Source organism: Pezoporus flaviventris, unplaced genomic scaffold, assembly GCF_033815535.1.
Source record: "Pezoporus flaviventris isolate CSIRO_AGI_PZ_B2104156 unplaced genomic scaffold, CSIRO_AGI_Pfla_v1 ptg000036l, whole genome shotgun sequence".
Classification (NCBI taxonomy): domain Eukaryota; kingdom Metazoa; phylum Chordata; class Aves; order Psittaciformes; family Psittacidae; genus Pezoporus; species Pezoporus flaviventris.
Window position 1 is genome coordinate 36,528,374 of NW_026892584.1, and position 60,948 is coordinate 36,589,321.

General features: G+C 36.5%; 2 protein-coding genes across 5 annotated transcripts; one reads left to right on the forward strand and one right to left on the reverse strand.

Annotated features, from left to right (window-relative positions):
- Positions 1-9,197: 9,197 nt before the first annotated feature.
- Positions 9,198-56,035, reverse strand: ATG2B (autophagy related 2B). 2 transcript variants are annotated; one of them, XM_061463937.1, is made up of 42 exons: positions 55,831-56,035; positions 52,090-52,252; positions 50,038-50,190; positions 47,076-47,178; positions 45,569-45,731; positions 44,888-45,067; positions 42,163-42,259; positions 40,953-41,135; positions 40,130-40,284; positions 39,331-39,442; positions 38,912-39,173; positions 37,875-38,025; positions 37,280-37,372; positions 36,933-37,121; positions 35,302-35,575; positions 34,420-34,525; positions 33,162-33,354; positions 32,861-33,003; positions 31,572-31,729; positions 31,138-31,310; positions 30,712-30,859; positions 29,636-29,835; positions 28,695-28,775; positions 26,893-26,999; positions 26,516-26,608; positions 25,651-25,721; positions 24,579-24,655; positions 24,170-24,340; positions 23,530-23,671; positions 22,574-22,776; positions 21,404-21,630; positions 20,560-20,668; positions 18,466-18,660; positions 17,781-17,882; positions 15,988-16,066; positions 14,977-15,181; positions 13,978-14,047; positions 12,932-13,014; positions 12,364-12,485; positions 12,029-12,183; positions 10,890-11,039; positions 9,198-10,110 (listed from the first exon to the last, which is right to left on the reverse strand). In XM_061463937.1, exons 1-42 carry the CDS (start codon positions 55,990-55,992, stop codon positions 9,880-9,882), a joined length of 6,234 nt encoding a protein of 2,077 aa, XP_061319921.1. In that variant the 5' UTR covers positions 55,993-56,035; the 3' UTR covers positions 9,198-9,879. The 2 variants fall into 2 exon arrangements, with proteins under 2 accessions (XP_061319921.1, XP_061319920.1); XM_061463936.1 differs by having other exon boundaries at positions 30,712-30,862.
- GSKIP (GSK3B interacting protein) lies at positions 55,793-60,444 on the forward strand. Of its 3 annotated transcripts, none has more exons than XM_061463940.1 (3): positions 55,793-55,929; positions 57,744-58,002; positions 58,609-60,444. In XM_061463940.1, exons 2-3 carry the CDS (start codon positions 57,745-57,747, stop codon positions 58,768-58,770), a joined length of 420 nt encoding a protein of 139 aa, XP_061319924.1. In that variant the 5' UTR covers positions 55,793-55,929; position 57,744; the 3' UTR covers positions 58,771-60,444. The 3 variants fall into 3 exon arrangements, with proteins under 3 accessions (XP_061319924.1, XP_061319923.1, XP_061319922.1); XM_061463939.1 differs by having other exon boundaries at positions 55,811-55,944; XM_061463938.1 differs by lacking the exon at positions 55,793-55,929 and adding an exon at positions 56,603-56,774.
- The last annotated feature ends 504 nt before the right edge of the window (positions 60,445-60,948 follow it).

Sequence of the window (60,948 nt, forward strand, 5' to 3'; positions counted from 1 at the left end):
GACTCAGTCATGTGGAAGATCCCCTGGAGACTAAGAAAACTGTCAAACATTCCCAGTTCTGTGTCTTATTCTAAGCAGGTCCTTCAATTTTCAAACAGTAAAGAATTTGAAGGAGTCTTCTCTTCCAGTTTTCCTCAAACTCTCACTTTACCCTTGCCATAAATAGACAGGGACACAGTTTCATTTTTTTAGTTCTGCTGTATGCTTTTAGAGGTTTTTTCATCAGCTGAGAGTACAGGAAAAGGTGTGAGCAGCCTTTCACCTGCCTCCATGGACAGCTGCGCTAAATCAGAGTCTCAGCATCACAGCACCTTGCAGCAGGCTGAGCCCAGGGTGTTTATTTTCCTATGCAATGCAGAAGTCATGCAAAAGGCAGGAGAAAACTAGGTTTTATATATATATATATTTATATTTAAATATATTATTTAAATATCATCACCATGGCTTGACTTTGCGAACAAAGATTTGGGAAGGGCTTTACCCACGCTTACTACAAGCACACCGATGACTAAAAAGGCCAATGTGAGATAGGCAAATCCGGCTGCAAAAAGCACAGTAAAAGGTCTCCTTGGGTGGTATAGGCGGGGAGTGATTCTTCCTACGTCGTCTTTTCTCCTTGAGACTAGTTCTGCGTGAGTTCTCAAAGGAGTCAACGGTATTACGTATGGTGTGTCTCCAAGGCTCCCAATTGGAGGCCAAGGTGGACCACTGATGGTAGTCAATATGGCCAAGGATAAGGTATTGTTTCAGGGAGTCCTTATATCTCTTCTTTGGGGCACATCTCTTGCAGCTACCGGTGCCAAGTTCACTGTAAAACACGATCTTAGGGAGGCGGTTGATCCTTCATCCTAGAGACGTGCCCTGCCCAGCAGAGCTGCAATTTCAGCAATATGACCTCGATACTGGTGACCCCTGCCTGTTAAGCAAGAATAGAAAAAAACAGGAGAAAGCATTTCTGCAATTGGGATTTTACAGTAAGAACAAGGTGTACTGAGATGCTGTTTGCTAGCTTTCTCTGACAGTTTAGATCTTCCCCAATTTCCATCACAAATGGGCTGAAAAAATATCTCCTTAGAAAAGGAAAGGGAGTGATACCAGTATGTTACAGGAAGAAAGGAAACTGCTTGTCAGTCCCTGCACCTGATGGCCCTGGCCTTAGACCTGTTGTGGGGAGCAGTCAGGGCTGGTATTCCCAAACAGAAAGCTCTGAAAGGCCCTGTTTTCCCACCAAGGGAAAGATACTGTCTGTTTTAGAAACAAATATCTCCATCCTTCTTCAGGAGGGCTGGGTGTTTATACCCATAGCTTCCTCCTCAGCTCTGCAGTTTCTGTTTGGGCAGATGAACTCACTTTACTATCCTTTCCCTATATTAACTTCAGTGGAGAGGTAAGCTTTGCAAAAGCAACAATTAGTTCTTACTCAGCAACATAAAGAGGGCTCCAGTGGACCTGTTTGGATAGCTACCCCTAAAATGAGTACTGAAAAAGAAAACCAAATGTTTTTTCAAGTCTTCAATGTTAATCTACTTTTTCTTTCTTCTGTTCGCATAGCAAGTTTAAATTCAAGTGACTGCCTCTGGGGTAGCAGTACTGATCAAGTAATTCAGACACAAAAGCACTTACCAGCAAAGCTCAGCGGTGGAAGAAATAAAAACACTGCTCATCTTCATTCATCATCCTTACTGTCTTTTTCTGCGTCTTCAGAAATATCTGTTAAAAACTATTCTCGGGGTTTCATGCTTAACAGAAAGCAGCATAGTAAAAATACAGGCTGAGGACAGCAAGGAAAGATGGTCGTGATGAAAATTGCATTTGAAAACCTCTCAACATCTGTGTGGATCTTTGCATTAAATGATGTGAGAGGCTTTGGGCAATGACACAGAAGTATTAATGGTTAATGTAGAGGGACATCCTCCTTTTTAATTGCCTCCTGTCACTGACAGGTCCCAGGTTACAATCCCATGTCAACGGATGTTCTCAAACTTGGGAGATTTTTTTCCTGCTGGAATGAATTGTGAAACTTGACTGAATTACAAATTTATTCAGAGGCATCACCTCTGGTCAGGAAAAGGAAAAAGGGGTATTAAGTTACAGCTCTTAGGAAAGAAAAACAGTAAAGTAGAAAACCACAATCTGCGACAATACTTTTGGGTGGTGTGAATTAAATCCAGTTATCAAGTAAGAGGGTTTGCATCCAATGGAATTAGAATAATTGGTCCCTCAAACTGCACCAGGGGATGTTTAGATTGGTTACTATGAAAAATTTCTTCACGAAGAGGGTGGTCAGGCATTGGAAAAGGTTGCCCAGGGAAGTGGTGGAATCACCATCCATGGAAGCATTCAAAAACCATACAGATGAAGCCCAGTGACATGGTTTATTGGTGGACTTGGCAGTCCTGGGGTAACAGTTGGACTTGATAATTTTAAAGGTCTTTTCCAACCTAGATGATTCTATGATTTCTGTTTTCTGAGTTTGGCCTGTTGACTGTTCTGAGGAAAGCAAGCAGTCAGAGGCAAAAAAAGACATGGAAAAGAACAAGAGCAGATACCATTACAGCAAGGTACTGAATAGTTCTGAAAGGCAAAGAGAAAACAGAACTCAAGAGCATCACTGAAAGCCTCTTGCTCAAAATAAGTACCTTTAGTGTCTAAGAGACACTGAGTACAGAGGTACAGGCCATACTGATGGTGAAGCATTTTATTTTATTGAATAATTCCAGGAAACATTTCAGATCTGTTAAACACTACTGAAGAAATAAATGAGAGCAGGAACTCTATTTCCTAAAAACTTGCATCTGTAATAAAAGAACTGTTTATCCAGTTGAGCACTACTATTTCCATCCACTTCTATCATACTTTGCTTTCCTATTACCTATTCCTAATTCCACGCTACAGTCCTACAAACACTCTCACAGCACACCCTCCAGTTCTTCTTCTTTTGTGGTTCAGCACACCATGCCTGCATCTGCCACTTTTACAAAGAACAGCACAGTACTGTCAAACACCCTCAGCCACACAACTCCTTTCACCTCCAAACAGACATAAGCCTCCCTGTGTTGTACCCGGAGTAGGAAGTGTTCTCAAATTGAACAGACAGCAGCGGTGAAAGCAGGAAAATAATAAAGTCCTGTTACATTCTCAGAGCTGTCAGAGCCACCAGCAAATCTTCAATACCAAACAACTGCCAAGTGTTAAAGTCTATAGGTACATGTAAAAGCTTTCTAATCAAGATAGCTGTTACTTATTTTACATTTGTGCCCATGAGCTGCAATGGACCAAGCCCCATTTTACTGAGTTTTGTGCTGAGGCACAGGTAGTCCATACCCTCAAAACTAAAGTAACTTTTCTCCTGTTCATACAGGTACACATCTCTTCTTGCCCCTGGAGTCTTCCTTCCACTCCTGGACTGTAAGAGCCAAGTTTAACACTCATGCTCCTAGTACAGTAAAGGTTGGACTTGATGATCTTAAAAAAATCTTTTCCAACCTAGTTTATCATCACGGAATGAAATCAACAAGAGAGCAAGTAATCAGATACACAAATGAGAGCCTGAGACAGAATTATACTACCCATAACTATCTCACAAACCCTCATGGCAAACATCTAGGGGATCTTAAACTGGGAGGCTGTAAATACTTCATTGTTGCTTTTCAGTAAATGCGGCTTTCATCTAATCACTCTGCTTCAGAGCTAACCAGCCTGAAACCTCAGTTTATCAAAAGACAGCTTTATGAAGTCTTTTTAAATCTATGATAATACCAGATGGCTTAAAACACTATTTGCTAGGAATACGACAGAAAAAAAAAAAAACACAACCAAAAAAAACCCCAAAACAACCTAATCTTCTAATATCACATTTAAAAGGTTGTCTCTTTTCTCTTGCGACTAACCTGGAGACATCAGGAGTACCCTTGTTACACCTTAGTACTGTGTAGATAAATGCTTTGGCACTTCCCTTGGGTTGTGATTCCAGCTTGCGCCATCCTGTATCATCTCCCTGGAGCAAAATGAAGCCTGATATTCTGGCCATGCAGACACAAACCTGAATTACAGCACTTAAAATGAGAGAACCAGAAATGCACACTAGCAATTTTTATGCAATTAATTTCTTACAAGTGACAGACGACTCAAAAATCCAGGGAAGCACAAACTGCATATGAGAGTTAACAATTCTCTCTCTTTTGATCTATGAAAGGAAGCATTGGGAACAAGTGAAATAAATTCCTATTTCCTCATACTTTCCTGTGATGATCCCAGGAAATTCCAAGCTGTCCTTATTTATCCTCTGTGGTCCACATTTCCCCTCAGCACAGCACAGCGTTTGTTTATGGATCCTTCATCATTTTTTATAAGAAATGTTTAGAAAAGCTGAGCAGCCGCTTGTTCACCTTGCTTACAGACAAAAAAAAACTCACCTCATTCCCTCTTATCCTGCTTATACAGAACTTACTTGGAGAGAAAAAAAAAAAAAAGCCTTTAAATAATACTGAAAGTTAATCCACATGAGGCCTTACTTAAGAAAGGGCGGGAGGAAGAGAGGAGGAGCTGCACAGGGTGGGCTCAGTGAAGGGGTCCTGTTTGACAGAATAGTTACCCAATCATTATACAGTGATTTTTTCTTCTTTTCTTAAGCTATAAGAACATTACAAAACACAGCAAAAAATTATTTACACTTGTCACATGTCTCATTATTTAGGGATCTGCATTGCCACCAGTATTTAATATTACACAGCCTTCTAAGATGTCTTCTCAGATTCTTGTAACTAAATGCCTGCGGACATCATACATACATCCTGAGAGAAATTAATTATTTTGCATTCTTCACAGGTCTTCGAAGCTAATAAACCTGTAATATCATCACTGAATATGGAGCTAAGTACATGCTCAGTAACTAAATGGGGCAATGGGGGAACACAATTGGGGAACACAGCATGTGACCATACAGCTAATGAGCATTAGGTTAATGCACAATAGAGGTGGGTTAAATCTGTAGCAGCCACATTAATTTATTCCTCAGCTTTTGACCTCTGTGCAATTCTTTTTTTTTTCCCCTCGGTATAAAATGGATACAGCTGTATAGCCAGGTAGGTAAAAGGTTTTAACAGTGAACTTTGTTTTTTGGGAACCTGTTTTCTATATTATTGTCATGGTTTAAACCAAACCAGACAACTCATTCACTCACTCCCCCCACTTCCTGCCCTCCCCCTACTCCCAGAGGGACAGAGAGGAGAGTTAAAAAGAATGCAAGAGATGATAAGAACAGTTTAGTAACTAAGGTATAACACAAATCACTACTGCTACCACCAATAATAACAATGATAAAGGAAATAACAAGGGAAGAGAATACAACACCTCACCACCAGCTAAGCGATAACTCGCCCCCTCCAGCCCGATCAAGCACTGACCGATACCTCCTCCAACCCTGCAGTCTCGCAGCCCTTCCAGCTAACTCCCAGTTACATCCCGGGCATGACGTGCTGTGGTATGGAATACCTCTTTGTCTAGCTTGGGTCAGGTGTCCTGTCTCTGCTTCCTCCCGGCTTCCCCTCCTCCCTGGCAGAGCATGAGGCTCACAAAGTCCTTGGCCAGACCAAAACATCATTGTTATCAGCTCTGTTCCCAGGCTGAAAGTCAAAACACAGCACTGCACCAGCTACCAAGAAGGAGAAACGTGACTGCTACTGCTGAACCCAGGACAGTTACATTCATTGGTAGAGAAAAACAACTCAAGGAAAAAAATTAAGGTATTTATTTATGTATTGTTACAAATTTGTGGGATTTTTTTTTTAATTAAACGTATTTAACAGGACAACCTATTTGCACTCAGGCCTTTCAGCATTTTAAAAAGCTAAAATGCACACTTTTGGTGCCCATATATATTATGGTCAAAAATAATCCTCAAAGACAGACTGAAGGGTCAAGAACTTTAAGCAAAAAAACCTCAAGTTGAAATAGTCAATTCCCTTCAACAGTAGTTTCTATTTTATGAGATTATATTCTTTACACTAGCCAACTATACACAAACAAAACTACTACAAAAGCAAAAATGCAAAAAATATAAACAAACATATACACAAATTGCTGTGTTTCTGTCCGAGCTACCTTACCATTAAGAAATCCAGTACATATGCATTATTAGTATTTATGTACTTAATTTGTAGTATTTAATTTTTTAATTGCAAACAGGATTCAACATATAGAGCAACTTAAAACAGTTGTCAGAAGCATAATTCATGATGCCTGGAGACTGAGAAAACTATCCACACTAGGGAATCAAATTGACATAAATTCCCACACCTTTTCTGACACCACTTATACTGCTGTGAGATTTAGGGTATTTAAAATATTTAGAAGTACTTAATTACTCCAAACAAATTTTTGGATTCCACTAATTTACAAAATGCATACATTTCAAGATTTAAAGTAGAATTAGTATCACATCTGCAGGTATATGTATCACGTTCAGTAAAAGTGTCTTGTTCGTAAGCATTTAACAATGCTTTGGTTTATTAAGAAACTTTTCTTCGCAACTCCAACAACTGGCAATGACAGCAAGACATCTATGTTCACAGTCAACCACTTAATAAGAATACTAACCCAGACACATCCCTTAACCACGTATGAACTCTACAGTGACTGACTGAATGCTTATCATTAGGCAAGTATGCCAGGGTACTTGCACTGCTAAAAAGCCACAGTATTTAGGGACTGTCAACAGATACTGGAAAGAAAATGAAAACTGCCTGCACATGGATGTGATGAGTGTTACTGTCAGTCAATGCTAAGATTCTTATACAGCATAGGGTCTGTTCTGATTTTTCAAAAAGATGGCTTTCTTCAGCGACTTCCCTTAAGGCATTTGTCTATGTATTATTTGAACTGCCAGGATACCTAAGAAAACCCAGGATAACAGTTCTGTCTATCAGTAAAGTATTGTAATAAGTAGTAGCAGTAGCAGTAGTGTTAGTCGGTTCAACACTGGAGAATTTGAACATAGACTGTGCCAGTTTACACCCATTATAAACATGAAAAATGCTAATATCTATAGCAACTGATTTCAGTGGAAAACTCAAGTACAATGACATTTTTGCAGATCTCCTCGTACTCAGAGACAATACAGTAATGTATCCATAGGCTTCAATTTTCAGGAAATATGTTCAGAGTCAAATCTCATTCTGGGTATTATTTTAAGTGCTTGAAAACTCTTACAGTATTGAGCAGAGCATCTGATGAACCCCTTCTCACACAATATATACATTTTGATTTAAAACACAAGCCACTCCATACAAGACACATTTTGAAAACAAGTTCCTAAAACGTGAAGGCTAGTTTGGTGAGTTTTGGAGGCTTGGTTTTTGGTTTGTTTTTAAACATTTCATACACTGCACGGTCATGTCACAACTCAAAAACAATGCAGAATATACATAAAAAAAATTAAGAAACTGCTTGTAAAAATGTTGGGAAAAATGTAAGTCAGTTTCACTGAAAAGGCTCAATAAAGTGCAAGCAGTAAATGCGTTTACATAGTGAAAAGTTTAATTATTTTGTACGAATGTATTGCTGACAATGAGAGACACTCTATTAAAAATGTTTTACCTTGACAGCATGCCCTCATATAAAAAATATATTCCAATTGCATTGCAGTACAACCAGACCATGACAGAGCTGAAAATGAAATGAACACTGAAATGCAACTGCTCCTTTTCAGCAAGGTAAAAAAGGAAGAAAGTATGCAGATTTTTACTATTACAGTATACTTCAATTAACTAGATAAACTGGACCAGCCAAAATTACACAGTACAGTAATTGCAAATGAAAATGATGCCCTGCTACTTACTTGCATTGACGCACAGCCATTTCTTGTGAAAGCATTCAGGAGGTGCTAAACTGCAAACGTGGAACTTACTCCTGTGCAAAATGCTCAATACTGTGACCTCTCACTAATGCAGAGCTCTCTAATTACTGGACAAAAGTATGAACTGCAGCAAGTATTTTTACATCAGAAAAATAATTTGTTCCATTAAATCAGGTATTTGTCCTCTCAAAAGCATCTCCTTCTGCTTACAAGTTATTTAAGTTATCAAGTCCTCAAAGTGTACCACAACTTAGATGATTCCAGTAAATGAAAAAAAAAAAACAACCCCAAAATAAAACAAAACAAAAAACACTCTAATATCACTTGTCACCCAATGCAAGAATTTGTTTGCAACTGGAGTTTTGTTTTATAAAAAATAATCAAGCCAACTGAAGAAGTTCTCCCAGCAGAGGTGACATTTTCAAATCATTTACCTTCTAGCCAGATTCTCTGGCATTCAGGAATAGTTTAGCATAATATCAGGATGATCAAGCAGTAACTATTTTCCTTCACAGACTCCTATTTGTCCTGTAAGGCCCAGCAGCAAAATTTTTGCTAGTGGCAGGTATTAAAAGAGGGAACTACTTCCTCATCACCCATAGAAACTGAAGTCTGATCAAAAGCATATGATAATCTCTTTCAGTGGAGATTTTCCACACAGCTTTTATTTACAGAATCTCCATTTAAGACAAGCACAGGATTATGACAAAATCATCCAAAGTGTTAAGTTGCTGAAATTCAAAACTAGTATTTGTCTCTTCAAAACAGTCCTTACTTTTTATCCTCCAGTTTCTGCTAATACCAGGAAAAAAAAAAAAAAATACAAACCAAAAGCTTTATTCCTGCACAGCTAGTGTTGAGCCTTTTAACTGCTCAGAAATGGCATAATGTCAAATTGCTTAATAAAGCTCTGTGGAGACACTGGTCACCTATTAAACTGTAAATAATGTCAGTACCAATCTCAATTTTAAAAGTTTGTGTCTTTTGTCAAATTAAATGACCCCAAATACTCATTGTCAAATAACTCATGAAGCACAATTTAAATCAGCTTGTGAGAGCAGCAACTTTGCAACAACAGGAACTTTAAAAACAGGTTATTAAAATAAAGTCTGTGTAGAATTTTAATTATGAAATAATTTGGTTTTACTTTACTTAGGATTTCTCATTCTTACAAAGAACAGTTGGCCACTGCTTTCCTGAAGAATAGTTATTTTTAGCATTGTAATTAGTGTAACAGAAAATAAGTGTTTTAACATGAGTTTAAACAAATTTAAGACACTTTTCTGTAGGGTCATCATCATATGATGCTCTTTTCAATAATTTTATAAGCTTCTAAATCACATAAAGGATAATGCACATTACATTTTATTCACACTATAAAAAAAGCACAATATACAGGCCATATCATTTAAAGTGCAACACAACAGAACATTTCTGCAACATTCAGGTTCTTCAAAGACCCACAAAAGTAGGCATTTAATATTTAGGAACAAATCCTGTTCATAGGTGTATCAACACTGCTGTAAGTGCCACGCTAAAAGCAATGCTTATGACCACTAAACAATATTATCTACTTCCATATTATATAGCCTTCATGTTTCATCTCCAAAATGAAAGCTTTTATCCTTTAGTCAGTAAAGAGCATCGAAGACAGTTCTTTGACTATGCTCTGAAATCATCTTTAAAGTATATTTAGTTTCAGCACGTAGGCTGCTGCTTCAGATGTTAAATCTACCAAGAAAAATATGGTAAACAGAATAGAGCAAGCATGTGTCTGAGTTGGCAGCGCATGCTTCACTATGTTGGCACTATCTACCAAATGTATTGGTAACACACAGTATAAGCAAGTACCAATTCGCTTTCCACTTCATAAATATTTTTGGTTGGATGTTTTGCTAACAGTAGTTGAAAATCTCGTTTGTTCCTGAGATGAACATGACAAAACAAAGTGAGCTCCATCTAGTACTGCCAATGGGACAGTGTTCTGCATTTCCAGCTTTGCTACCTGCTGAGCCAAATTTATCTCAATCCTCCCCAAGGCGCCACTTCTGAGACTCTTCTTGACGCACATCTGGCCTGATTTGGTTTCTCATTCCACCTAGAACATTTGAGGTTGCCTCTGTTGCGACAATGAAAGGTTTCACCACGGTTGGTGGAATTTGGCGGAGGACTCCTCCTACTGCTCCAGTTACTCCTCTGTTTTCATGCTCACGAGCAGCAGTTTCATAGATGGTTTGTGCTGTGTCTGTAATCCCCTTTAAGAAATTAACAGAAATTATTTACACTGAAAAAGAAAACCACTCCTTAATTTAAGGGAAACTTAAAACTGCTCAGCATTTATCTTCTTTTTTATCTGTATTATAACTAGTGCAATTATACTAACACAAATATGATCCAGTTCTTCTAATGCAGCCTAAAATAACACTACTATGAATTATTATGAAAACATTTCATGTAAATTCTGGTGGCATTTCTTGTGAAGAAACTGTTGGGTACTGTGATCCATTAAAAAAATGACAGAATTCACTGAACTCCCCCCCCGGTTGAGACCCAACTTCCTAGACATGCTATTAAGTTCAGCTAACTGAAATACAACATCAAAAGTACAATAAAACCAGGTCGGCATTCTAATTGTTATACACTGTAATAGTAAAAAGAGCCTTCACTCGTTTGAAATCCAGCATTATGCTTAGACTTCTTAACTCCAGAGTTGAAAGGGGAAGGGGAGAGAGGTAAGGGGGAAGGAAGGGGAGACAGATGACACAGGATGGGAAATCAGGTTTACATGTCTCAGAATAACTAAATCCTCACAACTGTAGAACAATGAAGTCCTATTCACACTTACGAATTTACTTCTTCTTCTCTGAATTTTCCAGGCAAGGTTTCTGTTGGTTTAAGATTACTGATGAAGAGTCTTGTTCAAAATTTAAATCCCCTTCTTCATGAGCTGAACTTAAACCAATACCAATATTTTACTTGCTGTCTTAGAAAATAACTCTTCAGTTTGGTTAAGGAAAACTACTTTTGCACTCACCTCTTTTACTACACTATATGCTTTGGCTACACCTTCTCGTAGGTCTACTGGCTGATGAGCTAAACGATGAGGATGGAATCGTTTGATCTTTTTTGCTTCAATAAAAGTAGGCCCTGGTGATACCATATCATATGCAGTTTCTGCAGCTGCCTGAAGATCAGGAGCAAATGCAAAATATATAAATCTTACTGTATCAAATCACAAATTTGAACTACCAATAGGGTGACACAATTGAAATAAAAAGAGTTCTAATTCCACAAATATCATTAATTCACATCAGATTAAGGTTTCTAAAAGAACTTCTGCAATGGCTACAGCTGTAACTATACAAGTTCCATAATGAAAGAACGCATGTTGTAGGCTTTGATCAGGTTTTTTCCACCCTAATTCCTATTCTTTCAAAGGCATCTTCTACTCTGCACAAAATGCTCAACAGAAACTGAAATACTTGATCAATGGTATGTTTTCGAATAAACATACAAGCATACACTTAACTCCACTCATGTGGATAACACCACTAGGTTTTTTTACTATAGATGTTCAGGCTTAGTCATGTGTAACATTTTTGCAAAACTAGGTGATAAAAGTGTAATTTCATCATGTATTTTACATTAAGGAACATAAATTTCTTAACACTTTAATCCATGATTACTTTAGGGTTAAATCCAGAAAGTCTTACAGACTTCTCTGTACATTAACACGATCAATATTGGATTTGAGACACTTTTTTTTTTTGTTGGTTGATTTCGTGTTTTTTTAAATAAGTACAGATAAGCTGATATTTTAAAAACAGTAAAGAATCTATTACTGAAAAATACATGTGTGTGAAGAGCTCACCTTTCTCTGTATCAGTGACTTTTTTAGTGCAGCTGAGTATTTTAGTATTAAACTGTGTACTGAAATAAAGACATTAAGAAACATGTAACAACCTGGGTGTTCAGCAATATTTTAACACCATTTCTAACCACTGATGCCATAGCTCTCACCTCACAGACTGCTGCAAGCTTTTCTATTTTCTTTTGTTTAAAAGATATGTTCCCAACCTTAAATATATAGCATTAAGATACTAGCTTAGTATAGAGCACTTACTAGCAACACTTCTCAGCTTATGGCTTAACTCCAGAAGTAACACACTATACCTGTATAGTCTGAACCATTCTGTTTGTTAGCTCCAGGGCTGCCATTGCAGTGGAAGTGCCAAAAGAAGCTGCTCCTCTTTGAAAGCCTCTTACAATACGGCCATCCTTTCGGTACTGCTCTATTGGTAACCACACCAAGTCTTTCAGACCTTGGACTGAAAATGAAGACATAACACCAGTTAGACAGCTCTCTTAGACAATCAGATTGCCTTGAGAGGAAGTGAGAGAAGTGAAAAACAAGTATTAACACTGTATATGTTGCAGGTTTATCAGATTTTGTTTGTTTTTTAAAGAAAATGCCATGTGTGTCTCAACAGAAATAAGAATTAACTTACCTAATTGCACTAGGGAATGCATGGGCCCTACTCCTCCCAAAATTCCTGGTAGCTGGTTTTTCTTTATATCATTAAGCCATTCACTGATGGCATAGGAGAACAATTTATCCACACCTAATAAACTGAAGTAAATAAAATTATTGTATTTTTAAACATATGATTCCTAGTAACACAAATGCATTATTCACTGAAGTAAACAACATTGTTTTAACAAAAGAAAAGCTGTTTTCAAGCGTCATCTTCTGTTGCTGTTGGCTAACCCAAGAATTTTGCATGTTATGTACTTCACAGAAGTTCAAGACTGCATAATAACATCCAGTTCAATAAAAAATAAAAATATGGCTAAAATTAAGTGTTTAGCACCAAGATTAGCACATATATTACTATCTTGAAAATGAATGACGTTCTTGAATGTTATATATTTTATGAAAACTAGAATCAAGACATATTTGTAAAGTCAGAAACTGTCTTGTATTTTACAAGTCCGTCTTATCACAGTTTGCCTTTTTCTTGCTGCATTCAGTTCAATTTGCAGTCCCAATGTTAATCTACAATTCAATAAACTTACCCATGCCTGTAACAAAGTCTCTTCAGCTTTAATTCTGAGCAGTTTAACTGAGCAAGCCCAATAAGAATCCCAGCTAGTGTCCCCTGTAAGTGAAATACTTCGTTATTATATTACTCATTCTGTACAATCTGTGAGAAATAATTTCAACATCTAACTCTTATTGCAGGCATTTCTGTCTAAACTGATTCTAACCTAGTGTCCCAAGTACTACTCACTTCAGTGCTATGAAATTGTTACATGAACACTTGCAGAAGATGAAATCTAGCTTATCTGGCTACTCTAAGAAAAATATCTGTATACAAGTGGGCTTCTTAAGAAATATTAAGATACAATAAATAATGTAAATGTAGCTCCGGCATTAGTGTGTTCCAGGCATTCTAAAGCTGCTACTTCATGTTTTCATTTTATTCAGCAGAAGTGCAAATGCAAGAAGTTGCTCCTTTTACCGGTCCATATATTCCTACTACTTGTCATGACCAAGTACAAATCTGGTTGTGCATACAGGATTTTTTGAGGTCTGCTCTGTAAAATTAGCATGATAATCAATACATATTTTAAAGAGAACTATCAGCATTTTTTAATCGGTATTAAATTCTGCCATTGACACTGAAGCCCATACACTACTTGACTGCATGGGATGGAAACAGGGAGAAGAAAAAGACTTTATTTTGGCATTACATGAAGGAGAAAATAAAATGCACAATTCTGGCATCATATGGTGGTACTACCCTTTGAGGGGCACCACAGCTTTGTAGAAAGATATCCAGCCATCAATGAGTTGATAAATGTGACTGAAAGTCTCATTCTGAGTTAATCATACCTGGAGGATCCACTCCCTAGTTTTCAAATTAAGCGTGAAACAAGGTTAAGCCTTATTGAAATTAAGTGGGGAGGGTGCAGGGGACAAGTTCTAGATTTCTCAAGATCACATCCATAATGAGTAGGGACATAAAAATATACCTCAGCTCACGTAGGGGGTTGGGTGGGGGAACCAACGCAAACAACACCTATTTTTTTCTTCTACAGCACCAGCAGTATACACAAACCTGATCCATTGATACATGTTTGCCATGGTAATCAAGCCGTATTGGAACTTCCGATGTAAAACGAAATTCTCTGGGATACACAAAGGAAATTTTTCAGTGAGAAACGTGAAAGGGAATAAAATTATCCTTACAAAAAAAAAACAAACGATGGCCTTCCATTTTCTGCAAGCCAGAAATCCTCTAGTTACTGTGATAGTACTTCAGAGTAAGTGAACAATGTACAGTGGTAAATTCAGCTTACCTTGGCTTATTAACATCTAGTCAAGGTTAGCATTTATAATAAATTCAACAATCCTGCAAAACTGCTACTAAGCCCACAGGTGAACATCTTCCCTCTCTTCACAGCATGAATTTCAGTTACAAAACAAAAAAAAAAAGTATGGCTAATAATGGTTCTACAGGCAAAATTTAGCCCTGCAGCTGGAACCTATTAAAAAATTCTGCTGGTGATTATGTGATGAAATAGAACCACAGCCATTCTCTCACAATTTGGCTCTGCCCAGCTTACCAAAGCACACATCTGTGGTTAGAGGCACTTATGATCTGAAAACATGAGAAAAAACTTCTCATAATAAGCTGCAATTTTCATTATCACTTTCCAGTCAGGACCACGCTAGAGTTTCTCCTGTGATATCTTAATCATGTACCTCTCCCATGATATCTTTTTCCTCTCATCTCCAATGATATCAGAACTAATGTACATTGTTAGACATCAGAGTACAAAGACTGCTCTTTTTATTTCTTCATGAAACATCTCATTACTGGTTCTATGCATGGCAGAGCTTTAATTTTATTTTCTTGTGCACAGTAGTGTTCAGAAGTTAAAATCATTAGTTACCTTTCAGTGTCAAAGCAAATATATTTTATTTCCTTAATCAGTCAATAAACAAACAAAAAAATGTACCTTGTCATAAGGTCTGAATAGTTTATCATTATACTTTCTTAAAACACTCAACAGAACAGCCATGTGTCACCGGAAATTTTTTAATGAAAGATTACCTGAAAAATACTGGCTGATCACTGTATGACATCACTTCTTGTGGGAAATAATGATCTTCTCCATTAACAACATCCATAGAATCCATGCTAGCATTTTCATTTGCTTGTTTGTGTGATGAGAAAGAAATGACTGGACTTGGTTCCTTAAGGCTGCTCACATGCCTGGGCAAACTACATGTAACTTCAGCATCAGGAGACTTCTTAACTAAGAGAAGAAGTCATACACAGTAAACTGACTCATATTTTTCACAGTGATTACAAAAAGATTGTGTTTATACAATTACTGTGTCCTCAGTAAGATCTAATGCTTATTAAATGGAATTACTAGCAGCACAATAGATTCTTTTAGTAAGATAATATCTTAGTTCTCACCAGAAATTGTTATAAGAAGCTGAGATTTACGCATCAGCATAAATAAGCCACCTGGCTTTAATTGCAGCATACTCTGCAGTACTGCAGAGTACTTCATTACTTATGCATTTCAGTATGATGTCTCAGTAGGTAAATTATAGCTGCTAACAGATTTACAAATATAGTTAAAAGAGAAAATATGCTTCTCGGTGTGTACTGGGTTTTGAATCAGATGGTGTAGTTAATTAGAAGTACTGCTTTAACTGCATACATACACTGCACTGCTTATTTATAAACTTGAAATCTGTTACACAACTTCAACTATTAGACAAACTCTTTAATGCACTAGGTATTAAATAATGTATTTAATAATAACTGCTAAGATTGTACACACAGCCCTCAATTTTTTCTGAAGTTCTGATTAAACATACTCCAATTTTGGTGAAATCTTTTATACAATTGAGACTCCAGACATTGAAGACCTTTGCTGCTATTTATAAAATACAAAGCTAAAACACACAAGGTTTCTGTGTTCTAACAATTAGTTACTAATGTTGGGGTTTGGTACTTAATGTAAGCTCTTTTACACAGACAAGATTCACATGTGAATTTACAGACATGTGAAGAAGCACTTTCATGCTAGATTTCTGAAAAGCATACCTTCAGGATCTGGAGTAACTAAGAGTTCTACTTCTGCAGAGAGGCTAGTGAAAAAATCTTTCAGGAAAAACAAAGCATCCTAATGTCAAAAATAAAATACAATCACGTTAAAAAATCATGTTAAAAAAAACAAATGAGCCCACAGTTCTCTAAAAATATTATCTACTATTCTAGCTCTCACATATGAATCAAAACACATTTCTTCTTTTTGACTCTTAACATGTGCAGAAGCCACACAGAAATCTAGGACAGGAACCAGAAAGACCCTCTTAGTCACTGCCCATGCTACACATAATATGATTTCATAATCTATCTAGCTGTGTCTTAAACTCCAGAATCGTTTTCATCATCTCCACTCTCATTTTGGAGACTGATCCAGAACCCGAGTGTTTTAATGGCTATAAGCTTTTCTCTGATTTCCAATGAAAGAGTATTTAAGCATATTTTATATTCATCTCCAATACTGCCAATGTCAGACAAATTACTCCAGATCAGATCTTACCACTGCTTCACTGAAAGTCATTAACACCAGCTATTAATGCCTTATTAATATACTGAAATTATTAGTTTGCTTTTTTTTTTGGCAGATGCACCACACTGGTACCTTGTTCACCCTATCATTCCTGATACCTGGACTTCTTTTTCTTTTTTGTTTCTAAGTGATACACAGACAACTTAAGTATTAATAAGAACTTCTCACATGACTGCATGCAGCCTGTGCTTCCAAGAAAGCTGTGGTTATTTTGCAGAAGTTGTAAAGGTGAATTTTGTTTACAGCACAGAAGATAAAAGACCTAGAAATGTAATAAAGAGGGAACGTATTTCCTCACTAGATGGCAGTATTTGCATGTTATTTTTCCCTATGAAATTTTTACAAACCATAGAGTTCAGTTTTTCTAACAGTAAAATGAAAACCTGGTGCTCATGTGTGCTAAGGGAAATGTAAAATAAACAAACAAACGAAAACCCAAAATAAACTCTTATTTCTGTGCAGATGACAAATTAAGCAAGAAACGCCTCAACAAAGAGCAATAACCACACTTTGAATGTCCAAACTTATGTAGCCTTCTTAGCAGTGCAGAGAAAAAAAAAACACAACTGTTTCTTAAGTATATGAAAAATATTTTGCTAAAGAAAGTAAAACAATTTCTCCCATTTTTGTTCTGCCACTGCAGCTGATAGTGAGACCAAAGCCTGCAGAGCATGGAAGCAGCCCTCAAGTATCAACTGTCCTTGATTGGAATGTCATGAACAGCTTCTAGATTAATGATTAACTTTTTTCAATTAAAAACACCAAAGCCACTTCATGAACAAACAAAGCAAGATCATTCAAGAAAAGCCATGATTTCAAAACATTTGCTATCATCGTAAGTCTCAGGAGGTAAACTGGTATTATTGAATAAACTGCCAGGTCTAGAAATATTTTTAGTTTTTAAATTAAAAAAAAAAGGCTAGTCTCTCTAATAGCTGGAGCAGAAAACAAGTTCTAACATGGATATAAACAAAGTGGTATAGGTCCAAAGATATGTGTGACTGACCATAAAAAAAGGCATCAACCAAGAAAACAATCCCATATAATGTGTACGATAGTTACAAATATCTGTTAAAAAAAAAAAACACTATTATTAAATAAATAAAAAATGGTTGCATTTTGGTTTCGTCTGATTGTTTGTGGGGTTTTTTTGTTTTGTTTTGGGGTGGGTTTGTTTTGTTGTTTGGGGGGGGGTGTAGTTGTTTGTTTGTGTTTGTTTCTTTTGGTTTTTTTGTTTTGTTTTTGCATCGGCACAACTGACCTGGTCAATATTGAGGCGAAGCGGCATTAGTGAAACACGTAAACAACATTCCTGCGGGGATCTGCCAGATTCTGGACGGACATGTAATGCTTTAACTGTTAACTGAAAAGAAGCAAAAGAAGAATTAAAAGTAGTAGCATTCGCAATTATTCAATATCAGAACACTAGCAGAGAAAATCTTTTACTGCAAAACCTCTGTACTAGTCCAATTCCACCTACCCATAATAAAACTACTATTGCATAAATATTATGTACGTTATAAAAATGGAAAATAGTAACCCCCCAAAAAACCTAAATTCATAAATCCTCTATAGAACCAGTAATACTACAGTATACCATAAAACTACAACTCCACATCTGTAGTGAAAGGTCTAATCATGCTCATGCAAGATGTTTGTTCAAAAACAGAACAGGAAACCTACCAAAGTAGTCCTGCAAATCTATTTTTTTTAAAAGGACAGAATCTCAAAAACATTAATACGTGACATACTAATATTCAATTTTTTTTTTAATATCCAAAAGCAGTCAAGCAAATAACCATCAACAAGTTGTACTACTTCAATGTTCCATGACCTCATGTTCCTTCTTCTGCAAGATCAAGAAATTTATACAATGCCCACAATGACAGTCCAACCACAAATAACACATATAGCATACAATGAATTAACATATTCCATAACTGTACCATGTTTGAATGTGCTTTTCTGGGCATCTCCTTACTGCAGTAGAGATAGAGAAATTTATTCATCTGTGATGTAGCTAAGCGATCTCTGATTTCAAGGTCTTGAACAATAAAAACCTGTCGTGACACTGGCTGCTCCAACAGACAGGATTCACCTTCTGCACCACCTGGAGGGTACACCTCATGCTGGAATTTCACCTTTTAAAAAGGAAAGAAAACCAGCATAATCAGCTTCAGTGAAAAATAATCATTAGCAATAGAATACTAACTAAACAAAAAAACAACAACAACAAAAAAAAAAAAACCAAACAAAACAACACACCACAAAAACCAAAAACCAAACATCACTCATAAGATCTTTAAAGCCTGGCTACTATTTTAAACTTACAGGAATAATATTAGGATTTCTGAAATCTATTCAGATTTTTGCATGGCTAGCAGCTGAAATTTTCCAATTCCTAGCTTTGCACCTGTTCATATTTTAAGATGTAAATTCCAAGCCAAAACAGAGTCAGTGTAAGACAAAGAACACATTTTGCGTTTTAATATTGACTCCTCTCAACCCTGAGATGTTTCTTACCGCATTTTGAAGCCTGTACCAGGCTGTCTTGCAAATCTTGAGTCCCGCACATTCTAGACTTAAGAAAGTAAGGTTTCTTTCCTATGAACAGACTTTTCAAGTAGATTCTTCCAGTCTCAGTTTCCTTTTTCTTTACTCACCTTAGTCTACATAAATGTTAATCCATTACCTTTCATCAACTGTAAAGAATTCTGAATTCTCTCCTTCTCCTCATCTCTTGATACAGTTCTCATTTTCAGAGACCTGTGGTTACCTACAAGTCATCCTCTGTCTCAATAACCCCCACATCATCCAGGACTGCAATGTAATGAAGCAGAGCACACATACAAACAGAACAGTGGCCTCTACTGGCCAGATACTGATGTTAAAAACCACGGTATTTAAGTGCCTTGTACTCAAGATAACCATGTGAACTGGAACATTTGAAGTGTTGAAGAGAAAAATAGATGTTTATCATAATCACTGCTCAGACCCCTTATGTTCTCCACACCCTTTGCTTTAATTTCTTCTTAAACATCATCATTATTATTAAGCCTCGTACTAAGGTGGGGAGGCGGGGGGAAGAGGGACAGACATAATCAAAACAAAACACACAGAGAAAAAAAAAAAACAAAAAAACCCTAAAACCAAAGTCCTTTATGCCTCAGTACTAACACGAACTCATTAAACACCTGCAAATTAAGACAGATTGTTACATTTCTACACATTTTTCACACAGAATATGAAATGCTTACTTTTTTCCTTTTTTTTTACTGCAATGTCATGTGTTTTCTAGAAAAAATTAATATAAGCACCAAGCATTTAAGTTTGGAGTGCTAACAGGATGAATTTTAAACTCTAGACATGCACATAGACTGTAAAAGGCATTCAGTTTTATGTAGTACCTTTCATGTTTACAGAAAGTTTTGGAAAGCCTTATTTTGAAAATGTTTTGTTATTGATCCATTTAACATGAAATTTGAATACTTCCTTGACTATGTTCTTCACAGTGTCAGAATCAAGAATCTAGTTTCTATGTTAAGAGCTAAGCACAAGCTTAAAAACAACAGTTATGTACTTATGCCTTAAGGGCGCCAAATACATTAAAGGAAATATAGGGACGATACGGTCATATAACTGGATGCTATTTAATATCCAGTTACCAAACAATACACTGTCTCAAAAGATCTACATTCCAGTTATTTTGCTAGACCATTAAATTTAATAATAGGCATCTGAATTCAGAATAGAACTGAAGACAAACAGAACAGTCCTTGTAAAACATATTTATAATAAACAAAATCTTTAAGAATATTAAATATCCTTCATCTTTTGAAACACGTTTATTCAGCAAGTATATAATACTACTCTAGAAGAACAAATACATTTTTTGTTAAATTCTAAATTCATCACCTTCAAAGTGCTTAGATGCAGATACTAATGGAAGAAATCCTACAGAATTCTAATGGAAAGCTGTTATCAAACATGTAACATGTTAAGATATTCACACACAATCATCTCTGAAGCTGTTTCTTTACCTTGCTTAATTGTATTTCCATCAGGAAGTCTGGGTTTCTTCCTCTTCCCCCACATGCTGTGCTCCGTCCATGCCTCGTTGGTGTATGAGAAGGGGAACTATGGGGACTTCTGAGGAAATAAACAAGAAAAATACTTTTGCAGATTAAACTTATGAGCTGTAATCTAACAGTAAAACCATATATATTTCACTGGATATAACTTAAAGTATTTAAATGGTTATGAGAGAAAAATACTAGAAATCACACACCACCCCCCCCCCCCCAAAAAAAAAAACAAGAGAACAAACAACAGGAAAAACAGAACTTGTGTTTCTCTTAACCAAATACTTTCTTTTTACTGTTCAAGAAATGCATACTTAAGGAGAAGGCATGCCTCCTACCAAATTAACATTCATGAAACATTTCCTTAATTTTGGCTCTGATAATATTAATTACTCATTAGCTTATATGACATCCTGAAGACTAGACTCCAGCTACCGTAGTGAGTCTTTCATGCTCCTTAAGCCCTAAGCTCTTCAGGAAAACTTAACTTGTAATACAACCCTTAAAAGGAAAACCTATCCCTCCATCCCAAAAAAACGCACCAAACCCAATGCCAATTTGTCCAGGTTAAGACACAGGAAAAATACACTCTGGTTCATGGAGCTAAACTCCATGAACTCCAGAAGATTCTAGATGATCTTTCAGGTCCCTTCCAACCTAAACCATTCTATGATTGATTCCTTGTGAGAAAGGAGAAAAAAAGAAAGGAAGGAAGATTTGTGATTGAATAGTGACATTAACCTCAAAGGAAAGTTAAGTATTTTTAAATGTTCTAATCCTCAGAATTTTATCAAACACTTACATGAAACTTTTAGCTGGAGATGTTGGTGGTGCAGTGCCAAAATCCCTTCCACCATAGAGATGCCAAATAAGAGAGATCTCCTTTACAACATAGCGTACCAGAGGAACAGGGAAATGAAGGGGAGCTTTGCTTGTATCTGTTTTTTTAATAGGTTGGCTGAAATGATTTTCCTTTATGATAACTGCATCATCAACCAGTATTTTTATTACTGGCTCTTCCTCTTTTTCCTAATTGAAAAAAAAAAAAGTATATAGCATGAGGAAGGGAAATCTGCTTTCCTACCTATGAAAAGAAACTATTCTGTACTGTCTTCCAAAGCTTATATAAAAGAGGCTTTGTTTAGGAATTATTTAAAGACCAAAAAATGCAAAAATAAACCAGAAGCTGAGAAATGTTAACAAAACAAAACAATACAAAAACCCGAACTACTTTATCCAAACTGTACACAAAACAAAACAAGAGTTGAAAACAAAGAAAAAAACATGAAGAGCCCAGGTTACTGTAATAGCACTTCTGGAAACAAACAAGCTCAAAGATAACTGGGCAAAACCAGCTTCTAGAGATTCAGAACTACTTCTGTCTATTATGAAGAATACAACCAGAGATACTACGAAAAACATGAACGTGAGCTGTTTTCAAAGAGTTTGAGTGTAGTTTCCTAAATCTTTTAATGCAGTGGACAGAGAGCAGTGTAAAGTGACACACAAGCTTTTCTCTGAGGTTTGGCAAGGATCTTCAGCCCATAAAAGCATTGCAAGCTTTGACTATAAAATAAATTAATAAAAGGAGATGCGCAAAGCTGCTATTTTGATAAATATTGTATTTTGCTTAAAATATTTTTTTCTACCTATGCCATCACTGTAAGTCAAATTGGTAATGATAAAACCTGACTAAAAATGTAGGAAAATAGCCAATATAGTTTAAAGTAATATTCAGATCAGACAATTACTTACTGCTGAAATAAGGAAAAATCATGTATATTTGAAAATACTTGCATTCATTCCTCACAATAACAATGCGTGATGTCCTTAAAGATTATTTTTCTGCTACTTTGCCCACTGATAAGATTGCCACAAAGCAATCATAAAAAGCTATGAAGTCTAATTTGCCCAGGTCTTACATAGGCTTTTCTGTAATTTATCTTATATAGTAATTCTCAAAGCTTCTTACAGCAACAGCAACTTTCGGTGCAAAAAGAATGCAGAAATCATCACTTTCTGCGGGAATGTCTCCTGTGGCCTCATTTATCAGGTGATGAGGGAATGACTCGTAAGTGGGACTTGGCTCTTGTGAGATATTTCCACTCTCATCTGGAAACAAGAAGAGATCTGAGCAAGATGGTTCCTGAGTTTGAGATCTGTCATCCAAAATTCCTGGGAATTGAATGAAGGTGGAGAAAAAACAGACTTCAGTGGAAAAATCTTTACAAAGTATGAAAATCGAAACCAAATTACCTAACAGTTAACTAAAATATGTTACTTCAACTACATCAAGTTACTTACTGTATCTTGAATCAATTTCTACTATAAACAAAAAACAATTAAAAAAATAATCTACTTTACAATTTGAAGTGATTACATTATAATCATGACCAGTTAACAGTAGACATGAACTGAGAAAATACAGGAAAACGATTTGAAAAAGAACCCACAGATACAAACAAACAAAAAAACTCCAACAACAAAATTTTGTGTTCGAGTTTCTCATTCTAGTAGTAAGACCACAGCATCAATAGCTTTCAGTACTATACTGACTGCTCACCTTTTGTAGTGACAGGACAAGAGGTAATGGGTTCAAACTTAAACAGGGGAAGCTGAAGTTAGATACAGAAAGAAGCTCTTTACAGTAAGGGTGGTGAGGCACTGGGAACAGGCTGCCCAAAGAAGTGGTAAATGCTCCATTCCAGGCAGTATTCAAGGCCAAGCTGACAGAGCCTTGGGTGACATGGTCTAAGGGTGAAGCTTCCCTGCCTATGCCAGGGGGATTGGAACCAGATGCTCTTAAGGTCCTTTCCAACCCAAACCATTCTATGATTCTATGATTCTATTCTATGAAAACTTTCAATATCTCTCTCCTTCCAAAAAGGCTGTACTTTGTGTGTACTTATGCCTCCAGAGGATTCTTACCATTAGACTCTGGTTTCGTAGCAGAGGCAGTCTGTTGAGTCTCAATTTCCTCCATTGCATCACTCATCAAATCCCGCAAAATCTGTTGCTCTGATTCAGCAAGGCCTGGTCCATGGGAAGATGGTTGGTTAAAGGTCTCTACCTGTAAGAGAGGCACTATATATACTTACATCTTAAAGACAACTGCAACTGCATTCTGAATAAGATTTTGCTAGAATGGCTTCACACACATCTAAAAGTGTAAGAAGTCACACCTGAACTTTATAAATAATCTAGTGAGATGAAACTCTAAGCTAGATGATTCATAAAGTAGGTTACAACATTATGGTTCAGGGTATTTAAACCACCAAAGCACTTGGACAGAATATATATGTCCTGGAATTTCCTCCTTTAGATAAGAATAAAGTGAAGTACATAAACAGCACAAAATATTTTAAAATATTAAGCAGTGACCAAAGCAGAAAAAAAGTCACCATTTTACTCTCAAATATATTTTAAGCTAGATAAATCTGTTAATTTCTTTACAAGAATTTTTATATTCTTTGGAAATAGACTATGGACATCAAAATTAAAACATAATTAATGTTTTAATTACCAAGGAAACATCAAGATAAGTTGATATTATTTTGCCATTTTATACCTTCATTTTTGGCTTGCTAACTCCACATTTAATCTCTGTTTTAGCAGGTGGATGTAAATCACCGTAACTTGCAATATACTGTATTAGGTTCATTAGGGCAGCACACGAATCAGAGCAGGTACGAATATGGATTACATCACTGGAACAATGCAGCTCAAAATGTGGTTTAGTCTAGATAACAAAAATAAAACGCTCAGAATACACTTCAGATCAACATAAGGTTCCATGAAAATAGCATTAATGCACAGCTGGTTTTAAATTAATTTATTTGACTAGGTCAAAAACCTTAAAAGAAATAGTACAAGTAAACTGAAAACCTGCCTTGATTCTAAGTATAATAAAGCAATTTTCAAATCACAATCCGTCATGGAAATTTTACTTTTAGTTTTATTTGTGATTTAATACTTACTCTTTCATCATCAGAATCAGATTTTACTGCTGTAATGGTTAGTTCCAGCAGTCCCATATCCATAACACGAACATAATCTGAAAGACAATGAGTTATTGAAAAAAAAAAAAAAAAAGACTTAACAACAAACATGATCCATATTATGTATTTTTGGTTATTAAACCATTAAAAATAGCATGAACTTGAAAAGGGATCTTTTTTACCAAAACCTTTTCCATCTCTGATTTTCTTCTTTTATGAGGATTACTCTCAAGTTCAAATTTCAGCTACTCAAACCTTTTTAATCCAATATATCACTCCCACTGCCACCATCTGTCTGCAGTGTAATCTTTTAATGTATTTATCCTTATCCCATCTGTGTGAGTTAGAGAAAGACACACACAGAAGTTGGGTGACTAAGCATCCTAGCAGTTTTTTAGTTTAAGTAAGAGAGGACATTTTCATATTTTACTAATCTTTCAGTACCATGAATATGTTATTCCCCTTTTCCTTGTTATAAGAAAACAAGCATATCTTTACTTTGTCCTTTGCTACAGATCTCTTAGTTAAGCTAAATACACACTTTTGTGGGCACAGGATTTCGTTATTTCTCCAATTAATTTGTTAAATATTGGTTCAAGTTCCTCAGTCCTTGAAGGCTGTAACTACACGAGATCAAATCAAGTTGGTATCATTCTTTGCAGAACCTAGAACTCAGTGCCGTATAACACCTTTCAATTTCAAGGTTTTAGAACAGACAGCTCATAAAATGAGATCTCTCTTCTATGAAGACTTCTTATGGTGCCAACTGCAGATTTTTAAAAATATGCTTTTTTTCAAATGCCTATTATGGAACTGCAGTAAGAAAATGGAAGACTTGCAAGTTGCTGCTCCCTGACATACTGCATCCAAAAGTTCAAACTAGAGTACCCAGGTTTTTATCAACACTGCATTATTCATTCATATTCAACTTGTTTCTCCTTATCTCCTCAGACCTCTTCTTCAAACAACCTTTATAAATGTTGAATATGCCTATAACTTTGGTATTTTGTTTCTTTAGGCTCTCAATTCATTAGTCACACCTAAAACATACCTCTGTGGAGGTTCACTGTAACAGTGTTGCACTTGTCAGACAGATGCAAAGTAGCTTCATCTAAAATTATCCTAAAAAATAAAAGATTAAATATGCTAGAGAACTTACATGCAATTCACCAGACAAAATAAATTAGTACAGAAAAAATCTTAACACATCTAGCATATCTTAAATCCAACTCTTCAAGTAAGCCTTTCATAATTTCCAAATCCCTTGGTAACTAACCACTTCAAGGTATTTTTGCCATCGCTAGTTATATTTGCATTTCAATTCATGTATTTGATCCTTTCTAGAATAAAAAGTAATGCTTTCAGCATATATAACTAATACTTCTTATTTCCTTTTTTGCCTTTATTTCTTTTTAAAAACAGACACATTTGTTTTCAAAGGTGATTTATAAAGCTTTATCAATAGTAGTAACAAGCAACTTAGTAGATGTTTCACATCAGAACAGATTTAACAGACTGAATATTCAACTAAAGTTGTAAGAAAAGTTATCAAAAAGTTACAGATAAGTTCAGTAATCACTTTATGCATAATTAATAAACTGCCTCCAAGTAACAAATCTTTAAGAAATCTTAAGGTGCCACTATTTGACAAAATAGGCACAATTTCATTTCAGAACATCCTTAAATCCTCTGAAAAAATGCAGAATTGCTAGCTCTTAAAGAAAGCAATTCAACTTAGGAAAAAGAAAAAAAAATTAACCTAATAAACCAGAAGTATTACCTACAATATATTGCAAAAGATGCAAACTAGTGTGACCGTTTACACAACACGAATGTTTCCTGGGTTAAAAAAAAAACATTACAGGCATTACAAGTTTTACAGGAACTTCCATGTTTCACAATCATTTAAATTATACCTGAGAGTAGAAGAGGATTTATCCACTGCAACACTGCTGGAAATGCTGAAAGTTTCAACAGTAAGAAGAGATCTGACTGGCAAAAACAAGGGCCTAACAACAAAGAGCAAAACAGAAAAATGAATACTCTGTACTCAGAAGTTCAATCAAAGCCTTATAGGCTACCTAACTAGATCTTCCCAGGCCTATGCAAATGCTTATCCTACTTTAAATTGCTTACAGTTTAAGTAATTCTACGTTCTCTGAAGGACTTTTTCCAAACAACCCTAAATACATATTACTCACAATATGCAAACTTGAATGTTGTGTATATATTTATTCCTAAAGAATAAATATATAGCTGCAGTGTCACTGACATACACTTGCATTTTATTTACCTGTAATCAAGAGCACAACTCCAAAGATGTACATGAAAAGTTGTAATTGTAGCTGGAGGATTATATCCCAGAACAGGCTCATCAGAAATATTCAAAAAATACAAAATCTAAAAAATTACAAAACATAATAATACTTCAGTATCTGTTAAATTACTAAATGATTATACACTAAAAAAAAAAAAAAAAACATCTGCAATGGGTATGACAATAAAATGTTTGATTAGTAGAAGGAAAAAGGGGTGAGTAATATCAGATATTTGAAGGTGCTTGTCCAGTATCTGAATACAGAAAAACATGGAATGTAAACACGGTGAAATACACAAAATCCAAACTACAGCCTCAAAGGTTTGGAAAAGACCAATCCACAGATGCCTAAGTGGCTCCTTGTATAATGCTTCACAAGCCATTTTTAAAGCATTGCCCAAATACAGTCTTTAATCAGCTTTATTTGAAGTTATTACAGTGTATTTAGTTTTTTGTGTTTATCTGAAAAGCCAATTTTTCTTGTAATACTGTACATCATTAAAGTAATTTTCAAGTTATCTTTCTTTTTCTTTGGGGGGATGGGAAATATGCTCAGAATCAGAAATATGTACACATGCATTGTACACGTTTATTTGTCATGTATTACTACATAAAATAAACCCCTATACTCCTTTTTTAAGATCTGTCACAGTTCTCTCTCAAATCTGTTACACTAAATTTCAAGCCTGGGGCATATTGACACTGCTAGCCTTTTAATCATTTCCTCTATCTCTCTCTTTGGCCAATTTTTCCCCCTCCCTCTCCAAAACAGATTCCCAAGTGCATTTCACGTAATGTAAACTGAGCAATAATTCACAGAGAAAATAAGCAACACTGTATAAAGCAGGCAACATGAACACATACAAATACCAAGTTGAGAAGAAAGTGGTGACACAGAACAGCCCAAAGCACTAAGTTCAGCTCCATGTAGTTGTACAATAAAAATGCATACCATACATAGAGGAGGATAAACAGGATAGGCTTGAATGACGGGGTTCACTATTTGTAATCCAGTATGATGTAAGCACATGAAACTATACTGCTATTGTACTATTGGCTCCCTTATGTCTGCTATGCTATACTTTCACACCCACATGTATCAGTACAACAACTCTAATTCAGAGGTCTGCATTACAATCATTTGTGTAAACTGCTGCTCACTACTTCCCCAAAGTCTTCTTCTCCATTACTACTATTCAAACAATGTAAAACAAGAGACAGACAAGGGAGAAACAGGACCTGAGGAATTAGGGGAGCAGAAGGGAAAAATATAGAAATGCTTTCAGTGCTGCAAGTAACATGTTTATTTGTTTTGAGAATGTTTTTTCACAAGTGCTTGGGTAACACTGGACTACTGAGATTTTCTATCCGAATTTAAGAAAGAAAAAAAAAAAAGAACAAAAAAGCCCAAACAAATCAAAACAAACCCAAAACATAGAAAACCACACACAAACAAAACCCCAAACAAAAAAACAACAAACAACAAAAAAGACCTCAAAAAAATCCCAGAACTTTCCTGACGTGTTGAGTGCAGAGATTTCAGATGATGGGAGGAACTGTAGCAAATGAATATACAAGTAAGAATTCAAGAGCAAGACTAGACTGCTAAATGGTCTCAAAGAGAGACAAGAAAGAATAACATTTTTAAGAGCAGAGTAAGATAAAACACATAGCCTAACACAAAGATTTTCCATCAAGGTTTAGTTTGACACTTAAAGCATCTGTTAAAGCAGTGAGACTGAAACCAAAGATATAGTCAAGAACTGTAGCAACCTGACCTGTTCATGCCAGCTTAAACCTGAAGGCAGTACTCTGTGCTGAAGGGTGGCTCCTCTTAGTCCAACAGCAACTAGAAATTCCTGCACAAGAAAGTTGCAGGAGTTAGTTTACATTAAATACATGTAACTGACATCTAGATTATGAAACACAGTCATCCTATTGCCCTCACAATCTCCAGGTGTTTAGAAAAGAAGAAAGGACTGGGACAGGATTAAATACTCAAAAAACCTGCTTCATTATACCAAAACCCTGACTAATACAGTGTGTTACTTTTGCAACAGGATCGTTTAGAAATGACAATTTTGTGGTGGTGACAGGAAGGAAGGATCCCTCTTCATTCATTCTGGGATTCACCAGGAATTACCAGGAGTATCAACTCAATGTAGTTCTTTCTTATGCTGTTCAAATCCAAGTCAATTGAGTCCCCACGACACTATGCTGGTCTGCAGATTCCTTCTCTAGATTGCTCTGCAAACCTGTCTGTCATCATTTAGCCATGCTAATGAATGCTACTGTCAAAGCCAAACATACTACTCATTTACGAGTGCCACTCCAAAATCAGTAAGCAAAGGTTGCCTATTAGTTGAGACTGCTAGTAAGCTGAGCAGAAGGCTTTTAAACTCTTTACATTTGCTATTGCCCCAGATTAAAACTCAGCCAAAAGAAAACCAAAAGAAAGCTCAACGGGCCAAGAAATGCATTTAGGAAAAAAAATAAAGTGTGAGCAGCAAAGTGAAGCATTGGAAGAACCAATAAATTATGCTGATACTTAAATTTTACAATCCACCCAAAAGATTCTAACAAAAAATTATAGTTTGAGAATGAATGGCTCAGAATTATACGGTTCCTTCATCTCTAAACCTTGTAAACCCACATCTAGGTTTTTTCATATAAACTGAGATAACTCAATTTACAAAAGCACAAATTTAAAAACACAAACCTTTGTATTGCTCTCTATTTTATCTGACTGTATTTTGACTGCAACAGTCAGCATACTTGGACATTCCACTCCTACACCATCTGAAGTAGTCCTACTAAGTCCATCTTCTTCAGAAAAACAAATAGTAGGTTCTAACCAATGGGGACGTATTGTGCTGGGCAGTCGTACTTCAGAGGAGGGGATAACCCCATCTACCATACCTGCAAAGAAATTTTAGGATGAGTTACCTTGTGCTTCAAAGCTGTTACTGATGAAAAGGTAAGGAAAATCCTCTTTATGCTTAATACCTTTAAAATTATTTTAGTTATCAAAGTTAGTCATGCACAGTGACAAACAAAAAATGTGAAGAGGAGGTTACAAGTCATATAATATTTAAAACCCTGGTTTTAGCTAAAATATTCAATGTGACTATAGGGCTTTTTTTATTTGCCAAAAAAAATAGCAAAGTTGAAATAAAGGATAGAAATCTCTTACAGATCACATGGAGAGATAGGAATATGTCTCTCCTCATTTTATGGTGCCAGGTTAACCTTTAGACACACGGTAATTAAGCCTTACACTGAGAAATACTTTAACTTGACTACCACTGATTCAGAGACATTTGAGGAGGAAATCTTAAGGTTTAACTACATGTGGGTTGCCAGCCATATAAACTACACAGTGAACTTTAAAATTATTCACCTGCTAACTACAAGTAGGTACTCAGGAAACATACAGTAGCCACTGCTAACCTGTACCTTTCTAAAACTGAATAACCAGTAACATGTTCATAACACCCTTCGTAATAAGGAACAGACTGCACAGCTAACGTGTGGGAGAACCACACTACCTTTAAAGACCAACAGCTGCCAAGGAGAATTTGTGCTAAACTGTAACCAAGTAAATACAGTTATCATGAAGTTGTATTACTGCACCATTTAGGAGCATTAGTCATGAACTAGATTTATTGTGCCAAATGATACACTATCAGAGAGAGGAAAAAAAAGGAAGAAAGCAAAGACAGCATTTCCCCTAAAAAACTTGAAGCTCATCTTATCACAAATCTAGTCCCAAAGCCACCTCAATCCCACCCCTACCTTGATGATATAAATTGAGGCTGCTAGAATGGAGACAAACATAGTGTCTGTCCTCAAAGCCTTCATATTTAGTCACACTGAAAAGTGAACCACTGTTGAACTCCAACCAGAATTCACCATATTTTCCTTCCAGTGTACTTCGATCATCCTGCTGAAGGAAAAATAGAAATGATAAAACAACTGCTTGCTGACTTTGCTGCAATTAGGCAGTCTAAACTAAAAACACCTGCTACCAATACATATTTTCCCACTTGCATTTTAGTTTATGTAAAGCAAACACAATTGCTAAAATATTTTATTGCATTATTGTCTATAGTACAAAAAAATGAAGAATACAGAATTACTGTTATAAGCACTTGTTCCTTCCAAAAATAGTACATATGACATGATCAGAACAGACCAGATTTTTCAGCTCCAGTGTCTCACCTTTACATCTGTGAATATTGATACTAATCCATGTGTCACATTTAGCAGAATAGACAGAAAGCTTTGTGAGCTCTTATTCTGAGAGTCAAGCTTTTTCCTTCTGCGTGAACGATAGCTTGGATCAACAGTGGAATAATACTGTAGTGTTTCTTCCTCAGATCCACTCTCATCATCTAATAGATAAAACGAAAAACATCTAACTCTCTAGCTAGTACACATATTATGCCAATAACTCATTGATTTTCCATCAGTAATACGATTCATTTTCACACTTATTTTACTTGATTATACAGTAATCTTATAGTTTTTTTCTTCTTGGTTTAAGTAAATCCTTTCTTCTAAGTTTACAAATTCTTTCCACTGTCAGCTTCATCACTTCAGACAATTATGCTTTTGAATCACTATAGTTCTACATGATTTATTAAGTGTATTACCATAATGAACTGCAGATTTAAATTGACTAAAGCTGTCTTTACTGAAAGTGTTGATGAGCTGGCTGGCCACAGATAGTCCAACACCATAAGAAAGGTTTTCAAATGTTTCTACAGGAGATGGAGCTGTGGGTTCCCACAACAATAAATCATTGCTGATCCTAGGAAGAAATACATTATCATTATACAAAATATATAACTACATTCCCACTTAATACAAGGATAGTCAAGCAATATTTCCTTTGCAGACTTCAGATTTTATAAACAAGGAAAAAATGCTCAAGAGCACAAGAAAGAATAATGTATTAATCAGTAAAAGCTAAAAAGTAGCTTTTTTTTGCTGTACTTACATTATGCAGGTATCAAAGTCTACCATTTGACAGTGATACAAAAGCCACTATAAGTAGGTGTGAATTAGCTCACTAGGTTGAAGGAAGGGTGACAAAACCCTATTTTATCACATCAATTTTCAACCAAGTTGCAGGAAATAGTTCTTTTACTTCCAAGTGACTTTGTGTCTGTCAGGGTTACAGACATACGTGACATTCAGTGTATGAGTACACCAAGAGAATATTTAATGAAAGGTTCAGCTTTGACACTCTGGAAGTGAAAAAATGCTTTGGAAGTAAAGTAATGCCTACCAGAAGCTAAAATTGATAAGCACCTCCCTGTGTACCTAATGACCAGCATAATACATATTTTCAGTTGATTTAATCTAGCTGCATTTCTTTATTTTCAGACGGAAAACTAGAAGAAATAAACGATGAATGCCAATCTCTAAGTTGTGTCCACTTTCTCTACATTTTCATAAGCCTTTATAAGGCTTACAAACTGGGTCGTTAGGGGTTTTTCCACTGCTTGCCTTGTGAACTCTAAATTTTTAGATGGAAAATCACTAAATAAAAAGGAAAGAATAAAAATGAATGAAACTTTTAAAAAAAATAAATTACAGTGATTTATAAATGAGACGTCAGAAAGATTAGAGCAAACTGAAACTTTGAGAACAGAGATCTGAACAAAGTAGTCACTGAAAGCTAATGACTATTTAACTTTACCCTTTGCTCATAAAATCTGCTGAACACTTTTTAGCAGACGGCTGCTATGACACTGATCAGGTATGTCAGTGGTGTCTCTGACGTTAACTTGGAAGAAGATTTATATAGCCTTTAATGTTCTTAGAAAACTATACAAGGGAATTCCTGCTACAGCTGCTCATTCAGTTGCTTTTATCAACAATGAATACATATCTAAAAGTACAGGTCATGATAACCAAGCAAAACAATTATACTTGCCTATTGTACAGTTTTTCATAAAAGCTTTTGTTTGGTAATGTTAAATGAATGTTTGGTAACATGAGTTCCAGTACATAATGAGAATTGCTAATTGTTTTATCCTGAAACTCAGTCATTTCAACTACATCTCCTGGCATCACCATCTGAAAGAAAAAAAAGAAAATGCTCAAGTTAAAAAAAAACAACAAACCAAGAACAAACCAACAAACCAAAACTGGAAGCCAGAAGATTTGCATAAAGTAATAAGAATATTAATTTTGTCTACCATAAGCATAAAAGCAGTAACAAAATTTTGTAGTACCTCTTCATTTTCAAACATGACCCTACGAGAAGAAAAAGGAGAAGGCTCTGGTCTTCTAATATCACAGACATCCTTCAAAGAATGAGACCCTCCTTCTTCTTCCTCTTGAAAGTTATTATCACCTTCTTCCTCCTCAGCTGCTATCCTTTCCAGAATAGAGTGCACAGCCAGAGGGTTTATTTTCAATACAATCCTGACATTGAAGAAGTTATGCAGAATAAGCCATTAGAGATGCCTGGAATTTTTATATTGATGCACTGTCACATGTACCCCAGCTCTACTAGCTAGCCACTAAATACACATAGACTAGATAGCTCAAAGACCAGGGATTTTTTTGTTAGACAATATGTAATTTATTAGACAAATTGATACCATTAAGAAAAACATCAAAATTACAGGCACAGAGAGATGCGGAAAAAGAGCCATCAGGTTGAGGTTAGTGTCTGCTTTTCTCAACTCCACCAGGTGACCATTACATGACCTTTGAAAAGCCTAACACGCTCCCATAATAATGCTTGTATCATAAGACCATCAACAGCTATTAATAAACACTCTGCTACATGACACAGTGTATTACATGTACATACTGTTGTAAAAAATGTATTTGTACCATTACAAAAGAAAACCATGCAGAAAAATGCCCAAACACATTGTCATAAAGCTACTAAATTTTGTGGCAAAAAATAAACGTCGCAGATTTTGCTGCAAACCTAAAATTGCCTCTTTAAACATCTTATTACATGCTACAGCTGTTAGGTCCTTCTGTTCACTAACTCCTGAAGGATTATATTGCCTAACATGTGATCTAAGCTTCAATAATTCAGTCACAATCTAATTATCCTTACTGTCATTATTAGCTGTATATCAGGTTACATTAATATTTGAAGTGACATTCCACTGAGTTTTTGTCTGTTTAGGATTCTGTCTTGAATGCAAAAGCAGCAGAAAAGGTAAAGTGTCAGGAAAAAAAAGGTAGGAGAAAGTTTCAAGTTTCTTAACTTTCAAGAAATTTAACTTTCACTGAAATTTACTCAATTCTATGCAGAAATCACTATACATGAAAACAATCTTGGATTATCATAAATGTAGACTTTTAAAGATGTAGAAAGAAAAAGAACTGGGTTCAATAGCTACATGTTCTTTCTTTGCAAATTATTTTAAAGCATTTACTACACAGCCAGTCTATATTAAAATTAGAAAAGTAAGAGTGCTTCATAAAAATCCAAATAACCCACACCAGAAAATAACATTATTTTACCGAGGCCAGTCAAAATTGTCTGATGATGATGTGATATCTCCATCTATGCCACCAGACACTTGAAAAAATTTTATTGGTGCTTCTGCATTATCTTCTTCGAATGAACCTGAACAGAAAAGATTTTTTTTTTTTTTAAATTAACACAGGAATGACAATTGCTAGCTTTAGGTTGCCCACCCCTCAGGTTAAGAGTCCAACTGGGTACTTTGTCTATACTATTATAATGGCACTTACGTAAATGCCATCTTTTCCTCCAAAAAAGAAATACCAATTTTTAGAAACAAAAATTATTTCAGATTATCTTCTAACCAGCAGCAGTTAGAAAACCAGATGCTTCCAATGCACAGATACCTGCATTTACATTTATAGCAACACTACATTATGTCACAGCCTTGAAAAGTACACAGAATGACAAATCAGCTGAGAAGGCTGCAAATTTGAAAGATATTAAAGGCATAAAAGTATTAAAGTTTTCTAAGTAGCAGTTACTTAGGACATCTTTCACTTCTCTTCTAGACATGAGATTCCTAATTTGAGTAGCTGTAATAACCCTCTACAAATCTTCTAAAATCATGATAGATCCCAGAGATATACTAAATTGAAACAAAGTGGTACAACAATATAACAGAAAGTAGCAGAGATACTAGATAGATATTAAAAAACTAGAATGCAAGTACTACACCTTACACGTTAGCCTTTCTAGTATTATTTTGCCTTGTGCTGGTATTTAGTACACAACACTAAACTGCAGCAAATGTATCTGCTCCAAAATCCAGGTGGAAAGACACTCCTGTGTTAATCCACACAAGAGGACTTTTGTCTCATCTATGTAGTATCTGGAAAAACAAAAAAGAATATTTGATATAATGTTAACATTCTTACCAGTTAGCTCTTTAAAGGTAAGCTCTAATTTAACTTGTTCTGGAGTTGACCCTCCAACAAACTCAGTTTTAAATTCCACATCTGTATATTCAAGGTGAAGAATCTCCTTCTGAAGTGATTTCTTAAACCATGGTCCTCTTTCCTGATCTGACCGTAGGTCAGGTATTGGGAAGCGAACAGACAGATTTAATGCTGGGGCAGTCACTTGAACTGAAACTCTACAGTTTGCAGGAGTATGTGAATCATCCAGAAAAACTTCAGTAAATGCTTTATGCTAAAAAACAAAGGGAAAAAAATTAATTAGCAATATTGCACTAAAAGTGACTACGGGAAAAGCTCTGATGATGCAGTATCTAAAAATGAAAAATATTTTTTCCACGTATCACATAAAGCACACATATCAGGACCAATTATTATTACTCTTAGGTTATTCTATTATTGGTGGTGCTAAGATTCTACTTAGAAATCAAGCACTTGCAGAGATCAGCAATCTCAAAAAATAGCTTTCTCTCTTAAATTAGAGAGAAATAAAACAATACTCAACTGCAGTTAGGAATACCATGTCTCACAGATTATTTTGCTTGCTTTTCCAGATGTTATTGTTGAGAACCCAGGGAACTACTATCACTCATATCTACCCCTTTCACTAAGTCACGGCTTTCAGCTCCTATCACTGACATGTCATTCAAAACCTCCCTGAGTGTAGCTTACTGCTGACCATCATTGAAAAAAATCTAACTTTTACAACATAACCTTATTGATAGAAATTATTGAAGTTTTACAAGTTTCTTAAATGAGGATTCTTTAAGATTTGAATACTAATTTTCCGTAATCAATCAAAGCAACAATAAAATTACACAAAGATATTTGAGCTGTGTAGAAAATCAGTTAATTACATTAACCCTACCTCATGTATTCCAAACAAAACCCTTCAGTTTAATGTTATTGTGCTAAATATACTAACACTTAAATCCCACTGACAACGTGAACCAAGACTAACAAGCTCCAACTTCTGCTCGTACTCAGCCACTAGAACACAATGCGTATGTTCCCCATCCTTTCTACTACCTACTACAAAAGCAGGTAAGGCACAGCAGAGGCAACTGGGCTGACTGCGACACCTAAAGATTTCAATATATAAATGGAATTGTCAACAACTGTTGATATAAACTGTTGCATGATGGGATGGATTAGGGATTAGCAATCACTCAAGACTCTTCTTTTTTGCCCAGTTCTGCTTGCTGCAAGAAGCTGAGAACTTATGCAGTCCGTGAAGCTGCTACCATTGCTTTTAGGTCTGTTATCAAGCATGCAATCACTGAATCCAAAATCAGTTATTTACATCAGATGGCTACTGCTATGTATCAGAAGGGAACTCCTGCATGCTCAGCACCCCCAAAACCAAACAAACAAAAAATACCCCACACCACCAAAAAAAACGAAAACCAAGGAAAACCACAAAAAATCCCAACCAGACAACCACCACCACACACAAACCATAAAAAACTAAAACCAAACAAAACAAAACCACCACCCATCAATCAGAATTAGCAACCTCAGGCAGAGTGCCATCCGGCCTTCTTCCTGCAAACAATCAGCAAGTTTATTAATCAATTTCATTTTCAACTTACCAGGCTTATGTGCTTGTTGTAAGAAGCATACATGTGAGATGCCATCATCTCCACTGTAGTTAGTTTCTGTGGTTGAAGCAAGGAATTTAATCTGTCTACAATACTAATATCCAGCTCACAAAACACTGGACTTAACTTTATTTGTAACTCTGCTTTCTGTGGAACAGAACTGAGTCTCCCTTGACTACCCTGAAAGAAAACAGAAAAAGCACTAAAATCCTTAAAAACAATACAGTGAAATAAATTATAATAATTGGGAGTTAAGGACTCTGTTTTACAAGAAAGATACCTTTCTGCTAAAATTAATTAGACAAAGACTGTTATACAGAAACTTGGTGTCATCTTACCTGAGGTCCTCTATTATCTGAATGCTTATAATGAAGCTGAAGGCATGGCATAGCATGAGAATCATTTCCTTTTTCAGAATGAAACATCAGCAGCTACAGAAAAAGAGAGTTAAAAACACTTAAGGAGAAAAGAGTTGCCACAGGAAAAGATACCTATGACGTTTCACCTAGAACAGACAGTAAGCAACCCACATTCAAGTCAGTGAACAGAGCCCCAGCCCAACCACTTGTTCAGCCACTGTACTGGATGTCTCTGATCATTAAAATAGCTGGAAGAATAATCATCACCAAAAGAAACCCTCACATTGCTCAACTCCATCAGTTGGTTTTTGGAAAACATCTACTCTAACACCCAAACTGCGCTGAGCATATTTAAAAGAGAAGTAAACTAGCGGACTTTGGCTACTTAACACTATTCCTGCCAGATATGACAGAAACTTGATTCTCTATTTGTTACATTTTTTCTCTATTAAGTTACATTTTAAACCCATAACATAAAAAGAAAATTAAAAATTGCAATCATTTTAAAATCTAGTATTATCAGTTATACAATTAACATTTCTTTTCTATGGAACGCCCTGTATTTTTTACATACCTCTGTATAGAGAGGCTGAATGGAATGAGAGTCAGTAGAAAAAAGGCATTCCAGGAATTCCATATTCCCAATGGATAAATCAGTACTAAAACTTCGAGAGGCAGTCCTTTGTCTTTGTTCATGGGACACTTTAATGCCAGTACCTATAAATCTGAATTATTAAAATTATGCTTTATGAAAAGTAGCATAAAACAATTATGAAAAGTCAAGACTGAAATACGTAAACGATCGCTACAATCCTTTTCAGAATAAAACTGACTTTTTTCAAAAATAAGTAAAAATTCTAATAGATTTGTAAATATAACAGCTAATTGTAACATTTTATATAATTTTCTAACACCTTTAGCAACAATGACAATGGAACTCACTTATGTTACACATTCAACAATGATCGTGTAGAGATATTTGTAAAGAACACTTTAGATATCTAACCTAAGGTGCAAGTCACATAAAGCTGGGAATCTAGCATCTTTATATAGACACTGAAAAAGTCAAATGCCTCAACAGTCAAAATCACATGCATAAGGGAAGAAACTATATACAGCCTTAAAATTTTACTTCATACCCTGCACGGGGATGGTAAAAACTGGAAAAAAAACTGATAACTAACTTTATGGTACTGCTTACACGTACTTTTTATTGCTACTGATATACTACTTTGATTCAAGTAAACCCCTCAGCTCTTTCAAGCAGAAAACCCTATATTCGAATAAATATGATCCTGTAAAATACAGCTATTTCTGAAGAAATAATTTACTTAATGATTCTTGACTCTGTATTTCTGAGGTAGAAACTGCACCTAGTTTAATTCATCTATTGTTGAAAAGGGATAGGTTGATTTTAATGCATTTGGGTTTTTATTTTAAGAAGTCTTGGACAACAGATGTCAAAATTCAAGGCTATTTTGAAATTAACGAAGTATTCAAATGCAATTCAAATATTAAGTGATACAATTTCTATGTAAATAAACTTACTTTATTCAAATTTACTTAAAATATATTTTTGTTAATTATATTTATTAATAAGCAAAGTTATACCTAAGGTGATCATGAGAACAAGCTTCTGCAAATACTTCTCGGAAGGACAGAAAATCTTCTGCTGAAAACTTAACTGGCTCAATCTTTTCTATTCGGGTAAAGAAATCCCGAGCCATTGGTGTCAATGGGTTAAGATTCAGTGAACTTTCAGGTGGGGGTAAAGGGTCAATATGAAGTACAGACACTGAGAAAGTTCCAACTGCCAGTCTAAAAAGAAGCTCAGGTCTGGATTCATCCACAGAAACAGATCTGGATGGAATAGCTGAAATACAAAATTAAGTTCACATAATTTTTCAGCAATAACACATTTATAAAATCATCTTACTTTTGTTTTTCACTTCTTTTTGCCAAGTTGCTGCATAGCAAATCGTTTCCAAAATTATCTAAGGAGGAGAATGAAAATCAACATTTTTACTTACATGTCCTTCTTAAGGAAGCCTGATGAACCATGTTGGCTGTCAGTGAAGAACCTCTTGGAGGTTGTAGTTCTTGTTTATTACGATCAAGAAAATCACCCCAAGTTGGCTGAAGCTAAAAGAAAAATATATATGATGTTAAATCCAAGAAGTAGATGTTAAACTTTAGACCAAACATAAATAATAAGTTAAAGGAACACAAAGAAAATACATGTATAAACATTACATGACATACTAGTGCTCTACTAAGTAACACAGATATTTACTTTGGGCTACACTTTCTAATTCTACTATTGTCTACACCCACATGTTTTTAAAGCAGAAGCTGCTCTCTCTCTTAGTCTCCTGTTTCTCTGTAAAAAGCAGAACTGTTCCCCAGCGCTTTCATTAACCAAAACATTAGAGTTGTAACAGATCTGGGAAAGATGGCAATATTGACAGTATAGTTTTTATGTTGTTTCAGAAATAATGTTATAGAACAATTTTGTACTTTTTATTGTCATTGCCTGTGTTGTCCATATTAAAAGAAAGTCCAGATGGCAAACATGCAGTTATTAAAAAGAAAATAAACCATAAAGCAACCTATATAAGCTTGAAGGCATTTGAAGACAAATACGTTCCATTTCCTGGTAACCAAACAGGCAAGAAATTTCCCAATACGACGCTCGTAACAGAATTACTAAACATTTTCAGCTGTCCTAGAATTTTGCAATAGTTCTTGATATTGTAAAGAATATTTATGCAACAGTTGCAAACAAAAGTGCTCATTTGAAAAATATTTTAAAGGTAGTTAATACTATACCACTGTAGTGCTCAGTGGAGAACCTGCTGGCGTAGTTGTGTATGTACTGGTTAAAGACAGGTCTAGATCCATGGTTGGAGGGTCTCCAAGCGGTGGAAGGGAGGAAAGGCTGTGAGACATGTCCATTTCAGCCATTGAGAAGAAAACTTCTTCTTCTAGTAAGAACCACAGATAGTAAAGTGTTATTTTCCAATACAAAAAAAAACTTTACTTTTAACAGAAACGTATTCAGAAGTTCAGAAATCTAATTGCCAGACAGATTAGGCAGCTAAATATATTATTTACAGAAGTTCCAAGTTCTCTTGACACTTCAACTAGGAGTATCTATGGACAGAGATTATTTAAAAAAAATTAAAAATTTATAAATACTAAACCAGTTAAATATTCCATTTTAATATTCAAGTTGGCATTATTTCTATAAATTCATCCACTTGCCTGTTGACAAATCAGTTTGTATTTTCACATTAAAAGCAATCACAAAAAAATTATTATAAAAGCACAAATTTGAGGGCAATGGAACTACTATTCTATATTTAATTTCCTCAATTTTGCATTTGAAATGATGTTACATGGCATGTGTATTTACTGTGTTAACACAGCAACATATACATTACTGAACAGTTTTAATGAAATACTGAATCAAGTCTAGCCTGATACCTAAACTAAGTATTAATTTTTTATTCAACAGTACAATTAAAGCGTACAGTTATTCTACATCAAAGATCTTTTGATACTTAAATTCTTAAGATTAAAAGATAAACAGTTGATTTATTTAATCTTAACAACAGGCTACTCGCTTTGCTACATCATCTTTTATACTTGCCACGACTGGAAGGCGTTCTGGCACTCTCTGTCTCATAGAAGCTTTGCTCAGATGATGCCCCTGCTGACAAAGACTCTTTTCTTAAATAACGTTTCAACTCCATCTGAATCCGATATTCATCTTCCTGTTGCATTGGCCGGTTCTTCCTATCTTTACTTGATAATTCTATCCTGCTTAGGCTCTCTGAAATAAAAAAAAAATAAAAGAAAAAAAGGGACAGAAGCCCACTGTAATTTCCTTAACAGCACCCCAAAGAAAAATAAAGAAAAAAAACCTGAAATTAACCAACTCTTGTTGCTGTATAGATATGCGCATGTATATCTATATCTATATTTATCTCTTGTATGTCAAATTTGGATATACATGCATTCTGCTGTTTTGAAGATTCGACTTATCCAAAAGAGATTACTCTCTCCCTACCATTCATTAATTGCAAATCTGAAGAAAATGTTTTAAGGTCATATATGCAAATGTATTCACATATAATATCAACAGTATTTCCCTTCTCAGCACAATCTCTGAAAGATATGGCTATTAAGGAATTAATAAAATATCAGTTTGAAGATGACACATACATGACCCTTTTCCAGTTATCCAAAAAGAATTAAGAAGTCCAGTACAAAAAATATATCAGTATCATTATAAGAGTATTAAGCATTTACCCAGGACATGACAAATCTTTTTAAAAATATACTATCTACTTTCATCAAAGTGTTGTTACATTGGGAAGAGTCCGGGGACAGGGATCTGACACAAACCAAAACACCCACGTCCTGCTTCTGCAGTATTTGAAACACTGCTATTACTTTGCAAATGTGGACAAATGAACACAATTACTACCTGTTCTACATATTTTTTGCCTTCACTAAAGCATAGGACAGAGAAGGAACCAAACTTGTGAGACAGAACCGTTTGAGCTCCTGATTTTCTCCACTTACTGTTTCCCCATTTCTTGTTCTATTATATAGCCACTTGTCAAGCCTTATTTTTACCTGAATTTTCATTACCTGCATGTACAGTTTGCAAGTCAATAAACTGATCATAGTCTTACTCAAGAGGAGCTATAAAACTACTTTGCTAGTTTCAAATAGAAATTAATAATCATCTACCAACACAAATATTTTTTGACCTGAGGAAACCTGTTTATCTTGCAAAGTTTATTTTTCGCCTACTGTAATACATATGTAACATTTACAGAATGTTCACTTACCTGGTCCAGCAATTGCTGCCACCATGTCCAACAAAAGATGTACCTGCCTTGGCGACAGAAACAGATGTACAGAGTCTATCTGTCCATCTACATCCAACTAAAAAAGAAAAGAAAAACAGAACAACCAAACACTTTCAAGAACACTTCAAGAATTTTTGTTTAAAACTTTTTAATCAACTATTCTGATAGCAGATTTAGATGCTGTCAAGGATACACAGCCATTCCAGCAGAATTTTCCATCTTCTACGCAACAGCTGGAAACTTAAATGTGTATTGCTTCCAATCTGTAGCTTGGTAGGACAAACGCAGGTGTGTCACTGATAGTTTATTAGCTTAAAATAAATACACAATCACCTAACAGGAAAATTCAAGAATACCATTAATCTGCTAGTTGGTTAGTAATTCTAGAAGTAATCAACAATATAAACTTAGTATTATGCATTAATTATAAAATACTGAAGTCAGCACCTTTGAAGTAGACCTTAAACTGTAAACATTCTCTACTGGACTCATATTTTTTATATGGATGAATAAATTAATATACTTTCTTCATAAAGAGTAGGATGTTTATAGAAGTTAATTGGTTTGAGATGGCAGCCACTTATCTTTTGAGAGCAACTCAAGTTAAAATTACCTTTAAGGACTCAAATCCAGAATCCTGTACTTCCAGACAGTGGTCCCTTTGTGTTTATTATTCACTGTATTGGGTGCAGGTGTAAAGGTGTTGGCAGCAGGCTATGGCGCAAATGCAGCCTCTGCACTAAGGCACCAGGGTCTGCCCTGTGCTAGGCAGAGCTGGCTCCAACCAGCCCTGTAATGGACCCACCACAGGACACAGCTGAGCCCATCAGCAAAGCTGGTGGTGCCTCTGTGAAAATGTATTTAAGAAGGCAAAATGCTGCATGGGCAGTGAGCTAAAACCAGTAAGAGAAACAATCCCGCAAACATCAAGGTCAGGAAAGAAGTAGGGGGAGAAGGGCTCCAGGTGCCAAAGCAGATGTGCCCTGAAGGAACTTTTAGCCTGTGGAGAGCCTGCACAGGAGCAGGCTCCTGGCAGGTGCTGCAGTCCGTGGAAAGAAAGCCTCACAGAAGCAGGTTCTCCTGTCAGGAACTATAATTCATGGGCACCCCATGCAGCAGCAGATTTATCCTGCTGGACTTTAACCTGTGGAAAGGACCCCCAGTTTGTGAAGGACCACAATGAGAGGGACCCACATGAGAGTACAGGAAAAGCACAAAGAGGAAGGAGCAGCAGAGAGGAACTGATATAAACTGGCTGCAATGCTTCAATTCTCCATCCTCCCTGCACTGCTCAAGCTGGTGAGGAAGTATAGAAGTTTGGAACACTGAAATGAAGCTGTGCCTGGGAATTAAAACTGGTGAGTGGAAGGTGATTTAGTTTGTTTCTCATCATCCAACTTTATTCTAATTCGCAATAAATTCAATCTATGTTCCCTGAGTTGAGGCTGCTGTACCCATGACAGTAACCGCTAAATTATTATCTTTATCTCAATCTCTGAGCTTTTCAGCACATTCTCTCCCCCTGTCGAGAAGTGTGAGTGAGAGCAGCTGGATGGGTATACGGCAGCCAGCCAAGGTCAACCCACCACAGTCATGGAAGGGAGGAGCGAAGGCATTCAGTGGACTGAATTTACATGAAAATATACTTTTGCTCATAAAGACTGGAAGGGAATATTTACATAAGTGGGGAAAAATAAATGATCAAGTTCTGTATACTGTTTCCTACTATTTTTTCCATCCTAAGAGTTGGAAAAAAATTAAATTAAAAAAAATTAAATTACTGAAGTATGTCACACTTGACATGAGCTTATATTTTGTTTACATGCTTGTAATGCCTACTCTAATAAATTTCTTCAACCTAGTACAGTTTTTAGACTAAAAGTTTAACCTAGACTAAGCAATTTATCTCTGCTCTTTCCAGTCTGCATGAATTCTACCCACTAAATCAAAAAAAAAAAGAGGTCCTTCTTTAACTTTACGTAACATTACATCCATTCACTAGTTCAGATGTTGCTGTTATTTAGTATGACAACAGTGTTTTGCCTGTACTCAGCTTGCAGAGACCACTGCTCTGCATTCTGTTATACTGACATCTCCTATAGAACAAAAATTAGTCTTGGTTTTGCCCTGTATAGTTTCTTTTGGCTACTTAAAAAATACATATAATGATATTAAAGTTGAAAAAAAAATAATCTGATCTTTAGAAACATCTGGACATCAGTTAATTTAAAGGTGTTAACTGCATTAACCAGTCATACTTTTGAAATAGACAGCATTTTTCTATTTCACAACACATAAAATCTGTTATTTCACTTTACAGAGGACTCAACTGAATAAACAAGAAAAGTTAAAGATTGACTAGAAATTGCTGGACATAATAAACTTTTCTACTATAATGAACAGTAGCAGAGCATCATGAATACAAAACAACCTTCTAAAGAGTTACTCCAATATATAAATTCAGTCTAACATAAAGGAATTCTACTTTACCAGATTTCAGTGTGCTCCTGACTTGTCTGGACACTATAAAGATGTCTTATTAGACATATTTACTGGTTTCAAACGTAGAGAATCTACAACAAAAATAAGGGGATTCTTTCCCCTTGAGAATCCTACCATTGTATGCAGTAGGGAAAAAAAATAAAAAAATAAAAATTCCTACGTAACTATTAATTTAGTCAAAGACCAGGAAAGCATGACTAACCTTAGCTCCAGGAAGTACTTCATTTTGCTTTAATGTTAGACTCAACTCCATTCTACCAATCAGCTTACTGATCTGGACAGGATCAGAAGGAGTAACTTCTGGCAAGTTTCTTGTTAATTGTGGATGTGGCTCATAAATGATTTTTGGATTCCAGCTAGGTGAAAGCTTTGGTTCAGTTGCCTTAAAACATTGCAGAGAAAGGAATAAGAATGTATCCCATTTCTTAAAAAAGAACAAATAAACAAAACCAACAAGCATTTTAAATAATCTTAACACAAATGATCATTTTTCACAAATATAGATTTCATAATGACATTAAAAGCATGTATACATCATTGTGAATGAAACAAGTAATGTAAAAGGTAAAACAGACCTTTGCAAAAAAGTGGAGCAAGTTCCCACAGAACAGTGAACTGTAGGACTTCTACACATTCAAGTTGCAACCAGATTCCAGTACAACACATGGTAAAATTTACTCAGTTTTAAAGTCTCCATTTCCTTTTCCCTCAAAATCAAACAGGAAGCAACTACAAAATTTATTGAACACAGATTCAAGAAGCTGAATTTCTTTATCCTTCAGAATAAATATATAAATATATGTTATACCTTTTATATATATAAAAAATATATAAAGTATATCCTTTATTAATGTACATTCTTATATAATGTATTTAATTTTACCAGCTGTGTGGCTGAACACACTGGGGAGGACTTTGCTGATGCAGGAAACTCATCCCAGAAGAAAGAGACGCCTGAGAGCTGCAGTAACTTATGAGCAAAAGCTGTGGGCTGATGCACATTAATTCCAGAGCACTCATCTGCAGTTTCATCGCAGTACGTAGTTCTAGGAAATAAAAGAAAAGAAATAAAGATGGTAGGTGCATGTAAATTGTTACATTTACCATGCCATTTAGCCTCCAAGTTTGTACATACTCTCTCTCTCTCCGGACTATCTACAAGGCCAATAACTGTCCTGAAAGGAGAACCACCGCTCTGTTGGAATGGGTGGAAATCTTACCTTTTCTACAGGGCACTACAGGACAATTGCGACATGCTTCCGGTGTGAACATATCCCAGCACTTACATCTAATCTGACCACAAAGTGAAGGAGTCTACCAAACACATCTATACACACATTTCCATTCTGACACACACAAGTCTCACTCCAAAAATGTTTTTTTTTCTAAAAATCTGCCGTCTAAAATTTTTCTGTGGTATAAAAGAAGGACTTGAAAGTTATATTGTCAAAATAAAAAATGGAAATTAAGAGAGTAGGTGCCAGTCCTGTAAAATTTCAGTGAAATTAAATTTCTTACACTGTAATACTGAAATACAGACTAAACAGTAAACTCCTAAAAAGATGCAAGTCTCCACATAATAAAATTTACGGTAGGAAAATACACCTACCTTTCTATAAAAAATAGTAACAAACATCAAACAACATGCTATTTAGCAGTTTCCTTCAATCTAGTTTTTAAAGAACAGAAGAGGAACTTTGTTCTGGCACTGGACTTCCATAAGAAAAATAATTACGATTTTACTAACATCTCTCCTGAACGTAACAACCTGAAGTTTATAAATTTTTAAAACACAAATATATTTAAATTGCATTTTTCAGTAAGAATCAATTTAATTTAGCAATGATTTCAACACTTTGAAAGTAAGTATGACTACACTATCCCATAGCTCAAAAAAACACCAACTTTAAGAATGTGTACAGTATTCAAATTCAAAGTAAGTACAGAATACATGTGGGCTCTTCTCAAAGATCACAGAGGACCTAAAATCTTCCAGGTTTTTTATTTTTTCAGGACTATCATTGTCTCTGAAAATATTTAGTGTCTTGCTCAAAAGGGTCAGTTCCTTTTGTGTATCAAAGGGATTGCCTGATCTGCCAACAATATCCATTGGCGGTTGAACATCTGAGAAATTGTATTAATTTTGGAAGTAGTTATTAAGTTATCTTTGGAAAAAACAGAACTCTGGTAATTTGATGGTTAAATACCTTTAGCTTACACATGTTAAGTGGAAGCTGAATGGAGAAAATGCTCACTGGCATTATAAAAAGAGGTAAGAGCTAGTGTCTAAGGACTAAGAATGTGTGTGCATGGGTAAAATATATTGCACAAGAAATAGCAAAAAGTGCCTTAGGAAAAAAAAAAAGATACACATTAGAAAAAATGTTTACCTTTCGATTCTGATTTCAAGTGCAGCTCCACTTTTAGAGTTTTCCGGCACATGTTCTATTCGCAGAACAGTATCTAAAAAGGTAACTTTCACTCTTCTTAGAACTTTAATGGAAAAACAAAAAGAGATCATGCAAGCAACAACAACTTTTATGACCAAATTTAAAACTGTATTCCATTTTCTTTAATTTTTCAGTATTTATTTCAGTGTGAAGAGAATTTAATAATGGAACAAGACATCAAATAATGTAAACGCCTACTAAATGTCCAATATGTACACCCATACCTTGCAACGGACCTTTAATGCATGGATATTTGAACAAGTCACAACAGAAGCCAAGTTTTTTTATGGCTCAGTGTGGGCAATCCTCAAAAAAAGTTCCTGCTTCATTGGCCATTTCATCTGAACTCCTACACATTGCTTATAGCACCATGCTACGCTGGCTGAATAGTTCTATTCCTATATCTGGTTTCAAACACTTCCCTTAGCTCAGACATTTCAGCACCACGTTCTCAACTGCAAAATGCGGTCGTAACACCAGGAGGTCTCCATGGATGGATAAAGAGCTGTCGAGAAAACTCAGAAGAAAAGATTAGGTTAGAGAAGGTGGAAGCAAGGACAGGTGGGCTGGAATACAGGAAGTCCAGGAAGCTAGAGATCAGGTCAGGAAAGATAACGGCGCAGTCAGAAACAAGGCCAGCCAGGGATGTCAAAGAACAAGAAGGGCTTCTATAGGCAAGTTGCAGACAAAAGAAAGCAGGGATAATGTGGGTTCTCTCCAGAAGGAAATGGGAAATCTGGCTATCCTGGATTTGGAAAAGGCTGAGGTTCTAAATTACTTCTTTGCCTCAATCTCCACCAGCAAGTGCTCTGATCACACCATTCAGGTCTTGGAAGACAAATGCAGGGACTGTCAGAATGAAGACCTCATGCCCACTGTAGGAGAGGACTGGGTTCAAGATCATCTTAGGAACCTGAATACACGCAAGTCCATATGACCTAATGAAATCCATCTGCGGGTCCTGAAGGAGCTGGCGAATAAAGCTGCTAAGCCACTGGCCATCGTATGTGAAAAATCATGGCAGTCAGGTGAACTTCCCAACACCTGAAAAAAGGGAAACATAACCCCCATTTCAAGAAGGGGAAAATGGAAAACCCAGGGAACTACAGACCAGTCAGTCTCACCTCTGTGCCTGGCAAAATCTTGGAGCAGATTCTCCTGGAAACCATGCCAGGGCACATGAAAAACAACAAGGTGCTTGGTGATAGCCAACATGGCTTCACTAAAGGCAAACTATGCCTGGTCAATTTGGTGGCCTTCTATGATGGGGCTACAGCACTGACAGATAAGGGCAAAGCAGCTGACATCATCTATCTGGACTTGTGCAAAATGTTTTACACAGTCCCACATGACATCCTTGTCTCTAAACTGTATTAACACAAATTCAATGGACAGACTACCGAATGGATAAGGAACTGGCTGGATGGAGGCATGCAAAGAGGTGCAATCAATGGCTCAGTGTCCAAGTGAAGACCGGTAATGAGTGGTGTCCCTCAGGGGTTGGTGCTGGGACCGATCCTGTTCAACATCTTTGTCGCTGACATGGACAGTGGGATTGAGTGCACCCTCAGCAAGTTTGCCAATGACACCAAGCTGCATGGTTCAGTTGATATGCTTTAGGGAAGGAATGCCATCCAGAGGAACCTTGACACACTTGTGAAGTGGGCAGATGCCAACCTTATTAAGTTTAACCAAGCTAAGTGCGAGGTCCTACACCCGGGTCAGGGCAATCCCAGTCACAGCTACAGGCTGGGTAGAGAAGAGATTCAGAGCAGCCCTGTAGAGAAGGACTTGGGGGTGTTGGTTGATGAGAAAATGAAGATGAGCCAGCAATGTGCACCTGCAGCCCAGAAAGCCAACCGTAACCTGGGCTGCACCAAAAGGAATTTGACCAGCAGGTCAAATGAGGTGATCCTGCCCCTCTACTCTGCTCTCGTGATACCTCACATGGAGTACTATGTGGCGTTCTGGTGTCCTCAACGTAAGAAGGACATGGAGCTCTTGGAGCAAGTCCAGAGGAGGGACACAAGGATAATAAGGGGGCTCAAGCACCTCCTGAATAAAGACAGGCTGAGAAAGTTGGGGCTGTTCAGCCTGGAGAAGAGAAGGCTGCATGGTGACCTCATTGCAGCCTTCCAGTATCTAGAGGGGGCCTATAAGGGTGCCAGAAGACATCAGGGACTGCAGCAATAGGATAAGGGGTAATGGGTTTAAACTTAAACAGTGGAAGTTTAGATTAAATATAAGGAAGAAGCTCTTTACTGTGAGGGTGGTGAGGCACTAGAACAGGCTGTCCAAAGAAGTGGTGAACGCTCCATCCCTGGCAGTATTCAAGGCCAGGCTGGACAGAGTCCTGGGTGACACAGTCTAGGGCAAGACATCCCTCTGCCCATGGCAGGTGGGTTGGAACTAGATGATCAGCATGGTGTGATTATTGAGATACATATGTCATAACAGGTCAGCTTTGTGTAAAAATAAGTGAAAACCCATTCTTTGTTTCCCCCTCAACAGCATCACTACTAAGAATCAAAGTGTGTGTAATGAACTAATTGGCACCTCCAAAACTAATGGGACCTCATCACTCGAGCACAGATTTAGCTAGATTTGTTCTAGCTAGATTTGTTCTAGATTGTTCTAGGTGTAAACAACTCCTGGATCTGAAATAGGATTCATTCTGCCCACTGATGGAATTATACACATATTTTAGTAAGTAAATGGACTTTTCTCCCCCACTTCAAAAGCACAATCAATTGTCCTGCCTTCCTGTTTAAATTTACAAGTAATGCTAACAAGTAAAAATCCATGAGAGAAGTTATGGCAAATGAGATGCCATTCTGTAAAACAGAGACACAACAAATTCATTTAATCTCAAATGTTCATTCAGATCTCAATTATTTCATACCTGTTTCAATAGTTTCTGCAAATTTCTCAAGTCCTTCAAAAGGCTGGGACCCTTCTCCTTGTTCATCTGTCAACTTCTGGCTAAGACATTCTTTTGCAAGCTGCATACTACTGGTCATAAAACTTGACCAATACATAGGCTCAGACCCAGATGCTGCAGAGTAAAAGAAATCTTAAAAAATCTGACTGCAAACATTTTGAAACAGTAAGGAAAAAGAAAAAAAAAAAAAACACAACAACAAAAAACAAACAAGAAAACAACCAAAAACATTTGGCATATCCAGAAAAGAATTTCAACAGCTTAGTAAGAAATCAAACTTTAAATTTAGCTACAATTTCTCTTTATACACTGTACTACTATAAAATTACTTTAATATATTTAGATTTTATTTCTTAGACTCTCGTATTTGAAGACTCAATATAAACAAGATAAACCAAGGACTTAGTGTAACCAATCTTTTGCACTGGTTTAAGTGAATAGCTTCTGAAGTACTTTTATTATGTTGGCATGATTTTATAGGCATAATTGGCAAAAAGAAATCAAAGAATTTACACCAACAACAACACCGCCCCCCCCCCCCAAGAATTCTTTTAAAGTTTCTTATTCCAGTTGAAACATACCCTAGATGGAAAAGACTAAACAAGGTTTAAGTTATTATCTTAGCATACTAAAACACTTTTTAAATGTCTAACACAGACCAGACATGATAAGTAGATCACAACAAAATGTGACAGCGCATCACATAATAAGCTGAAAGTGTTTTAGCAGTCAGATTAACTAAATTGACAGTGCATTCCTACCAGCTAACGCCAAACCCATTGTGAGCAAATACTGTATAATACTGGATTAGAAAGGTTAATTGAATTCAACTGCAACACTCTAGTATAGGCAAATAAACATAAAACTAGCACATATACTAACATGTTAACAGGCAAAACATTCCAGTTTAGCATCCAGGTCTGGAAACATCCATGTGGCTATAGAAGTGTGATAAACTCAGCACTGTAGGTTTTGCTTACTGTATTATAAAACCTTGCACATCAAAGAGGACTAAACGGGTGTGAGTAAGTAAAGCTTCCTCCTAATATAACATTCTTTCATCATTTCTTTACATCAAAGAGTAAGATAGCTCAAAATGTAATTCCAGTTAAACAAACAAGAATGAAATGCAGAGTAAATATAAGCAAGTTATTTAAGGTAACTTGCAAAAGATGGAAAATAGAGTTTATGCATTTTTTCCTCTTTTTATGATCCATTTAAGAGGTGTTTTCTTCCATCTTCTCTATACTACAGGAAAACAAAATCCTTCAGACATTCAATAAAAATTTTCTACACACTAAAATTGTACTAAATGTCCCACACGTGTTGTAACAACACATCTTAACGATTTATGGAGGCTTGATAGTCAATGAAAATTTATCACCAGGACAATCTAAACTGGATCAGTTAAACTCATACTGATGCAGACAACCTAGAAGAGTTCAGCCAATCCTCTAAGCACTATAATCAAAGACAGTATTTAGAGTACTTAAAAGTCGTTATTTCAGACTGTGATAGACAAATAGTATTAGTTGTTCTCCAAATATAGAAGATGATGCATCTTTTACCCTAAAGTTGCCAAAGAAAGAATCTCACTGTTACCCCCCTCCATCCTCTTTCACTATTGTGCTATGTTACTGCCATCAAACAGACAGCTATTGATGTTGACTAACAGCAATTGGCATACAATTCCCAAAAATCCTAGCTAACAAAAACTGCCACACAGTATTATTTTCATTTCAGTATGTCTGAACAGTCTGGGAGAAGAGATACAACAGTAAGAACATTATAAACATTTTATTTAACAGAACAGCAACCATTTGATAAACACTTGACAAGCAACTGACTGACAACACCTGAAAGTTTCTTTTTTTAACATATTCTCTATCATTAATTTGTGCAAATTAAGTGGCATTTTAAATAACGCTAAGAACTGACTAAAGCAAGTGTAGCATTTTGCCTCTAAAAAAAATGTAAAGAATCTCCTTTTTGAAAATTAAAAAATAAGCCTACCAAGCCTTGGTCTTGGCCTGAAGACCATCTCTAATCCTTTTACTTCTAATGCACAGTTATCCTGTAGCAATGACCCCCATGGAACAGATAAAGAAATTGATTGGATAAATCCATCTGTGACTTCCAGAGGTGCATCTGCAGACTCCAGGATCTCATTAAGACACTAGAATAAGATGATAATAATAATAATAACAATAATAATATACACATCCATAGCTTTGCATGCAACAAGTAAAATATATTGAGGCTACGAAAACAAATGGTAGTCAGAAAGACAATAAATTAGCCATTTTCAAGTATTTTGATTCCATTGTCATTTATTTTGCATTAATGACTTGGCTTTCAGCATAATACAGATTTCTCTGTGGTTGCTCTCTGTATAAGATGTATTTTTGTACCATACAAAAAAAAAAAAACAAAACAAAAAAAACCACACCAAAAAAAAAAGAACCCTGCTAGCTTACTGTTACAAATACTATGGTACTGACATAGTTAATCTGTTGCTCCTCTGGCAGTACTTGAGGAAAGCTGAACAGACTGACAGCAAAAACCTAAAAAGCATCTGGTTTCTGTGGCAAGAGTAACTTGCTAGCATGTAATTTCAATATAATATTCATGGTACATTTCTCTCTGGCACTGGAACACAACCATTTATTCACATCTTTCTGTATAACATACTTTCCATTTCTAAATCACAGTTTATTGTGTTCAATGTTGAGCACTAATTTAAAAATCAAAGCTCAGTGAACAGACAAATATTCTACACAGACTGTTCGGCTCATCCAATCCTTAATAGTGACATTAGAAATAAAACTACAAGCAAGTTGCCCTCAGTGTCATACAGACTAAGTGAAATTTATTAGAGAAGTTTTCCACTATCCTCAGAAAAGACTCACATTACATAGATTTCATAACATCCATACAGAGGAAACATATTCTTCACACTTATGTTGGGGGGAAAAAAAAAAAAAAGCAAACCCCTGAAACCTGTTTGAGCCCCAATTCAAAAATGCAGTTAAAACTGAAATTATTGAACAAGAACTACCTAGGCTGCTTTAAGATAAGAAGAAACAACCTAAACTACACACTAAATTTGTTCAATGGAACTTTCTAATACAACCTTCCTGCGTTGAACAGGGCCACAGATTTTACCTAAGAAAATGCATATAATTGACATTGTAAATTTGGGGGGGGAGTTGTCCATTTTAATTATATTTAAAATGTTGTTCTAATTATATAGAATAGTTTACAAATAAAAATTGCCAAAAAAAGGTTTTCAGAAAACATTTTTCATTCCTATGTCTCCAGGTGCAACTTTCTCATCATGCTAACTTGTTGCTCTGCTTATGCTCTTAATAACTTTGCTGTTAGAATTTTGTTTGCTTCCATGTTCAGTTTTTCTAGTTTCTGTTCCAAAGTCCACTCAAGCAGCAGAAAAAGACACCAACTTTAAAGAAACCAAACCAGAAGCAGTTCTGCTGGGAAATATAAGAATCAATAATCGAGATTCAGTTTCATTAAACTTGGTTTTGAGCTAAATATAAGAATTAAAGGTGCAGTAATAGCATAAGGCAAAAAAAAAAAACACATATATTTCGCATGAAACCTGCATCTGAAAATATCAGACATTCATTTAAATTACTTGAACCTTTACAAAATAATTTGTAAAGGTTCCTACAGCAAGAAATAAGCCAGTTACCATATTTTAAATAAATCTGATTCATGTCTTTTTGCTACTAACATATATGGCAATAAAAATGAATGTATTTTAATCCACTCATTTTTTAATAGACATTTACTATCTAAAAGCAAAAATCAAGTATTCTTATAGCTAAATTACTTTATAAACAAGCCAGTTGTTCCTTGAAAGCAGCAATTAGAGCATTCCAAATGAAATTTTAAAACTGAACACAATACTCCTGACAGGACTTGTTCCCACACTACTGACTGAAAGTCTCCAGGTGGAAATCAAGACAATGCTAGTAACAAAAGAACTATTCAATGTGTATTAAATTTCAGCCACAATCATGGGTTACATTTTGATTTTTCTAGACAGCCCAGGTCCCAAGAAGCAAAGAGGTTACAGTAATAATCCCAGGTATTCCTACATATCTCTAGGATCTATAAACACATACAGTGTTGGCTAAAATACCTACAATGTTAAGATGAACATTAGTACTGACAAAAATATACAAGAAAATGTGTAAAAATACAGTCATCCTGGTGATTCATAGAGAACAAGCTTACAGTGACTAGTGGGGGTGGTGAGGGGAGGGTGAAAGAGCTGTAGTACTTCCATGACATTTGTTTTTGCAATCTGTCATTCATGAGAAAGTCACATGCAGAGAACCTCAAACATGTCATTGTTTACAAGCGAAAAATTATGATCTACGAATGGGGAAGATAACCTGAACATTATTGTATACACATTTAATCACTATCACTGTTTAATCACATAATTAACTGTTCATTTAGTACTGGTCCATAACTGGTACTGTTCCAAAGTTTTCACATTTTAAACGATGTCACTTTGACTATGAAGAGTGGGGCGATACCCACTAGAGGGCATAATAATTCAATTCAAGCAAGACAGCCTTACTGCCTGCCTCGGAAAACAAGTTGCACACAGCCAGCAAAGAAAAGACGAAAACAAACAAGCAAACAACGAAAAAAACACCACACTAAACTAGCAGTAATATTGAGTATTTCTGCAGACCTATGTCTCCTGCCACTTTCACACATATTTTTGCATCATGAACTGGAAAAGCATTATTTGAAAACATCACATTCTCCCAAGTATGTTAAAAATGTAGCAGCATGGCCTAATACCAGAACATAGTATAGTAAAAATGTGTTTTGAAAGTACTCTCTAAAGCAATAAGCCTGTGTACCCAGCTCATCATCTGTGCTACCCTCGAAGTCAATGACTGACTCACAGCACCGCTCAGGGCTCCTCATGACAGTCACTTGACCGGCAGGTAGAATTCGGTAACATCGGTAATTAACCCAAGGAACTTCATGAAATATTACAAACACGGACACTGACCTTTGGATTACTACAGTAGGCTGAAAGTATGCAGAACTGTGTGTGCACAGACGCACACACATACACAGATATAAAAACACACACGAGGACTGAAAAAAAGTTTCAGCTGGTTCAAAGCACGACAGCCCATCTGCTAATCAAACTCCAGCTAAAAACAGCTTTACATTTGTCAAGTATTTTCACCATTGCAAGACTAGGTACAATTTTTAAGATATCTAGGTGGACTAAGCTCAGTATAACACTGTCAATAAGAACCGAGATACCTCCAAGATGAAGATAAAGCACAGACAGCACAAGATTACTTCATGTTATCATCATCGTATGTAGTCAGTAAACATACTCCTCAGTAACTACAGCAGCAATTTCTGGTAGTTTGCGCTACAGTAGCTCTTTCTCCCCCAAATATCAGCAGCTACTGCCTTTTCTTTTTTTGTTTCCTTTCTTATACTTAAAAATAACAAAAAGTGTGACTTGAAAAACATGTCTGCAGTAAATGCCTAGATTTTTTTTTCCCCTTTTTTAAAAAGCTAGGATAACAGAGAAGAATTATGGATGAAATGCTAATTATGGCTCTAACTTTTTACATAAAGGAGGCTGGGTACTGAAAATAAAGAGGGTGGTAGCGGGGGGCAGGGAATCAGCTGGTCCCTCAGATGCAGGAGGAACCGAGGGGGTGAGGCGACAGCATCTCTTACCCACTTATCCAGAGGGACCTGCGTCAAGGAGCCGGTGCCTTGGTAGAGATCCAGACTGAGCTGCTCTAGGCTGAGCTTTTCCTGCAAGAAGTGGCCCAGGTACCTCTGCAGCAGGTACCTGCAGGCCCTCTTCTTGATGGACTCCGAGAAAGGCCACGGCATGGCGGCTGAGCGCCGGGGGCCGCGGGGGCAGGCAGAGGGCCGGGGCCGGAGCTGACCCCTCCGGCGGGCGGACAGACAGAGGTGAGCAGGAGCCGCCAGGCCCAGCCTCCGCCCCCCCCCCCCCAGCGCGAGTCACCCCAGGAGCTTCCTGCTGCCAGGCGACGCCTGCCCCCCCCCCCCCAGCCGCCCCTCACACCACCGGCGGGGCGGCACTGCCTCCCCTCAGGGAGAAGAGGCGCCGACAGGTAGCTCCATCCTCACTCGGACACCGTCGCCGCCATCTTCTCGGCAGCCCGGGAATGCGGAGAGGGCCGCCGCGGCCACGCTCTGCGCAACGAGACGCAGCGCTAAGCGGGAAGGGGGCTAGTGAACGAGCAGAATCACGCCCCAACCGCGTCAGCTCTGCACCGCCGGCGAAGACGGCCGACCTGAACCGCGCTAGGCTGTTTGCCTCCTTCCTCTCCGCGTACCCCCCGCCTCCCACCAAACGCCGTCACCGGCACCGTGACGTCCTCACGGAAATGGCGTTACCGAGAGGAGGAGGCGGGGGAGGAAGTGATCGCAGGCGGTGGGGAGTGATGGGTGTTGCATTGGAGGGGCCTCCGCTGGTGGGTGTCGCCGGGATCGCTCTGTTGACCGGTGGCGGCTGGGGCCGCCTCTCTGGTGAGCAGCCCTGAGGAAAGCGGCGGGGCGGGCTGCTCTCCGCGGGCAGCGCATCTCAGGGCGGAGCAGAGCCTTCTGACGTCGGACGGCAGTGCCTCGACTGCCTGCCGCCGGCGCTGGTAGGTATGCTCCCGGGACGCGGCGCTCCTGGCCGCGCTCCTCGGGGCAGCGGTGCAGGCGTGATCTATGGCTGTTCTGCTGTCAGTGAATCAGAGTGATTCGCTGCTAATGAGAAACTGCGGAGATCGGTGGCCAGCTCCCCTGTTGCCTTCAGTCTTCGGAATATATGTGTAGATCCAAGGTGGTATTTGTTAGGGAATGATAAATCTCATGCATCGAACGTCTTGCGTGTTGCAGATCGGTTATAGCCAGCTCCTTTTCTATCCTGGCAGCAGCTACCAGAGCACTCAGGGCCGCTTCCCAAGGAGCTTTCCCCGGTGCTGGGGCAGGCTTCCTTGCGGGTAGGTTGGCTGAGGCCTTCTGGCCACACTGGTACCTGAGAAGCCTAATGCTGGATTCGCGGTGGTCACACCCGAAGAGTCTGTCCCTTCTTAGTAACAACAGTCCCTCACAAAGGGGAAATGTATTGACAGTTGTGCATAAAAGCTGAATAGGAGAATTGTGACTCTGAGCAGAAAGCTGGTGTTTACGTGTCTATACTCTCTGAGAACAGACTTTGTTCTAAGTTTTTCTAAAATTCACCAATAGGTTTTTATTTTTTACAGCAATTGATTTTAGTTTTTCCAGGCTACTGCGTTCTGGATCAGCAAAATGCAGAATTAATTACTGCTGAATCATAACAGTCTTATACAACACCATGTGAGTTAGTTGCATAAGAAGCAACTTCAGCAATACTGATACTGCTTCTACATGCTAATGTAACTTTCTTTAGCACTTGTTCTCAGCTTGTTCATCTTGGGTTTGAGTTCTCTGGACTGTCATGAGTTCCAGAAGTCACTGTGTCTGTATTTTCCTTTTTTGGACAGTGTTAAATATGTCTGTTTAAGATATGTCTCTTTGTTTTACAGTGTTAATATATATTGAGTATAGTGGTATAATAAATCTAAAATAAATGTTTCCATATGCAGAATGGAGACCAATTGCAGTCCTGTGGAGTTGCCTAATAACACAGAGTTTGAAGAGGATCCTGATTATAGAGAATTTGAAGGAACAGATGTGAAAGATATGAGACTAGAAGCTGAAGCTGTTGTGAATGATGTTCTGTTCGCTGTCAGCAACATGTTTGTCTCGAAAACCCTTCCTTGTGCTGAGGATGTGGCATATATCAATGTGGAAACCAGGGAAAGGAACAGATACTGCCTGGAGCTCACCGAAGCAGGACTCAGGGTAAGCTAATTTGTTTAAAATTTCTTAAGCCTCTGTTTTGAACAATGATTGTGTTCAAAAGATGCTTAGAAAAATACATCAGCATACATATTCCTCTTGTACTTTTGTTACAGCCTGTTCTACATGTTTTCTCCTAGCAAGTAGAACTTTAATTAGTTACTTACAACAAAGCAAGAGGGAAACTCGTGAAAACCCAGGCATTTATTTGAGACACAAAAATTGAAGCAGCAATTTGTTACAGGCGCATGTCAGTTTTGGGGTTTCTCGGATACCCAGTTAAGTTGGTAATACAGCATGTATACAACTCTTTTTGCATCATTTGTATTTTTTATGCCATCATGTAGATGAACAACTTCTCTTCAAAGGTCATAATGATAAATGTTACTAATATTCTGAGTTTTGGACAAAAGATATCTGAAACTGTCTAAATACTGTGTTGCCACTCAGCCACATTGTAGAAAGCTCAGATTGCGATCTGAATCCAGTATCTTTTGTTTTTACGTTACTGTACTACCCTGACTAGCAAAATTAAATGTTGTGATACCTATTTCCCATGGCAAGGAAATCCTAACCACAGAAATTTAACCAGTTATTTCTTTGTTGCAGGTAGTAGCTTATGATTTTGATCAGGCTGATGACAGATTGCAAACTCCATACCATGAAACTGTCTACTCCTTACTGGACTCTCTCAGCCCTGCATATCGAGAGGTGTTTGGGAATGCATTACTACAAAGACTAGAAGCTTTGAAGAAAGACAGTCAGTTGTGATTTACCCACATGCAAGGAAGTTTTCATCTAGAAAGAACTGTTAATATGAGGCTCCGAGATCTTTCTTACAAACGTAATCACAAGCATCTTAAGCTTCATTTTTTACATTAATATCCCATTCATGCTAGTAATACTCTGTAACATTTTGCTACAATGGATTTGCATATATCACAGTGCTATTAAAAGCCCCTTTGATAAATAACAAGCATTTCTTAATTTTACTTTTTTGTTGTATGTGAGCAGGTTGCTTCTTACAACCTTCAAAAAATTTGGTCTCTTTTCAGAGTTACTATCCAAACTTTAAAAAAAGAGAGTGAATGTTTAATATACAAGTATTAATTTTTGTGTTTGTGCTTACTGATAGTTTTTCATATCTGCTCTTTAAAATAGAAGCTAACTACTTGCTCTACCCAAATAATGAAAAATAATTGGGAAAACTACTGTTCTGCAAAGAACAGAATTTCAGCTTAATTTGCTGCACATTTGTTAACAAGAAAGATGGTTCTTCAACAGTCAAACATTGCTTATATAGTGACAGTATTTGAGTTAAAAGCAAGCTTCAGTTTTATCTGATCAGTCCTCGTCTATAGCAACCAGCAATTTCCAAATAATAAATGAGATGTACTGCTAATATATGAATGTATTGTCTGAATTGCAAGAGTTAAGCACAGAGTTTGGATGTAATGGGCTACCTTTCCTAAATATGGTGTTATATATGCTATATATATGTATGTTATATTGTAACTGGGAGGCTTGCAAGACATTTTAGCCTGTTTACTACTCTGAATGTGTGTTTACATGATGTACAGGATATATCGAAGAGTATTTTTGCTTCAGCCTTTACTTTCTATAATACAGTACTTTGGTACTCCTGTTTTTCACATTTTATCCTTCAATTGTACAGCGTCCTCTCCTAATGAATACTATGTAAGCACTGTAATTTTAATTGCATTGTATTGGTTTGAAACCAAAGGCGGTATGAAATTTGCTAAGACTAATACAAACTGGAAGAGATAACTTGTATTTTCTACTTGCAAACTGGTACAAATCTCTTTATGAATCTATTGTTCTGCTGTAACTTTTCAAGTATGTACTGAATGGTAGACTTTTTAAAATTACAGTTGGTTAGAAATACTGTTGAACTAACATTCTGTGATTATCATACTTTTTGTATTCTTGTATTATTCAGTATTTGTGCATATTTATTTAAATAATCCCACCATGCTTTTGTAACAGGTAGGTGCAGTAGCTTTTTGGGGCCACACTTAGAGATACATCAGTTTTCATGAAGTCACAGATTCCAGTGACTTCAGTAGAGCTATATTGTCTTCTACCTGCTAAGGGTTATTTGTGTTAATTGGAGAAGCCTTGTAGTGGTTTTGTAGTAGCTTTGGGGTAGTGATGTACAGCTGTGACTGACAAGATAACTGTAGTTAGTGCTTCTGCTTTCCAGAGCTTGTTATCATTTTAGGTTGAAACTTCTGATATTAATCCTCTGCCCTAGGGTATGCTTCCATGCTGTAAAAATTGTTCATAGGCTCTCTTTTGCACACAGGTATGTGGTATGTGGTTAGTCCTCTGTGAGGAGAATGTACTCAAATTTATATTTGAATATTTTTCCGTGCAACTAATTTACTTGATGAATTTCAGTAACTAAAGCATTAAATAAGTAAACTGGTGTGTTGTAGTTTTCTTGGGGGGAGCCATTGAAAAGGGGGATAGAGAACAAAGTCATCATGCCCATAAAAAAAAAAAACAAAAACAAAACAAACAAATATTTAACAACCATTTGAAAACCTTTGACTGTAAACTTGTGTCTGCTGAAACTTAGTCATGGGAAAACAAGGCAGGTGATTGTAAAGAGGGACTTGGAAAGGAAGTGTTAGAAATGCAAGTGGAAAAATGCCAAATTAAATGTTACATTGCTAGGATACTTTGCTGCCTTGACATCTTTAAAATACTTTGTTATTTTGTGTGCTTATTATAAACATAAGCTAAGAAATTCTTTAGAAACAGGTGTTTTGTAGGTGTTACCAGAAAGAAATTTGTTTAGTATAATGTCCTGCAGTGTTAACTCAAGAATGGGAAAGTTATGACACTTCTCTGTGTCTGGGGTACTGAGCGTGAAGAAAATGCTCCCTATCCCGGTTGTTGCCTGTATGGAAGGAGCTTCTTTGC

Bases quoted from the DNA above. Each gene is read 5' to 3' on its own strand.
- GSKIP (XM_061463940.1), top strand. From the start codon at position 57,745: ATGGAGACCAATTGCAGTCCTGTGGAGTTGCCTAATAACACAGAGTTT. The intron at 58,003-58,608 runs GTAAGCTAATTT...TCTTTGTTGCAG, and splicing joins TCACCGAAGCAGGACTCAGG to GTAGTAGCTTATGATTTTGA.
- ATG2B (XM_061463936.1), bottom strand. From the start codon at position 55,992: ATGCCGTGGCCTTTCTCGGAGTCCATCAAGAAGAGGGCCTGCAGGTAC. The intron at 29,836-30,711 runs GTAGGGGTGGGA...ATTTCTTTGCAG, and splicing joins CCTCAATTTATATCATCAAG to GTATGGTAGATGGGGTTATC. The intron at 24,656-25,650 runs GTATGTTTTAGG...ATTGTCTTTCAG, and splicing joins TACAGTGAACCTCCACAGAG to ATTATGTTCGTGTTATGGAT.